Source organism: Hibiscus syriacus, unplaced genomic scaffold (genome assembly GCF_006381635.1).
Source record: "Hibiscus syriacus cultivar Baekdansim isolate YM2019G1 unplaced genomic scaffold, ASM638163v2 tig00110050_pilon, whole genome shotgun sequence".
Lineage (NCBI taxonomy): Eukaryota > Viridiplantae > Streptophyta > Magnoliopsida > Malvales > Malvaceae > Hibiscus > Hibiscus syriacus.
Window position 1 is genome coordinate 851,833 of NW_024062576.1, and position 72,089 is coordinate 923,921.

Below are 72,089 nucleotides of genomic sequence, written 5' to 3' on the forward strand. Positions count from 1 at the left end.
CTCTTTGTAAAAGAAATCAAATCTTCAAAAGGCCCACTCTAAAGTGAGAAACAAGCATATTCATCCAAGACATTTTCATAATCATCATGATTTGGAAATAACATACGAAAGCTCTTTATTCTCTCTCGAGATATTTCACTATCTCTATGAGGAACAACTCCACTAGGATCCTCGGTTAGTTAACTATCACTATAAAACCTTCAACTTATTAAAAAGAAAATTACACATATATCAAATAACTAAGAGTTGAGAATATAAAATTCAAAACTAACAAAGCTACGTACCCTGGATTTAGTGAATGATCTAGACAATAAAGAGGAGTATAACTCTTCATCCAACGAGTAATAAGAATCTTATAAACAACATGATAAAAATGACTGAAATCTGAAAGAGAAAGTTTTTCCTTCTTGTAAATTTCACACTTCACTTTATCAATCATGGAATACCACATATTATATACCAAATAAAAACATGGCTTATCAGTGTCACATACTCTAAGCATGTCATAGATGAGCTTTGTGAAATCAATGATGTAAGCTACTTTATCCCACCAATCATCACTCACAAGTTTTTCCTTCACAAAGTTTGTTTTCACTATATCATTCTCTCTATAAGAATTTCATTCATCACTTATGACCATTGCTTGAAGCCATGCTTGATGAGATTAAAATCTTAAGTGTCATAATGATCAAAGCAAAACGAGTATCGACAACTGAAAGTAACTTAAGAGGACTAAATCTTTGGAAGATTATCAATCTCATGTTGTAGTTCATGATGAAATTCTTGATTTGTGTGGCATCCCCATGAATTTCAATAATCCAATGGAACAAGTCATATGTTTCCTTATTTCCCTCGATATTTTTTACCGAACAAATGTTCTTCAAGGTAAGATTAAGTGTATGGACAACATACGGTTTCCAATAAACATGAGGTTACATGCTCTCAATAATCTATCATTTCCCTTGCAATTAGGTGCATTGTCAATAATAATCTGCAACACATTTTAATGACTCACCTCATCAATCACTTATTTCATCAAATTGGCAAAGAAAACTTATATTTGACTTCACCAAAACAATTCACAGCTTTAAGAAACATAGGCCCATTTCCAGAAGTAATCATGAAATTAATAAGAGGCTTTCTTGTTGGACCACTCCAACCATCACACACAATCGTCAACCCCTTTTCTTGCCATATTGCTTTAATCAGTTGCAAGAGCTTCTCAACATTATTTTTTTTTCTTGTTAGAGCAATGTAGTTAGAAATTTATTATAACTAGGGGAACATAACCAGGTATATTGTGAGTTGCAGCAAAAGTGAAAGCCCTATGATAATGAGTATTTCTAGAAAGATTAAAGGTCAAACCATCGACATAGAACATTCTTGAAATTTCTTCATCTAATTGGACCCTAGTATTCATATCAAATGATCTAGCAAGAGGTGACAAGCTAGATTTTCTATTCTTAGAAGAAAAATCAATCTCAACTCCAGTTTGAGATTAAGAGGGCAAAAAAACTTCTCTAGTTGCTCATTGTTTCTTTTTCTTCTCCTACTCCTTTACCAATCTTATATTTCAAGTGTTTAATTTGTAGTTACTTTTTTACAAATTACAATACCTTCACCTGAAATTTGAAGCAAATGTGTATTTATCCTAGTATAGCTTACATTACGAGTTTCACCATAAATGTTGCATCGAAAAATCCAAGTCCCTCATTTTTCTATCTTTGTCACATAATTCTACAATGGAGATAAACTCTCATTTTGAGACGATGAAATTGACGCTGACACACTCCCACTATTACTTTCACTCCCACTACCGCTTTGAGATGTCATAATGAAACTAAATTGATCTGTTTAGATTAAATAAAAAAACAAATTAATTCAAAATCATGCATAGGACATAGGCGCGAAAACAAGAAACTAAAATATCAACATCAATTATTTTTATAGAAAATTGTTGAACTATATTTTATAATATTTTGATATAAAAAATTAAGGCAAAATGTTTTTGGACTTGAATTGAATCTGTTCAAAGTTTTCAAAAATAATTCAAAGTCCATTAAAATAGAATTTGAGCATAATAATGCTTTTCTGGGTACGTAGTACCGATGATGTTTTTACAGTATCGATATTGTTCACATGATATCGATATCCAAAGGTAAGAGAAGTATCGATACTCTCTAGGTAGTATCAATACTACCATGTGTTTTTCAAATAGCTCGAATTACAGAATGCAAAATATGTACCGATACTCAAAGGAGTATCGATATTACTTTACAAATTAGTATTGATACCATGAGGATAGTATCGATACTGGTTAAGCCCAATGGCTAGTAATGGATAGTTGATTTAAAAATTATAAAGAAAGTACCGATACACATTAAAATAGTACATATATTCCCTGTCCTGGGCAGTTTTATTTTTGCAGAAAAATTATCTCCAATGGCTCCAAATCATCCCTAATGGCTAGAAATGGCCACAAACACATTCCAACCTATAAAAATAAGTTGAGGACACTTGAAGAAGGGTTAGAACACCTATACAAGAAATCAAACACAAGAGAATAGTTTTTCATTCCTATTTTCCTTTATCTTATAAATATTAGTGTTTTAGTGAGCTTAATTTTGTAAACACCTACCTTGTAAGGTTTTCTTGTTTACACATTTTATTCCTTTTTGTAAAAGGGGACTGGTTCTATCTTAGCCATTGAAAAGATAGAGAGTGTAAAGGTTATCTCTTCATCTTGTGAAAATATGATTTTTTATCTGATTGATTTATGAATATTTTAAATGTCTGATATTCTGATTTACTGATTTGTTGGTTTACCGTTTATGAATTATAGTTGTCTTATATATGTTCTCTGGTTACATGTTTTTACTAAAAAAATATAATTATGCCTGATTTATGAATCATGGAATTACTATTTACTATATGAACTATTTTATTACAATACTTTTGGGTAGAATTTTGGAGTATGGAGGTTCAGCTCTGATCAAGTTGGTAATTCCTTACAGACATAAGGTGACCCTTGGTTAGGCTCTTAGGCCCTAAGGTACTCCCTTGGGTAGGCTCTAAGGCCCTAAGGTACTCCCCTTAGGTTTTCTCCCATACCAAATAGGCCTAGGGTAAGTCTTTATGGATGCAATTATGGGGAACAACAGATGGTGTTTGATTGGAGGGTAACTAAATGTTTTTACTGAAAACTTTACCATCGTTGTCATAATATGAAACTAAATTGTTTTATCTTAAAACTTATTTGCATGTTTTTATATTGCACTGTTGAGACACAATGAGCTGCCTAACTCACCCCTTGAACTTTTCCTTTTTAAATACTTTTGGATAGGCACTTGGATCAGACACTTGGAGGATTGACATATTTCGTACCGTACTTTTTGTTGTAATGTTTCCATCTTTTGAGTTGCCTTTATTTTGGTGACATGTGTCTATATGTTTTGATATACTGGTTTTATGACGTCTTTTTGTTGACTTCTGATGTATGAATTGTATTCGATATTTGATACTATTATATTTGATGTTTTCTGTTATTCCGCTTTACTCATTTACTTTATGTTTTATATTATTGGATTTGATTTCCTTAATATTATTTTGAGTTAAAACTATTTTGGAAATTTAATGTTATGCTTTGAAAATAGTTTGAGAAATTAAGGTAATTCACTTGACCTAGTCGTGTCGCATAGGTTGGGTTTACGGGTTACATTTGGTTGGTATAAGAGCTTTTGGTTTTTAAAACCTCATATTGTGGATTAGTCCAAATTTAAATTTTAGTTTTGAAATATTTTACAAAATCAATTAGAAAGGCCATGTAACCAAGTTTTATATGTTTAATTATGAACAGTTTTCTAATGCCAATTTTAATCTTAAGTTCTTACCCTTATGTAGTGAGGTGAGATCTGTCGATATGAGTGCTAGATGAGGTCGTCTACATTCCCGTATATGAGGTAGACATGCTAGTTTCACTGATCTGATTGAGGACCCATCACTACCAGTAGATCCTCCCGCCCCTGTTGGTCCGTCAATTTTAAAAGATCCACCGTTAGCTCCCGTGATTGATATGATGACACCTATTTGAGAAGCACTAATTGTTGGGACTAATAATGTCGGAGTTATATTGGATGAGACGTTGGACAAGCAATTTCTTTAGTTGATTCAGAGTGTTGTTAAAGCAGCGAGTGCCACACCCAAAGTTCTAATTATGCAGACTCTGATCGCTAATGGAGTTAGGACGTTTAGAGTCTCAAATAGAGGAACTCTTACTAAGGCTGAGGATTGGCTCTACAGTACTGAGAGGCGTATGGATCAACTAGGTTTAGATTAATCGAGGAGGGACTTGGGGTTCGTTTCGCTGCTGGATGAGAATGCCCACACCTGGTGAGAGTCTGTAATGAGCAGTGCTCCTGTTGACTGCTTGACATGGGATTTCTTCAAGGAGCACTTTAAGAACCTTTTCCTTGGAAAGAGTTATTTGGCTGAGAGACATCAACAATTTCAAGATTTAGTCTAAGGAGATATAACAGTCTCTGAGTACAGGATGGACTTCTTGAAGCTATTGAAGTATGGTACTAGCCCAGTTCATACTGAGAGGGATAAAGTCCGTAAGTTTTCCCAATGACTCAGATATGAGCTGCTTAGGTAGGTGGTGACCCATCAGGATTAGGTGTTTGATGTTCTGGTGGGTAGAGCGAAAGATATTGAAGAGGTTGAGGTCGCGATAGAGTCTTATGTGTGTCTAAAGAAGAGAACTCGTATTATTGCTCTCTAGAGGAGTAATACCAATTCTAGGCCTACAACACCTCCACACCCAGCTTTTACTCGAGGTGACTCTTCAGATTTCTCCTAAGTGCTTGTTTGTGAGTTTTATGGAAATCAACATGGAGGAGAGTGTCGAAAAAAATCAGGTACTTGCTTCCATTGTGGATCCAGTGGTCATTTTCAGAAGAATTGCTTGTAGCTAGCTTCTTTAGAGTGACCATCTACTCAGACTCCCACACATTCACATGTTTGTCTTCATACCGCAACTAGAGGTCGTAGCTAGGGGAGCTTCTGGATTTTCTACTAAAATTGATGCTAGAGCCCATTCGCAGTAGAGTAGAGGACCCGTTGCATATGAGGGTAGGCAATCAGTTCTTGTGCATGTTGCCAGACATAGGGATGACAGAGATGAGACAAATGTTATCACAAGTACGTTCACTATTTATTTTTTTCATACTTTGCATTGCTAAACAATGGTTCCACCTACTCCTATATTTCGAGTTTTGTATCCCAAAACCTTCATAGTTTTATCGAGGACACTGAGAGTGTAGTTACAGTTATGAGCCTAGTGGGACAATCAGTGGTTGTGAATAAAATATTTTGACGTTGTTCTCTTAAGGTTCAAGGGAAAAATCTTTCTAGTTGATCTTATGGAACTTCCTTTGGAGGAATTCGATTTGATTCTGGGTATGGAATGGTTGAATAAGCATCGAGTCAATATGGATTGTGAGTAGAATAAGAGGGCTACTCTGAAGACTTCTGATGGTCGGACTGTGATATTAAATGGTGAGCGTCGAGATTACCTTTCCAATATAGTTTTAGCTTTTGATTGCCGATCATATGATCTGAAAGGGTTATGAGACCTTCATTGCTTATATTCTGAATACTAGAGGCTCTTTATCAAAGATCGAGGAAATCTATATCGTCTCTAAATTCCCTGATGTATTCCCTAAGGATTTTTTACCGTTACCTTTGGATAGAAACACAGAGTTTGAGATTGAGACTCATCCTAGTTCTACCCCTATTTTTATAGTACCATACTGTATGACCACAAAGGATATTAAGGAGATAAATATTCAATTCCAAGAGTTGCTTGATCAAGGTTTATCAGGCACAACACTTCACCGTGGGGATCATCGATTCTATTTGTGAAGAAGAATAACGGATCGCTTAGACTGTGTATAGAATATCGAAAGTTGAACAAGATGACAGTTAAGAACAAATATTCTTTTGTAACACCCTAATCCAGTATGACCCGAAGACCGATGGATTAGCATGTCACACGGGACCACTGAAGTGGCTAACCCAAAATTTTTCTTTAAAACTGATTTAAAAACCATCTGATAAAACCCATCCATAGTAAAATAAATTTGAGCATAGTAATAAAATTTACAAAACAAGTAGTCATTCCATTTTCAAATGGGAAATACCAAGATGAAGTCCTTTGTGGTGTTTTGCAATGAATGCTGGACATTTTTTGTTGGGAAAACCTTGGCAATATGACAAGCGAACAATACATATTGGTTTCATCAACTGTTTTTCTTTTCAACATGACGTAAGTAAGATTACATTGGTTCCTTTGAGTCTAAATGAAGTTAATGAGTGCCAAGTCGTTCTCAAATCAATATTGGAGACATGAAAGAAATCTAAAGAAGAATAAGCAATGAAAGAGTAAGCCAAAGAAGATGCAAGGGGGAAATAATTTTTGGAGGAAATTTTGAATGAAGGAAAACATTTTGGAGTTGAAAAAATTGTTCGAGTTAAAAATGAAAATAAGGAAATATATGTGAAGAATGTTAGAATTGAAAATGAGAAAGTTGAAAAGAACATAAATGAAGAAGTAGAAGTTGAAAATGAATATGGAGAATAAAAGAAGAATGAATAACAAATTTTATCTAACCCTGCTCTTTCTTCTATTCTTTATTTTGTTTTGCAGGATAAGCCAAGAGGCATATCATTTCGAATTGATGAATCAAGCAACATGTCTTTTGAATAACCAAGGGGCATAACTCTTGTAATCCCACAAGACATGTCACTTGAAGTTGAAAATGTTATGACTCTTGAAGTTTAAAAGGATGCATCACTTAAAGTGCCAAATTTGTGTTCGTCGACCTTCCGAATTCATTACCAATCCTAAAGGAAATACAACAACCAATGCCAATCAAACATCCACCCTAGTTTGCTATTTCCATTCACTTTGTTTATAGTTTCTCATTTTTTAACTTTGGTTTATTTTGCAGCAATTTGATTCATGTATATGGTGTTATCCTATCAACCTATAATGACAAGTTTCTTTGTCATTTCAAGATTGATTCATGCATCAAATTCAAACATTTCAAGAGTATGAAGCGAGTATTGTTTACGTATTTGAAGGCCGTCATTTGGAAAAACATAAAACTTAAAGAAGTTGATGTTACCTGCCTACTTGAAGAAATTCAAAATATTTACATTAGCAATCATTTCGAATCAAGTGAAGAGATACGTGCCTTATCCAACCAACACAATAATCCTAAAGGAGTAATTCAAAGGACAAGTCTTATTTCCAAAAAAAACATGGTGTTTCCAAAGAGAGGCCTCAATGGACTTGTGTCTTTTCCATCAAATGTGTTATTTCAATAAATGAGGGTGTTCAAAAGGTTGAAAAAAGAGAGTCAAACATACTGCATGAAGGAAGAAGTATGGATTCATCTATTCCTACACTAAAGAAGCAAAAAATGGTGAGGAGATTCAATTTGAGGACAAATCGCCAAAAAGAAAGGGGAATAATGTGATCCTGTCGAGCATCGTATTTAACTGAAAAAATTCACAACTTTGAAGTTAGTCAAAGTGGTTGAAAGGGGATTTAATCACAATCTTATTTATTTCCTCAAGTCATTATTAGTATTCTTGATCATACTTACAACCCATGTTGTGTTTTCCATCTTTTATGATCATGTTCCATAATGCATATTTCACTATAGGTTATAATAGTATGTTTCCAATAATTATAAATTCTATTATAATCTTTGATAACATCTTTATTTTAGAATTTAAGTTATTTTATGTATGCATGTTTACTTATGTTTCATTTCATCTTAAGTCGTGCATATTTACTTATGTTTCATTTCAAACCATGCATATTTACTTATGTTTCATATTCATCCTAAACTTGCATTTTTACTTATATGTTTGTTTATGTTTTTTAAGAGCATTTCTTCCTAATATTTGCATACTTATGATGTTCTTTTTGTTTTAAAGGTACATTTAAGGTGCATAATGTGAACATATTAGGATAATACACATCAGTCAGATTACGAGCCATTTTTGAGCAATTTTCGAGCATCTTTGGGCTATGATGTCCTCTTGACTTTAAGTATCCTATATCTTATCTTTCCAACGTACTTTGAATCGTGTTAATCCGACATCGAAAGCTCAAGATATGGCCATATTACTAAAGATAGTGCATACATGAATTTTATACAGGGATTTTCAACCATTCCAATCCTCCACCTATTTATATTCTTCCAAGAAGAATATGAAGAGACATGGTGCATTTCCACCCTTAATGAACTCATAAATGGAGTGAAAATTCATCAAAGGGATCCAAACCATCACCCATTTATGCATGACTTTCCAAGTCAGTAAAGGGAGCTGAATCATCACCCAAAGAAGATGGATATGTATGAGCATTGAACCTACCAAGGGGGAGTATTCTGCCATAATTATACAAAGCATAAATGCATGAACAACTCTTCAACTTCATGGTTTAGTGGACTTCATAAATTAGTGCAAGAAGATGAAGCATCATATCATTAAATGGCTTGATTTTTATCCCTAAACATGTAGCCTATAAATTGCAAAGCATTTGTCATTTGTAGGCAATCAATTATCTTATGAATCCAAAACTTTGTGAGTTTATATCTCTTTCAATTTATTTAAGAACTATATCAATTGAGCAAGCTTTCAAACTTGTGAAATCATTCTATCTACCTTGATACTTCTGGTTCATTTCTCTTTATAGATAGCATATCAAAGTCCTTGTTACCATCCCTCAAACAAGTTTGTAGAGAATGAGTTCATGCTTCTATAGAATAGTTTCTTCTTTAGGGAGTTTGAGATATTATCTTCATCAATTTCATCTTTTATCCTCAACAATTATCCATCTACCATTTCCACCATTAAATACTTATCAACATCATCATCACCAAGTCCAACTATCATCATCCTTCGTAGTAATACTTTGATCACTTATCTTTCATTTCCATTACCTTTAAACTATCTTATATCAACTTTCTAATCCATCTTATTTGTCTTGTTGCAACTATACTTCAATTCTGGGACAATACTTGTTGTCTTTCCTAGATCAGACAAACAATAACGTTGTCTATCTTTCTTCAACATTGGAGGAGTTTAGGTAGTCTTACATCAGTATTGATACCCTATTGGGAGTATCAATACTTTACCCTTTGTATCGATACCCAACATGAGTATCGATACAAAAATACACATTGGAATATTAGTCTCAATACCGATCACGTGAGTCTCGAAATCGAGACCCTAGTATCGATACTCCGTGAATGAGTATTGATGCTACTCACTCAAAACTATCTTATTTTTGCCCTTGGTAAGAACAATATCGGTACTGTTCTTCTAATACCAATACTCATGCCTAGAAATACCTTGTTTTGAGAATGAAAATACTAGCTTTCCACCCCAAATGAGGTTCTCATTTGTTATTAAAGACTTATGAGGGTTAAGAGGGGTCATAATAAGTCTTTTAACATGCTGAAAAATATCAAAAGAGCCATCTACCATGGACATGCTTCTTAAAGTCATACAATATACCAAAACTTATCTAATGATCTACATGTGGTAGAGTTGAGCTAGCAGTGAGTTACTTTTGATTTGGCTGCTGAAAATAACATCTAAAGTCACCCAAACAAAATTTTTCCTTGTTCTTGTTCTTAGAGCTTTCTCTAACTTCTCTCACTAGACAAGGATAAAAGAAGGTATTATTCACTTGCTAAAGGGGTTAGGATGAGTTTAAGAACGATTTCTAAGGATTGAACCATTGAAAATGGGTCAAAACACCTAAGTTTCTTAAACCCCCATAAAATCCATATTTGAAAACTATGGCCAAAACTTGATCTTGAGATCTTAAATTGAAGCTTGGGGTGAAAATTTTTTGGTTCTTACCTTGATGATTCTTGCTTATGCTTGAAGGGTTACAAAGTTGATACATTTAGCTTGGAACAAGGAAAAATGGAGGCCACGATGGAAGAAAAAGAAAACAAAGAGAATGGTAAAAAAGAGAAATGAGAGTGTACAAACGTGAGATCACCCTTCCTTAATGGGTATTCAGCTTTTGCTTTGAAAATTGGTATAATTACACTCTTGGCCACTTCAAAAAAATGTAATTCTTAATCATTATTGGGTTAAATCCAAGCCCAATTTCAATCCCATTTTGGTCAAGGTTTCTTACAAGCTATAGGGTTTATGCAAAGCCCATCTCGGGTTGACCCAAAACTCTTAACATGGGATCCGAAATGTAAATATACATATGTTAATTAAGGATGGGCACTGGGCAGAGTGGGATAATTTTTTAGTAGCCTGACCCCGATCCCGCCCTGACAATTGTTAGCTGTCAACACACCTTTTCGTCCTACTAGGATTCAAACTCCTAAAAATAGGATATAATTTTGCTAGGACTCAAACTCCTAAAAATAGGATAGAGTTCTACTATTATTTAAACTCTTAAAGATAGGATCCACAAGTATTATAAATAGTCATTGTAACTCACTATTGTAACACATTTAGAAGAGGATATACGAAATACCAAGCAAAAAATTACAAGCAACTCGTAGCCATTTTTCGAAGCATTTATATTTTGAAAGGTAAAGTTCATACCTTCGCATGTTATTTTTCCTTACCCTTGCTGTGTTTTGATTCGAAAGAAAACTGAGAGAAGTGTTTTTGGCCGATGAACGGGGGCGTTTTCGAGATCTATTTTTGTAGATCTAGTCCCCGAGGCTTGTGTTTTTGAAAAACTATTCGGATTTTTATAAACGGGTCGTGTGGATCCGCGTGTTTTGTCTTTTTTTCTTCAATAGGCTTTTAATTTTGACCCTTAATTCATTTTTTATTTTAATTTAACCCTTATTATTTATATGTATATATATATATATATAATTATATTTTATTTATTTATTTATTATAATTTTTTATTTTTCTTTGCGTTATATTATATTATTTTTCTATTATTATATATATATTATATTATTATTTTTTATCTATGTTTACTTATTTACTATGTTTTTTACTATATTTTCCTAACGTTATATATATATTCTTACTCCATTTTATTTTATATTTCTATGATTACTATTTTTTTAGTTAATATTATATGTATATTTATTTTTCATTTATTTATTATTATTGTTACTATTTAGTATTTTATTTTATTATACATACATTTTTATATTTTTATATCTTTTTTATTTTATTATTTTATTTATACTATTTATTTATTTTCATTATGTTTTTAGTTTCTTTGCTCTTATTATTATTTTTCTTTTTTTTAAAAACACTTTACCTTTTTTATTCTTTTTTTTATATATATTTTTTCTTCATTTATTTTATTTTATTCAATTTCATTTTTTTTAAATATTTGTTTCATCCAATTATTTTATGTTTATTATTGTTGGTTTCATTTATTTCCTTGGTTTACTATTTAGTTTTGTTACTTTCTTTTATTATTATTATTTTCTTTTAACTTCTTATTTTAATTTTTTAAGGGTATTTCCGTAAACTCATTAAGGGTAAGTAATTCGGATCAAATTTTACCTTTTAATTTAACTTGCAATTTTCTTAATCAAAGACAACTGGAAATTACGTAGTACCGAAAGGGCGGTTCAATGGTGCTAATCCTTCTTTGACCGTAACAGACTCCCGAACCTGACACATCTTTGGAAAGACGCAGATCAGGTAAGAAATAGGGTATCCGATCAACCCATTTGTTTTAAATAAATGATCGGTGGCGACTCCCAATCCATATTTTTCAAGTCGAAACCCAATTTCGGGGCCCAACCGAAAGACGGTTACGACAACTTGGCGACTCCGCTGGGGACACAGGTAAGTGAGTCAGGCTAAGGTAATTTTCAGTTGTCTTTTTAATAAAAATGGTAAGTTTAATTTTTAAGGTAACATTTCGATCCTTATTACTTACTTTTGATTATATTTTCGAGTAAATAGTTGTACTGACCATTTTTTAATGATTTCAGCCCTTAAATATTTTTCATCCAAAGGCTCTATACTCGAGCTCCGAACCCATTTTAAGTGGGGGTGAAAACGACGCCTTCGTGTGAATTTATTCATCGTATGGGCCTAGCAAGTAACCTTCGGGATTCATATACCTTATGCCTTCGTGTGAATTTATTCTCCGTATGGGCATAAGGGAATGTTTCCTCTCGAGTTTAACTTAGTCCACACAAGCCTGTGATGGGCTTAAGACTAAGGGTCTGGTAAGCCCAAGGGGGCACCGGCAAGGAAAACTCGAGTACCTTTTTTTAGAACCTAAACCCGGAGACTACAAGGAGTTAGGGCCTACCCCAAAACCTCATTTTAAACCCTAGGATACCGAAATTATTTTCTGCTTTACTTTCTGTTCAAAACATGTGAACTAGAAATTTATGCGGTTAGGACTTGTTCAAAATCAACTTGCGGGATAGAGATCATGTCCGGGTAGGAATAATAAGCATGTGGGGTAGGACTTTTATTTTCATGATTACTTTGATTATTATCTTTACCTTACTAACTCTTTTCATTTTTTTCCTCTCTTTTATTTTATTTCCATCATATGTATCATTCAAAAGAGGTGTTGATCCACAAAAAACGTGTTCGTTAACCATAAATAATCTGCATTAATGGATAAAGGTGTTGTAAAACAGGAGATTAAAAACCCCGAGGTACGACTATGGTCCGAGAAGACTCAGAAAGAAAAGGGAGACAGTCTTCAAGGAAGTTATGTGTCAGAGCTTGTTAGCTATGCCTCTATCAGCCTAAAACAGAACAATGTGCAAGAACTTCGAGATATCTAGGACAGTTGGAAGAATGATCGAAAACAGAAGTTTAGTCAGCAGTATGGTGACATTGCACTTTTACTTCATGTTAAGACCGGTGAGCCCTTAATCAGAGCCTTGGTTCAATTCTGGAGCCAGGGATACAGTTGCTTCACTTTTAACCAAGAGGACATGTTACCTACCATCGAGGAGTATACTACACTATTGCAATATGAAAGCATTAAACTGGAGCAAGCCTACATCAAACACATCAAGAGTCAGCCTTTCAAGAACAGACTGGCTAAGATTACAGGAGTTGATGAAAAGTGGGTGACTGACCAACTCCGAAACAAAGGTAACGGGCAAGAAATTCAGTGGATCCACATAAGGAAACTAATGAATGACCACCCTGATGAATGGAAGACTATAGACCTTTTTTACACTAGGTCTGTATGGCTTGATCATCTTTCCGAAGATTTTGGGATGCATTGACGCAACCATGGTGGAACTGTTTGAGCAACTTCCGAAACGAGTCAACCCAGCACCAACCATCTTAGCCGAGACTTTTCGGTCTCTCAACCATTGCCGAATAGCTGGCGGAGGTAGATTTATTGGATGTGTTCAGCTCCTTTAAGTCTGGATTCATAGCCACTTCTAGAAGACTAATTGGGTTGCCTACCACCGATTTAGCACTACGTATTTACCTTTAAGAGAGTTCATCGCCATGAAATGGCATGAAGGAACTTCAAAAGAGAAGTGAATGAAAGTCTTCACTCATCTATCAAGGCCGAGATATTACTTGGAGAGCCCCCTGGTTGTTCCTCAGTGACGTTCTTTTCCAATGTGGGGACTCTGACACTATGACCTTACCTGAACTTTGGGATGTAATTGGGTATGCTCCATTGTTAGCACTTAGACATTATGGGGCACGTCAGTTTGTCCCAGCAATATGCGGACTAGCTAAATCAGAGTTTGAGTATCAAGGTAACAACTATAAGAAGATGATCAAGGAAGCAGTCGATTCATGGAAGAAAGTATTCCGGATGGATGTAGTAACTACCAGAAACATGCTTGCTCCGGACTATGTGGAGTGGCGAATATTGAGGAAAAATGACAATATTCCGGTGCCAGACTGTGAGGACACACGGACCATGGAGGAACATCTCAGGCCTGTCCCTTCTGGACTTGAGATAGCCAAAACAGAGTTTGAAGATGTAAACAATGAGCTGGGGAAGAGGATAAATAAACTTGAGGCTGAGCGCTATCAGTGGAATTTAGATGCCGACTCTCAGAAAGATCGAGAAGACAAACTAGAAAGAGAACAAAAAAGAGTTCGTTTAGAGCTCGAAGACTTGAGAAAGGGGTATCAAGACAAAGTCAAGAATAATTCCAAGTTGAAAGTGGCTTCTAAATACTGGAATGAGAGAGCTTGGAAGGAACAGATGAAGACTGCCCAGAGGTACTTAGCAGGCAGTCAGCATCAAAACCAATGCTTGAGAATCCGGATGGCTGATCTGGAGAAACAACATGAGAGAGATGGCAAAACAATAGCTGAGTTAGAAGCTATTGTAGATGGGTTCAAGAAGCAAGCAAGTAAGCTTCAGATAGTGCCCTTCTACGGATGTTTACAGTGGCATTTTCGTTGGGAGCAAGCACAACAAAGGGTGAAGGCCAGAGACGCAGTCATCCGAGACTTCCTGGATCAAGTACAGAAGGCAGCTCGCCACCTACACGGCCTGGCAAGGGAATTTGGAGTGGTCCAACAAGGCATACAACCAGTGACAGATGAAAACAGAAGACTTGTCAACCTGCTGGAAGCTATTTGGGGTCTAGATGATTTAGTCCGAATGTACCTTTGATTGTTTTTATGTTTCTTACAAGATAAAACATTTTTGTCGAAATAAGGATTATTTATAATAATGGACACTTTTCTGGATCAATGCCTCGAACATGAAATTTCTTCATGGAGGATTCGATGAAGTGGTTTTAACCACATGACACCACATTGAAGCAAGATTGTAACATCAAAAGAAAAAAATTGAAAACAATACAGTGGGAGCCTGATCAGCTGATTGTAGGACAAAGCCTGCCAGGATGATCTAAGAAAAGAACCCCCATATCCTAAGGGCTACGATGTTGAAGCTGTTAGCTCTTACCACATAAGAAGCCCCAAAGATTCCTCTGAAAACTGTAAGGCGCTTGCCGAAGAAGGGGGCATGGCATATACCATTTGCACTTAGAGGATTATTTTGTTTGAACACGTCTTTGATCTTTCATGTTTGATTAATCTTTTAAATGATTGAATTTATGTTGCTTTCTAAGGTGGAGCAATTGAACAAATTTTAATCTTTAGTTCTTCGAATATTAAATAAATTAATGATTCTTTTAATTCTTCAAGAATTATAGATTTTTGACATATGGAAAGATTAGACCTTTCTTACCCTGTCTCAAACCCCAGAATAAAATACCTAGATTCTTTTCCCAAAACAACTATTGGTCATTACCAAAAGACGAAATTTTGACATTACCTCCTTTTAAAATTCTTGAACATTGCCTTTATCTTTTTGATACACTCATACCTTTCTTTGAGTCAATAAGATCACACCACTGTCTTTTTTAGACTAAAAAATAACCTTTCTTACCATTAAAACCCAAGGCATTGAGTTGTTCATTTTAACATGAGCATTCTTCTAAAGAACCAACTTGGGGCATCTCGCGGGGAGCCTGAACATTGAGACATCTGGGAAAAAAGAAGAAGAATTCATTCGAAATAATTCTATCATACATTAATTACATTGTTTTCATGTGAATATAATTAATCTTGAAAATCTATCCCCCTAGGGATACCTCTTCTGTGAAGATTTACATGTATGAAATGATGAACGACTTTCTTTCTTTATCCCTTCACAACAGGAGAAAAAATATATCCATTGTATCCCCTTTTGAGCCTGTAGTATTTTTCTTCTGATTCAACCCTAACCAAGGATCACCCTCCACACTGGGGGGCAAGGTGGAAGAAATATTCTCACATGAGCGAAGACATTGATTCAGATGAGATACCAAAAGGTGAACCAAATGCCAAGTGTGAAGATTCAATCAGAACAAAAAGGGCAAAAAAAAAAGAAAAGAAGCAAAAAAGAAGAAAAAAAAAGAAAGAACAAAAATCAAAAAGAAAAATGGACAAAAAAGTACATGCAAAGATTCCCTAAAGACAAATGGTACATCAAGCTTCAAACTATGAGATTGATCAAGCACAATCATTCCTGAATCATTTCACTCGAAGATCATAGAGCATCAAGAGAGAGAAACATTTTGAGCAAGATTGAAGGCATCAGAATGAATTGATCCTTGGTTCAACACCCTGAAACACTTGTTTGGGCCTATTTATCCTTTTCTTTCATAACCATGAACCCTGGCCTACATTACGTGCCTTAAAAGTCCCTTCTAATCATACATGGATTTCTAAACAAAAGAGAATATCTTCAGATTTCATCCCGCACATCAAGATTAATCTTTGTTTGCAAAAAATAATGTAATTAATGCATGGTAGAGAAAAATAACAAAGGGGGTTCAAGACGTAAATCCTGAATAACGTCTTGAAACCAAAGGAGGATTCGAGTTGAAAACCTGAAAAGGTGGCTCGAATATAAAAATTATGCAACTGAGGCGATTACACAAATTCCTTGATAAGGCATCGCACAATCCAAATGTGACTATGAAAGCTGGGAGTTGGAGAACACTTCCAGTAGAGGAGCATGCAAGCTACCCCATCAAACCTTTGAGCATCAAATGCCAAACCTTTGAGCATCAAATGCCAAACCTTTGACCAAACACAATAACCTGAGACCTTTTTATCCTTTCCTTACTTAACCATTTCCCAAAGATATCTTTGATCTTGGCACGTGTCAAATAGCTATAATTTATTGAAGGATTAACATTATAATTAAACATTTGATATCCAATGAACTCTAGTTTTATGATTCGTCTCAATTGTAAAACCGTGAAAGAGACAATATTTTCAAAACTTTTGATTAAACATTTTTCGAAACTCTTTATTGATATTTTTAGAACTTTGAAAATAAAAGAGAAAGAAAAACATTTTTTTCAAACAAGACAGTCTCTCTAGAGTGGATCTTGGTAAATGACGTGTGACTCTTAGACACAAAACTCATGCTCAGAATCAATGTTGAAGCAAGAAATGAGGAACATTTGGGGCATCTTTGGAGATTCAACATCAAATATTGGGGTATTTTTGGATATTGGGGCATTATTTGGGGATTCAACATCATAACGCAAATTATCAGACCTTTTTCAGGAGATAAAATATAACCAATTCATGTTACATGCATCTTATGCATACATTTTAGAGCATCATATTTATCATTTTCAGTAGAGGATTCAACATCCTAATGCAAATTATCAGACCTTTTTCAGGAGATAAAATATAACCAATTCATGTTACATGCATCTTATGCATACATTTTAGAGCATCGCACAATCCAAATGTGACTATGAAAGCTGGGAGTTGGAGAACACTTCCAGTAGAGGAGCATGCAAGCTATCCCATCAAACCTTTGAGCATCAAATGTCAAACCTTTGAGCATCAAATGCCAAACCTTTGACCAAACACAATAACCTGAGACCTTTTTATCCTTTCCTTACTTAACCATTTTCCAAAGATATCTTTGATCTTGGCACGTGTCAAATAGCTATAATTTATTCAAGGATTAACATTATAATTAAACATTTGATATCCAATGAACTCTAGTTTTATGATTAGTCTCAATTGTAAAACCGTGAAAGAGACAATAATTTCAAACTTTTGATTAAACATTTTTCGAAACTCTTTATTGATATTTTCAGAACTTTGAAAATAAAAGAGAAAGAAAAACAATTTTTTTCAAACAAGACAGTCTCTCTAGAGTGGATCTTGGTAAATGACGTGTGACTCTTAGACACAAAACTCATGCTCAGAATCAATGCTGAAGCAAGAAATGAGGAATATTTGGGGCATCTTTGGAGATTCAACATCAAATATTGGGGTATTTTTGGATATTGGGGCATTATTTGGGGATTCAACATCCTAATGCAAATTATCAGACCTTTTTCAGGAGATAAAATATAACCAATTCATGTTACATGCATCTTATGCATACATTTTAGAGCATCATATTTATCATTTTCAGTAGAGGATTCAACATCCTAATGCAAATTATCAGACCTTTTTCAGGAGATAAAATATAACCAATTCATGTTACATGCATCTTATGCATACATTTTAGAGCATCGCACAATCCAAATGTGACTATGAAAGCTGGGAGTTGGAGAACACTTCCAGTAGAGGAGCATGCAAGCTACCCCATCAAACCTTTGAGCATCAAATGCCAAACCTTTGACCAAACACAATAACCTGAGACCTTTTTATCCTTTCCTTACTTAACCATTTCCCAAAGATATCTTTGATCTTGGCACGTGTCAAATAGCTATAATTTATTGAAGGATTAACATTATAATTAAATATTTGATATCCAATGAACTCTAGTTTTATGATTCGTCTCAATTGTAAAACCGTGAAAGAGACAATATTTTCAAAACTTTTGATTAAACATTTTTCGAAACTCTTTATTGATATTTTCAGAACTTTGAAAATAAAAGAGAAAGAAAAACATTTTTTTTCAAACAAGACAGTCTCTCTAGAGTGGATCTTGGTAAATGACGTGTGACTCTTAGACACAAAACTCATGCTCAGAATCAATGCTGAAGCAAGAAATGAGGAATATTTGGGGCATCTTTGGAGATTCAACATCAAATATTGGGGTATTTTTGGATATTGGGGCATTATTTGGGGATTCAACATCCTAATGCAAATTATCAGACCTTTTTCAGGAGATAAAATATAACCAATTCATGTTACATGCATCTTATGCATACATTTTAGAGCATCATATTTATCATTTTCCACATACATAATTTTTTGCAGCTTTTAGAGTCAAGTTTCAACTTCAAGACGAAGGATAGTTAATTCAAAAGCGCCTTTAAAGATTCATGTTGGTTGCTTAACTCAGCAGCAAGAAGCTACACTTCGACCAACTCGACAGATTGAATGTTTCTCTCGAAACAACACAATTTGCTCGAGAGTGGATTTTAACTTCACGACGAAGGATATCTAGCTCGAAGCCAAACTTCACAATAAAGAGGTCTCCATGGATTCAACTTCACGGCGAAGGGAATTGTGTCCACCCGCAACATACAATACTTGGATTTCAACTTCACGACGAAGGATATTCAAGTCAAGGCTCAACTTTACAACGGAGTGGCTATCCGCGATTTCAACTCCACGACGAAGGATATCGTGCCACTCGAGACAACACAAGTTCAACTTCACAATGAAGGGACGGCTGGTTGTCAACAAACAACTTCCCAAATTCAGAGCCAATTTCAACTTCACAGCGAAGGATATTGAACTCCAGACAACACAAGTTCAACTTCACAACGAAGGGACCGTTGGTTGTCAACAAACAACTTCTCAATTTCAGAGACAATTTCAATTTCACAACGAAGGATATTAGACTCTAGACAACGCAAGTTCAACTTCACGACGAAGGGACCGCTGGTTGTCAACAAACAACTTCCCAAATTCAGAGCCAATTTCAACTTCACAGCGAAGGATATTGAACTCCAGACAACACAAGTTCAACTTCACAACGAAGGGACCGTTGGTTGTCAACAAACAACTTCTCAATTTCAGAGACAATTTCAATTTCACAATGAAGGATATTAGACTCTAGACAACGCAAGTTCAACTTCACGACGAAGGGACCGCTGGTTGTCAATAAATAATTTCCCAATTTCATAGCCAATTTCAACTTCACAGCGAAGGATATTGGACTCAAGACAATGCCAGTTCAACTTCATGACGAAGGGATCGCTGGTTGTCAATAAACAACTTCCCAATTTCAGAGCCAATTTCAACTTCACAGCGAAGGATATTGGACTCCAGACAACGCAAGTTCAACTTCACGACGAAGGGACCTCTGGTTGTCAACAAACAACTTCTCAATTTCAGAGCCAATTTCAACTTCACAACGAAGGATATTGGATTCCAGACAACACAAGTTCAACTTCATGACGAAGGGACCGCTGGTTGTCAACAAACAACTTCCCAATTTCAGAGCCAATTTAAACTTCACAGCGAAGGATATTAGACTCGAGACAACGCAAGTTCAACTTCACGACGAAGGGACCGCTGGTTGTCAACAAACAACTCGAGACAACGCAAGTTCAACTTCACGACGAAGGGACCGCTGGTTGTCAACAAATAACTTCTCAATTTCAGAGCCAATTTCAACTTCACAACGAAGGATATTGGACTCCAGACAACGCAAGTTCAACTTCACGATGAAGGGACCGCTGGTTGTCAACAAACAATTTCCCAATTTCGGAGCCAATTTCAACTTCACAGCGAAGGATATTGGACTCCAGACAACGCAAGTTCAACTTCACAACGAAGGGACCGCTGATTGTCAACAAACAAATTCTCAATTTCAAAGCCAATTTCAACTTCACAACGAAGGATATTGGACTCCAGACAACGCAAGTTCAACTTCACGACGAAGGGACCGCTGGTTGTCAACAAACAACTTCCCAATTTCAGAGCCAATTTCAACTTCACAGCGAAGGATATTAGACTCGAGACAACGCAAGTTCAAATTCACGACGAAGGGACTGCTGGTTGTCAACAAACAATTTCCCAATTTCGGAGCCAATTTCAACTTCACAACAAAGGATATTGGACTCGAGACAACACAAGTTCAACTTCACAACGAAGGGACGACTGGTTGTCAACAAATAATTTCCCGATTCCAGAGCCAATTTCAACTTCACGACGGAGGATATTGGACTCGGAACAATGCTACTTACTTGAATTTCAACTTCACGACGAAGGATATCAAATTTCAGGCTCAGCTTCACGACGAAGGGGCCACCCGCGGTTTCAACTTCACGACGAAGGGAATCGTGCACACAAGCATCATCCATCTTTAGATTACATTTCAACTTCACAACGAGAGATATCCAACTCAAAGAAGAATTATCTGTCAACAAAGACCTTCGAGTTTGACTACGCTCAGCTCCAAGGCACATCATTTACAGCATAACTCAAGGCTAGAAGGGTTATCTGCCATCAAAATTGTCGAGTTCGATTCCATTCAGCTCGATGATACATCAATCGCACTATTTTCTGGTTGCAGTCGAGGTTTTCAAGTCGAGAAGAGGACCTGGGTTAGCCGTGCCTGAGTGACAAGCAACCATTTTCAAGCAGCATAGCTTAAGTCAAGAAAAAACTATCTGTCAATGAAGATTTTTGAGTTCGATTCTGATCCAAGGTCTTTAAACCAAGAAGAAGACTGAAGGGCAACGGGAAGCCACATGCTGATTCAAATTTCGAACTACGGCTTCAATTTCATATCATTTCAAGATGAACTCGACTTCACGATGGAGGAGTCATCCGTAACTCAATTCGACAGGGAGTTATTGAAACATCAGAGTTAATTTTCAACTCCACTGAACGAAAACAACAACAACAACAACAAAACCCAATTCCCATATGCAATGGGGTAAGGGGGAGGTACGGTAGTAGGCTGCCCCCAACGCCAGGTTGAGAGTAGCTTCCGTGGAAGACCTCCGGCAGTCAGAAAATTAAAAATATAGATAAAATACAATGCATGTATAAATAAATACATAAATACATAGTTGAACAGTATTCATATGCAGACATTAATATCATTAATATCATATGCGCGTTTGTACTTGGGCAGTAATCCCTGCAAATAAATCCATACAAAAAAATCTATGCATATAAACAGAAACGTAAGACCCGACTAAATTTAAAAGTGAAGAGAATGTTACACAGAAGTCAATGAAAGCAAGCCCAGTTCTAAGCCTTCATAAATACCAATAACAGAAACGTATAAAAAGTAGAAGTTACCCACACTACTCGACTACCCTAGTTTTGAGTCTCCATACTTTCCTATCAGAGGTCATGTCCTCGGTAAGGGCTAAATCCATCAAATCAGATCTCAAGCAGTCTTCCCACTTCTGCCTTGGTCGTCCTCGCCTTCTGGCACCGTCGACTGTAATTGACTCTATCCTCCTGACCGCATCCGACGGTAGTCGCCTAAGGACATGCCCAAACCACCGTAGTCTTCCCTCCCTCAATTTTTCGGAAACATGCACCACCCCCAAGGACATCCTAATAGCAGAGTTTGTTGTCATATCCCACAGAGTCCTACCGCATGTCCATCGTAGCATTCTCATTTCTGCGGCCTCTATCCTCCTTACATGATCCTTCTTGGTTGTCCAACATTCTGATCCATACAGCAGTATTGGTCTTATTGCCATTCTATAAAATTTTCCCTTAAGTTTTAGAGGCATCTTCTTGTCACACAAAAATCCAGTAGCGGCCCTCCACTTTAGCTATCCCGCCTTTATACGGTGTGTAACGTCATCTTCTACACCCCCATCTTTATGTATCATAGACCCTAGGTACTTGATATAATCCTTTGAGGGGAGAACGTGTCCTTCTATGCATACTTCTACATTTTCATCATTTTGGTCCCCACTAAAGTTTGAACATAAATACTCTTGTCTTTTCAATATTGATCCTAAGACCTTTTTCTTCCAAAGCAGTCTTCCAGGTAGCCAGTCTACTATTCAACTCAGATTTTATTTCAGCAACTAGGACAATGTCGTCAGCGAAAAGCATACACCATGGTACACCGTCAGGTGTCGCATAATAGATGTCATCCATAATCAAGGCGAAGATGTAAGGGCTAAGAGCTGACCCCTGGTGGAGTCCGATTTCTACTGGGAATGCCTCGGTGTCACCAACTGTAGTCCTGACGTGTGTAGTAGATCTACAATACATATCACGAATCGCCCGGATATAAGCAGTTGGGATCCGTCTCGTTTCCAAAGTCTTCCAGATCGTATCTCGGGGAACGCTATCATAAGCCTTCTCAAGGTCAATGAATGCCATGTGAAGATCTCTGGACTTTTCCCTATATTTCTCCATAAGTCGTCGAAGTAGATGAATCGCCTCCGTGGTAGACCTGCCTGGCATAAAGCCAAATTAGTTTTCCGAAACCCTAGTAACTTGTCTCAACCTAACCTCTATCACCCTTTCCCATAGCTTCATGGTATGACTGAGTAGTTTAATACCTCTGTAGTTACCACAACATTGGGGATCTCCTTTATTCTTATAGATTGGTATCACCGTGGACTCTCTCCACTCCTCTGGCATCAACCACACAGTGATAGGAATATGATAAAGACTGACAGCTTTGTCCCTTCCCATCTTTATAAGATCCATTTTGACTTCCTCAAACCCAATCCTACTTGTAGGGCAGTCATTGGCCGTAGTATGATGGTCGACTGACCCATCAACGGTACTATCTCTACAGGGGGAGGCACCGTCATTAAATAAACCAAAGAAGTAACTACCCCAAACCATCTTAATATCATAATCTTTCGCTAAAAGAACACAATTGTTGTCCTTAATAAACCTAATGCTACCTAGATCATTTTTCTTATTCTCCCTAGATTTTGCAAGCCTAAATATGCCGTTTTGTCCATCCTTGGTGTCTAATCTCTTGTACATTTCCTCGTATGCCTTATCCTTTGCTTTAGCCACCGTTTTCTTGGCTTCCCGCTTTGCCTCCTTGTATCTTTGTTTAGCTCTCGACCTTTCTTCGTCGTCATTGCATTGTAGAAACTCCTTGAAGCAAGTTTGCTTTGTCTTCACCTTAGTTTGGACTTCGTCGTTCCACCACCACGATTCTTTATGTTCCTTGGCCTTCCCTGTCGATAACCCCAGGGTGTTTTTGCCCATCTCTCTGGTGGAATTTGCCATATTTTTCCATAACAAATCTGCATTATTTGAGTTTGTAGTTCCAAAACCTGTATTAGACAAAACCTTACTCCTAAAGTCATCAGCTGTCGCTCCATGTAACTTCTTCCAAAGGATCCTAGGTTTACCCAGTTTAGCCCTCCTATGAGTGCTCCGCCCGTGCGGTACGCGAAACACCAAAACCAATAATTTGTGTTGCGATGCGCATGCCTCTTCAGGGGACACCTTACAGTCAATGCAAGCCCATCGATCCCGATTTCGAACCAGGATGTAGTCGATTTGGGTACAATATCCCCCGCTATGAAACGTAATCAAGTTCGCATCTCTCTTATTAAATAAGGAGTTAGTGACCACCAAATCGTGTGCAGTAGCAAATTCAAGCAACGTACGTCCCTCATCGTTCTTGCTACCATAATCGAAACCCCCATGAACACCGTCAAACCCGTCGGTTGCACTACCTATATGGCCATTGAAGTCTCCCCCTATGAAAACTCTTTGGTCCTCCGGAATGCTCCGAAGTACATCATCTAACTGATCCCAGAAGCAACGTTTCTCCCCCTCCCCTAGGCCAACGTGTGGGGCGTACACTGAAAGGACATTCACCACTTCCTCTTCTATAATAACCTTAATCATCATGATCATATCCCGGTATCTACAAACTTCAACTACATTTTCCTTGAGCCTAGAGGATACCAAGATACCCACCCTATTTCTAGCTTTATCTACGCCTGAATACCACAACTTGTACCCATTACACTCTCTGGCGCGAGCCCCTTTCCACCTAGTCTCCTGAAAACATGCAAAATCTATTTTCCTATTATAAAGTACGTCGGTCAGCTCTAGCAACCTAGCATTTAATGTGCCTACATTCAACGAGCAAACTCTAAGTCTAGTCTCCTTGTCACCACTATATCGAGCCCTCCCCCTATACGCCCCTTGGGCTCTAAAAGACGGACATGACCTCAAGTAATCATCTATAGTCGAAGCTATGAGAAACTATGAAAAATGAAACCAAAGAAGACAGAAGATGCACCAGAAAATGCTAGAGAATTAAGGGGTACTAAAAAGCCTAGTTGGTTACTAAGTACGATTTTAATTTATTGCTAGTAAGTTTATTAACAATTATAAGATAAATTGTGTAATTAGGATGATAATAATAATAAGTAAGTTTATTAACAATTATAAGGTTCAAACAAAGATCGACTGGAATAAAATATACGGGGGAAACAATATTAAAAGTACCTGATTCATGGGTGATTTGAGCTTAAAAGAGAGAGAAAGCGAGAGAGAGAGAGAGAGGGGTCTAAGAGTTTACTTTTCAAGTCTGGGTAATATCTTAAAAATCCAGAGACAGTTCTCAAGAGTAATGAACGAATCAAAAACAAGCAATTGAAGTAGAGATTGCCATCCCTTCCGCTTCCGCACAAAAGTTTTAGCTCGGAGATGATGCCTGATGGGTTACTTCCTCCACTGAACGAAAAGTGTGTCTTTTAATCTTTGCCCTATCCCCGTTACACGACTATGGGCAAAGAGGGGCAGCTGTCAACACACCCTTTTCGTCCTACTAGGATTCAAACTCCTAAAAATATGATAGAGTTCTACTAGGATTCAAACTCCTAAAAATAGGATAGAGTTCTACTATTATTTAAACTCCTAAAGATAGGATCCACAAGTATTATAAATAGTCATTGTAACTCACTATTGTAACACATTCAGAAGAGGATATACGAAATACCAAGCAAAAAATTACAAGCAACTCGTAGCCATTTTTCGAAGCATTTATATTTTGAAAGGTAAAGTTCATACCTTCGCATGTTATTTTTCCTTACCCTTGCTGTGTTTTGATTCGAAAGAAAACTGAGAGAAGTGTTTTTGGCCGATGAACGGGGGTGTTTTTGCTGTGTTTTGATTCGAAAGGTAAAGTTCATATTATTATTTTTTATCTATGTTTACTTATTTACTATGTTTTTTTACTATATTTTCCTAACGTTATACATATATTCTTACTTCATTTTATTTTATATTTCTATGATTACTATTTTTTTAGTTAATATTATATGTATATTTATTTTTCATTTATTTATTATTATTGTTACTATTTAGTATTTTATTTTATTATACATACATTTTTATATTTTTATATATTTTTTATTTTATTATTTTATTTATACTATTTATTTATTTTCATTATGTTTTTAGTTTCTTTGCTCTTATTATTATTTTTCTTTTTTTTAAAAACACTTTACATTTTTTATTCTTTTTTGTATATATATATTTTTTTCTTCATTTATTTTATTTTATTCAATTTCATTTTTTTAAAATATTTGTTTCATCCAATTATTTTATGTTTATTATTATTGGTTTCATTTATTTCCTTGGTTTACTATTTAGTTTTGTTACTTTCTTTTATTATTATTATTTTCTTTTAACATCTTATTTTAATTTTTTAAGGGTATTTCCGTAAACTCATTAAGGGTAAGTAATTCGGATCAAATTTTACCTTTTAATTTAACTTGCAATTTTCTTAATCAAAGACAACTGGAAATTACGTAGTACCGAAAGGGCGGTTTAAGGGTGCTAATCCTTCCTTGACCGTAACCGACTCCCGAACCCGACACATCTTTGGAAAGACGCAGATCAGGTAAGAAATAAGGTATCTGATCAACCCATTTGTTTTAAATAAATGATCGGTGGCGACTCTCAATCCATATTTTTCAAGTCGAAACCCAATTCTAGGGCTCAACCGAAAGACGGTTACGACATTAGCTTTTCTCTCGCCTCGAGTTTTAAACTAAAATCCCGACCCTGACTCGACCCAACTAGAATATATAAAAAATTTAAAATAATTAAAATAATATATTTTATAATAATATATTTATAATCATTTATTATATTTTAAATTATTAAATTAATATATTTTATAATATTTTTAATAATTAAATAATATATTTTAACATTATAAAAATTTAAAATTTAAAATCTTATATATATATATATAATCGAGTCGGGTCGGTAATTTTTCACCTTAAATCTATCCCCCGCCCCTCCCCGAACCTACCTTTTATATAACCCACCCCTTTCAAACCCCAAAATTAAAAAAACCACACCTATAGAGTCCGAACCCATCGAGTTCGGGTATTTTGACAATCGATGTTAATATAAGGGTCATGTTGAACAAAATATAAAATACATTGTCAAGATTAAAAAATAATAAAGTAAAGAGTCAGACATTACATCAAACTATAATAAATGCCACGTGACAAACATACTTAAAATAAAAAAAATATTGTTATAAAAATATATATAAAATAATTTTTATATGAAAATGTACACAAATAATATACATGGCAGCGCAATCCTATCAATATTATTACATGTAGGGAACTATATAATATATAAAATATGTTTAGTAATTATGTACTTAAATAATACTATATATATATATGTTATAATACGTCATATTTAATATAGTAAGAAAAAATATATACAGTTAATAACTACATACTTAAATGCTCCAACACTATATAATAGACATATTATACACATACACATGAGTATATAATATGGTGACCAGAATGAATGCCATGCAAACATATGACCAAAGTAAAATATTAACATAAATGCAAGCATCAATAAACAAGGACAACAATATAATAATAATAATAATAATAATAATAATAATAATAATAATAATAATAATAAATAAGAGGTTCAAGAGAAAATAACTTCATTCGATGGTTAAAATGATAACTTTACAAGTTACAAGGACCTATTGCATGAATAACCCCTAGTGAACAACATCATGGGTAATATTTTGAAAACCGGACCCGTCCGGCTGGTTCATCCGGGAACCGTTGTCTAGTGCGGTTCAATCTACACCGGTTGAACCGCTACTAGTGAACCGGCCGAAACCGCTGAACCGTTCGAATCAGACCGGCTAAAAATAGAAAAAAATCGCCAATTTTGTTTTTTTTTTAAATTAAATCAAACGACGTCGTTTGTTAAACGAGCCAAGTCGAACTCGAGTATTGATGAGCTCGACTCGAACTTGAAAACTTTAAAAGTAAGCTCAACTCGACTCAAACTCACGAGCTAAAATTTATCAAGTTCAACTCAAACTCGAAATATAATATTAAAACTTGAACTCGTAAATGTTTGAACTAAAAAAATTTAGAAGCTTGATTAAAGCCTAAAATTCGAGTTTGATTAAAGTAAAAAAATAATTCACTCAATGCTCACCTTAATGTTCCATAATTTTGAATGTCAAATTAGCTTTATTATTTATAAAAGTTAGTTGGGATGATCTTCTATGTTTCTTAGCCATATGAGATTGCTTTGTTGTCATATTTTTACTCTTTAGACTTTTGGGATGTTCTTCTATGTTTCTTAGTCATGTGAGATTGTTTAAAAAAAATTAAATCAAACAATATCATTTTGTTATGATTTTTTTAGCCCCAAATTTATTTTTTAATTATAGTTATATAATTATATTTATTATTTAATATGTTTTACCTTAAATATTATGTTGTAGTTAATTTAAATAATTTTGTTTCACTTGATTTTATAGTTTTTAACTTATATATGTTATGCCTTGCTTTGAATATGACTTGTGATATAAAAAATTATTTTTTATTAAATATTTTTAGTATTTTTATTTAATTTTTTAAATAATTATGACGTCGTTTGATTCTTCCGATCGATAAGACAGATTCGATTGATTGAACCAATAAATTAATAGCATGACCGATTCGTTAACCGATCCGATTCTAAAAACCATGATCATGGGTTTAAAAAACATATTTGCTCTTTTTGTCTAAACCATTCTCCTCTCTGCCGCGTCATTTTTAAGCTCTCTCTTTTTCACTTTTCATTCTATTTGGAAAGATTGTTAAAAAAAAGGCCATGGTTGTCGAATTGACGCTGGTAGAGAGGGTTAAGTGACCCCTAAACGACTCTCTTTAAAACATAAAACTCCAAACTAACTCTGAAAACCCCCCCAACAAAAATCGGTCTTATGCTTAGATTTAAAAGAAAAAGGATACTTTTGATTGATGAAGATGCGTTCTTCATTCTGATGAATAAACGACAGGGGTCTTTCACCGTGAAAGGTAAGATTTTTCGTATGTTTACTTCTCTCCTTTCTTTAACTCGGATTTCTGGTTTTCAAAGACTCTTCCTTCCAACTTTTGTTATTTCGGAATGCTCTCTTTTTTTCTTTGTTTTAGCTCTCTGGTTCCTTACTCTTTTGTTGATTCGTTGTTTCCTTTTAAATCCAAAAACCCCTCTCCGTTTTCTTATTTTTTTTCAATCAATAAGTTGTTGTTGACGATGTCCTATGTTGACAACTCCCGACGAAGTAGGTGATCGCCTATGATGGGGGTGGTTCGCGTTTTTGATGCCCCGGATTTTCTGGGGTTGTTTTGGGATTATTGATTGAATTTTTTGCTTTGATTTGTTTATTGGTTGTTGGACCAGTGGTGGTTCAGAACCGGCACAGACAACGACGACGATAGCTCTTCGGCGATATAACCTTAATTTTTGTGATATAACCTTGGTTAATCCGGATCGTTGGATCTATTCAGATCCAACGGTTGTCATGTGACGGCTGATAGGGTAGCTGAAAACTCTAGTCTTGTTGGGTTTTGCACGTGTGGGCTTGCACACCATTGGACTTGCTGGTTGGGTGTTTGTAATTGGTCTTGGTTTTGGGTCTCTTGGACTTATCGATCTTTGGATTTAATTTGTAGTCTTAAATCATAAATGTAAACAATATTAATTATATTTAATATTTGATTACATATTATACAATTATAATTAAAAGTTAACTATTTTCTTTCATGAAAAAGGAATCATTATAAAACGCATGCGCAATATTCTTTAACATTTTTTTGTGTATATATATTTTAAAATCTAGTTGTTTTCTTCTTCTTTTCCTTCTTTATAATTTATGACAAATTTTATTGATTAATCTAATTTTTTTCTTTATTAATTTTGCTTAATTATTAACAGTATCTATTTTAATGTTTATTACGATTATATTTTTTCCTTTGTTTTTTAATATTTTAATAAGAATAATTATGTTTATATTTTATGACTTTATGAAATGTTTATATATATTTTTGTAGTAGGTTTTACTTTGTGTTTTGATAACTTGTAATTTTTTATTAGTGTTTATCATTTTTTTTGTTATTGGTTCTCTTTTTTTTTATATGTATGGGGTAAGGGGATGTAAGATAGTAGGCTATCATGGTGTTGAGGACAATTTTCGTAAGAGACCTTCGAATTATGAAATGACTCGATCCCACGACCTCAAGGTTAAGAACCTTGTGCTCTGCCAACTAAACTGGATGGTCATTTTTTATTTATCATTTTTTAAGGTTGAGTTTAATATTACCACAACTGAAGATGATGTTTATTTATTATCATAGTGATTTTTCTTATTTTTAAATTTATAAAACATATGTACTTTCTTTATCTATCAAAGATTTTAATTTTATAAAATGGATTTTCTATAAACCCCCAATTACCAATCTTGGCATGAATTGCTAATGATCCAATAAATCCAACATTGATCCCATGATTGTTTAGATTATGGATAACGCAATGGTGCGCTGAGGAGTAGGATCCCTTGTTGGTGCGGTGAGGGTTCCGCTCCTTTGTTACCCATTCGCCCAGCCGTCTCGATCGATCTTCGCTTGACTTGAAGGTTCGATGGAAGCAAAATCCCTACATGAAAAATGTCATAATCTCATATTTTAAGTTTACAATTATTCTTGTAAATCTTCATTATAATTTTAGATATTTTTTATTTGTAATAAAATTAACGATTTTCTATAATAAAAAAATGAATTTAATAATGTTCGAACTAGGAGCCGAACAGAAACGAGTATTTACGATAATCAACTCTAATTTTCAGTTAGGAATGTCAATAGGTTGAATTGGGTTAGATTCTTTATTGATGTCATTAAACCTTAAAATATATACTCTCCTTCCGGATCTGATTCAAATATATATATATATATATATATATATATATATATATATATATATATCTTTAACCGAACCTAAAGAATATATTTCCTCCAATCAAACATAATTCAGCCAAAAATTTTAGAATATAAATGGTACTCACACCGACCCATTTTAATATAATATAAAGACTTAATTAAATTATAGTGAAAAAGGTATTACAACAGTTACTCATAAATATATATATAAAAAAAAAGTATACTATTACCTTTGGGTCAGAATTTTTTTTTACCTTTCATTAAAATTCAATTTGATCTCAAACCTAAAACCCGATATGTCCTGAACCCAACATGAGTTTTTTAAATGAAAATTTAATCACTTCAACTATATTTGAATGAAATGAGATCTATTGTTATCCTTTAAGGTCTTCAATTCGTGACCTGCATATGCAAGGATATAATTGTTCTTAAATAATTAAAAATTATCTTTAAATAAAAACTAATAAATAATTTAAAATTATCTTTAAATAAAAACTAATAAATAATTAAAAAATATATTTAAATAGAGACGAATAAATAATTAAAATTATCTTTAAATATATAGTAATAAATAATATTTTATATTTACTCCAAATTTATAAAAAAAAATCATAATCTATTTATAAAATTGAATAATCATAATCTATTTATGAAATGATTCAAATCATTATGAAATGATTCAATGATTTGAATGAAAAACTTTAAACAGAAAATACTAATTAATCTAAAATTATCAAAAAAATTAATACCTAAATAATATAAACTACCTGTATTAAAATCTAAACCTAAAATAATTTAAATCTAAGCATAAAATAAACTTAAAAATCAACACAATGAAAGAAAAAAAAAAGATCAGAACCAGTTTAAAATCCAAAATGAGTGACGATGAAGACACTAAGCTTATCACAATTATACATGATAACGTGAAAATTTTGGTATCAGATGACATTAAAATTAGTATAATTTGCAGAGATGTTGCTAAAAGTCCCTAACACCGACCTCTAATTTGCTTAATTATACTTATTAATCACACTTCAAGTATCTTTTTCTGTTTATATAATCACAAAATTCAAAGTGCTCTTACATATTGAAATATTTTCCATCTAAAAGCATATCCAAACAAACTAATATTCTTGAGCATATAACCATGAAAACCACACGTGGTTAAAAAGAGCAGCGGCAAACCAGCAATCAACTCTAGGATATATGGACCAAATATGTAATTCATTCAGAAGTCTAAATGCATACAGAATAGAGAGGCACTGGCAAAGTGGAAATCTCCTACCGCTAGAACCGAAAGAAAAACACCACCAAAACATTATACAAAAGCACCAAGAGACAATCAGCATCAGGCACTTATGGGGCATTAGTCCTAGTTCTGTATTTGGACTCGTCGATGCCGATTCCTTCCTCGGTGGCCCGCTCAGCCCCGGACTAGTCGATGGTACTGAGACCGCCTTTTCGGCCCATTTCCTGGTAGCCTTCACTTCCTATCTGCTCCTTCCTTGTTTGGCCTCCTTTGCTACCCAGCTCCTGATACCCTTCTCTCCCCAGTTGCTCCTTCCTTGTTTGTCCTCCACGGCTCCTCCCTACAACACTAGCTCAACATCAAACTAATGCAATCAGTCATTGAGCAACTAATGCTCAAAAATATATAGATGATCACCTACCTTCTGCAAGGTTCTCACCGGGAACAACCGTTTCTCCCTGCCTTGCCCTGGCGTCGAGTATCTCTCTTTCTTGTTGAGATGTCATCCGCTTCTTTTTCTTTATAACAAGTTCGGAAATGACGAGAATGACACAAAGGTTACAAGAGGGTGAATTCACGTTACGATGCATGCAAGACGTAGGGTTTATAAAATAGTAAATGGCAAGGTATGAAAATGAGGGACGAGGGGTGCCGATAAACAAGGATGGAAAAATTCTTAGCCTATAAATAGAACATTTCCCTTTGGTTAAATGTATGTCAATCACCAAAATACAAGTGGTGTACTAGAAAGCTATTAGCTATACTAGTAGAGAATTTAAAGGAAAATTCTCTTGGGGTGTACTTTAGCTTTTGGGCATGTGTGAGAGTTAAATATTTTGTAGTGTGGTTGTAATAATTTTCCACATAGTAAATATTTTTTCTCTTGATTGTCTTTTGACAACGCTTGTGGTTTTTCTCCATTTGGGAGTTTTCCACGTTAAATTATTGTGTTTTCCCTCTTTTATTTTTCAAGTATTTTTGTTAATGTTGCGATCTAAAGGGATTGTTGGATTACAAGGGGTTTATTTTCCCAACAATTGGTATCGGAGCCAATGGTTTGGTAAAAGATAAATTTCAAGACGGGGTAAGAATTTCTTTAAAATTCTTAGTATGCTCTGTGGTTGCGGCTTTGTCCGATCTTCTACATCAGAAAAGATTTTTTAGAAATTGTTGTGGTCCAACTGGAGGTCCTTTAAATACGTTATTGTGTTTATTGAGTGTGGTATTGTGTAAGTAAGTGCAGCCAAGAAAGTTTTGTCACAAAGGCTATAATCGCCTAAGGAGGTTGGGACTTAAGCGGTACCATTTGTGTCCCCCCAATCTTTCCTGGAAACTTTCTTAGTGCATTTTGTAGACACAATTGTTCACTCATTATTCACGTGTGAGATCACTGGAGCATTGTTGAGCAAAAATGAGTTTCAGATTTGATATTGAGAAATTTGATGGGAGAATTAATTTTGGGTTGTGGCAAGTACAAGTCAAGGATATACTAATCCAGTCTGGATTGTATAAGGCCTTAAAGGGAAAGCCAGCTTCTTTGTCCGAAGGAAAGGAACCAGATAAACCTAGTGACAGCAGTGGAGACAAGGGAAAATCCAAGATGAGTGAAGAAGAATGGGAGGAGTTAGACATGAGAGCAGCAAGTCAGATTCGTCTCTGTCTAGCAAAAAATGTTCTTGCTAATGTTGCTAGATGGTCATCAACAAAGGAGCTTTGGGAAAAGCTTGAGGAAATGTACCAAGCTAAAAGTCTTTCAAATAGGTTATATTTGAAGGAGAAATTTCACAAATTGCAAATGGAAGAAGGTACAAAAATTTCTGACCACCTTAGTGCACTCAATGGGATTGTTTCTGAACTGGAATCTATTGGAGTGGAGATTGATGATGAAGATAAAGCATTGAGACTTATTTGGTCTCTTCCATCTTCCTATGAGCACATGCAAACCGTTTTAATGTACGGGAAAGAGAATGTGAATTTTTCAGAAGTGACAAGTAAGCTGATTTCGGAAGAAAGAAGGCTGAAAAATGGAGAGAACAAATCTTCTGAAAGTGGAGCATTGTCGGTTTGTGGAAATAGGAAGAAGTATAAAGGCTCCAAAAAGAAAATTATCTGCTGGGGATGTGGGCAACCTGGACATCTAAAGAAGGATTGCAAAAACGGTGGAGCTAATTCGGCTAATGGCTCCAAAAGTGATGCTACTAATGTAGTCGTCTTTGAAAATGAAGACGATGAATTTGTTTTTTAAAGTAAGATATATATATCCTCATGGCATGATAGCTACCAATTGAGTTGCCATGGAAAAGGATGTATGAAAAGGTAGCATGTCCACATTTACACATGGGCATTGGTTGACAGTTGATGCAAGGTGTGTGGTGGAATTGATGTCGATGGCTAATGAACTTCCTAGAAAGTCAATATTGGAAGTTGCACCATAACTTATTAGCAGTTTTTCGACATGAACTGGTCGAGGTAAAAATTCTTGGAGTTAGTGAATTCCAAGTGTGTATACTCTTATGGTGGAGTATGACAATTCTTGTGTTTTAGAATTGTGACTATCATAGCTGATGGTGTTATTGAGGTAGCTGTTGTTTTTATGGTGAAGAATTGTACGGAATTTTTGCCAAGGTGGAGATTTGTTAGTTTTTGGCAAAAATTGGCCAAATCCCACATTGGAAATGAACAAAGGATGGAAAAATCTTAGCCTATAAATAGAACATTTCCCTTTGGTTAAATGTATATCAATCACCAAAATACAAGTGGTGTACTAGAAAGCTATTAGCTATACTAGTAGAGAATTTAAAGGAAAATTCTCTTGGGGTGTACTTTAGCTTTTGGGCATGTGTGAGAGTTAAATATTTTGTAGTGTGGTTGTAATAATTTTCCACATAGTAAATATTTTTTCTCTTGGTTGTCTTTTGACAACGCTTGTGGTTTTTCTCCATTTGGGAGTTTTCCACGTTAAATTATTGTGTTTTCTCTCTTTTATTTTTCAAGTATTTTTGTTAATGTTGCGATCTAAAGGGATTGTTGGATTACAAGGGGTTTATTTTCCCAACAGTTCGGAAATGACGAGAATGACACAGGTTACAAGAGGGTGAATTCACGTTACGATGCATGCAAGACGTAGGGTTTATATAATAGTAAATGGCAAGGTATGAAAATGAGGGACGAGGGGTGCCGATCAAGCAAGGCAGGACACGTAGTAGAATAAACTTGGTGAAGTAGGAGCAATGAAAGCCATATGGTAATGACACGTAGGTGCTTAGTCACTTTCATTCAATGCCAATTGCCACGAGTCCAGTTCCTGCAGAGTTAAGTTACTCAAGTACGTAGTAGTTTGGAGTATTTGGTTTCTTAAATTCCTCAGCCTTTGGTTCGACTCCCCAAGGCGTTAAACCTCCTCAAATTGTATTCTATTCGATTAGGAAGGTGACATATTTCACCTATTAATTAGATTAATAATTCATTAAATTATTTTTCTAAAAAATTCTAATTAGATGGCGAGGTGTATTACAATTCGTTTTAATTAAAGATTAAATTTATTGAATTAAATTAAAATTAAGATCAAATCAAGAGAATAAATAAGATGTGAGGACTAAATATAAAATTATACTAATTTTATTAATTATTATATCGCTACTCTATTGTATGTTAATGACATATAGTTTGATTGAACTCATTTAAACAGTTATATAGTCACATACAAAACTAAAAATATGGTGGTCATCAATCCTATAATTAAACTGTAATTTGAGTAGTTTACCTTATTTTATACGTAGATTTCATTTCCTTTATTTTTTTTATCGTAAATTAATTTGTGTAATAACATACTTAGTTCTTAGTATATACTATTAATTTAATTTTATAATAAAAAATCAAATAATTTTTTAACATATTAATAATTTTGAGGATGAAATTGAAGTTTTTAATTTGGTGACCATAATAAAAAATAATAGTTTAATGATTAATATAATATTTTATTTTTTATTAGTTTGAGATGATTAAATGATAGTATTTTTTTTATATAATTTTTAGCATATTGTCAACATACACCAACGTAGGTTGACATCTAACTTAGGGTGAACTAGTACCCATCAAATCTAATTTTTTTCGATTACTTATTTATTTTTATTAATTGTACCCACCTGAAATTTTATATGTACCTATTCTATTAAAAAAACTTATGTTGCTAATGTATGTGTGATCATCAATAAAAATAATTCTAGATTATTAATTTCAAATATTCTTTTTTACTAATTAAACCACTTAATGTGAATTGATATGCAAATTGAAATATGAAAATGGAGGGGGTGAAATTGATGAAAATACATAACCAGGAGGAGTGTTTAGATATTTGCCACTAATTTTTTTACCACAAAAACATACAAAGCCCTGCAAGGCCAGTGGCCCAGCGGTGATTGTAAAAAACTTGTAATAATAAAAAACAGAAAAAAAATCCTATATAAGGAAACGCTGCCGTTGGGGGGCAGCAGCGCAACACCATCCTTCCCAGCTTCCATTTTTTGCCTACATTTTTTTTTACTAATTTAATGTACTCTCAATAATCTCCTCTCCAAAACCCTAGCTCCTTCACTCGCTGCCGCCGATTCCACTCAGTGAGTTACTTTCTCTCTCAATCTCTCTTGCTCGGCTCTCGATTATATTTATTGATTTTCGGATATTGATTTTCTTTTCCCACTTCCAGAATTCAACATATAAGCTTCGAAAAAGATGTCGGACGAGGAACGAGAGGAGAAGGAGTTGGATCTCACCTCCCCTGAAGTTGTTACTAAATACAAGAGCGCTGCTGAGATCGTTAACAGTTAATCTCCTTTTGAATTTGATATTATATTTTTTTGTAGGTTTTTTTTCTATTTTGTGTTTATGTTTGATACTGTTTGGAAATTTGTAGAGGCTATGCAGTTAGTTGTAAGAGAATGCAAGCCGAAAGCTAAGATTGTTGACGTTTGTGAGAAAGGTGATGCATTTATTAGAGAGTAAGTGTTTAGTTACTGATGGATTCAGTCTTTATTTTTTTTGTATGTTTCACTATTGATGATGAAATTAGTGATTTTTGGATTGTTTGTTTGTTTATTTAATGTGAAGGCAAACAGGCAATATGTATAAGAATGCTAAGAAGAAGATTGAGAGGGGTGTTGCCTTCCCCACTTGTATTTCTGTCAACAACACTGTTTGTCATTTCTCTCCACTTGCTAGTGACACCTCCGAGTTGCAAGAAGGTGATATGGTGAAGATGTAAGCTTCATATACTATTTTTTTTGCTTAATTTGGCGTTTTTAACATTTTGTTGGGATTTAATGCTTTTTTTACCCTTGATGTAGCGATATGGGTTGCCACATTGACGGGTTTATTGCTGTAGTTGCGCACACCCATGTTGTTCAGGAATGGCCAGTCTCTGGCAGGAAGGCTGATGTTGTTGCTGCTGCAAACACTGCTGCTGAAGTTGCCGTGAGGCTTGTCAGGCCTGGGAAAAATGTAATTGTTCTGCATATCTTGCTTCAATATTCTTTGTTATCCTTGTGTTTTCTTTAGCTATTGTGCATTTTTATCTTATAATTCTGGAACCAATTTTTTTTACTTTTCTGAATTTTGGTTCCCTAAACGATGAATGTCTTGTATTGGCCATGGATCTACATTCAAATGAAGCTTTTTGTCATAGTTACTCTGATAGGGAAATTGATCTCTCAACACACAATGCCTTTTTGATTTGACTCGTAGAAGTGATTGAGAGATGTATAACATAAATTTGAAGGATAGGCAACTTTGCCGAGGTGATCAATCTTTTATTTATCCCCTTTTTTCCCTGTTGCCAATATTATGTTTTGTCATGTTAGGCTGCCTTAGGCTAGTACATCTTTTATTGGTTTATGCCAGTTGCCCTACTTGACCAACATTTTCTTTATAACTAATACAAAGTGAGTACAACCTCATGGCTGTTTTTATTTAACTGTTGAGAAATACTGTCAAGTAAATGCTATATTTTTCATTGTTTCAAAGTTTTACCCTATCCAGAAATATTGGTTTATTTAACTCTTTTTCGTGTGTATATATATATATATATATATATATATATATATATATATAATATATATATATATATATATATATATATATATACACATCTTTTGTTTGCTCACATGATTCCTATGTGATGAAGAAAATCTTGAGCTATGGATTTAGTTCCAACGTAGCCTCTTTTAGTCATAGTTACGCTGATAGAGAATCATGTGTCATCTCCCTTTGTGCCTCGCTTTCTACCATCTGTTTTGACCATCCAACCCTCCTGTTGCAGTGGGAAGACAACTCAATGGAGATAAATTATTTTCTTTTCCACACTTAAATTATCAAACATAGTCTGGACTTTTAAATTTTCCTCTATTCTATTTTCCCTAGGCGATTAATAATTTTCAAAAGCTATGGACCAACATCCAAGTGAGGCTTTTGTCCTAGTTACTGTGATAGGGAAATGTTTTTAATGTTCCTCCTTTTCTGATGAATGCATTACTAGTTACTAGTTTCCTTTGTAATTTATATTGTTTACAACATGCATCCTTACTTCAATTGATATTATCTGTTGTACTTAATGTCTTTTGTTATGGTTTTAATGGCAGAATAAAGATGTAACGGATGCAATTCAGAAGGTAGCTGCAGCTTATGACTGCAAAATTGTTGAAGGCGTTCTTAGCCATCAACTGAAGCAGTTTGTGATAGATGGAAACAAAGTCATATTAAGCATCTCCAATCCAGATACCAGAGTTGATGATGCCGAGTTCGAGGAGAATGAAATCTATGCAGTAGATATAGTTGTTTCGACTGGTGAAGGCAAGGTAATTGTCTCTTGTTATATTTAACCTTGTTTCTGTGCCTATGCTTATGTCTATTGATCTTGTGCTTGAAATTTCCATGAACTAAAATTGCAGCCCAAGCTCATGGATGAGAAGCAGACAACTATTTATAAAAGAGCAGTTGACAAGAATTATCATTTAAAGATGAAGACCTCCAGATTTATTTTCAGTGAAATAAATCAGAAATTTCCTATTCTCCCATTCACTGCTAGGTCTGTAATCGTTAAACGTATTTGGTCTGAATATGCGTTGTTTGTTATTACTGCTGTGAAGCGCTTCATGTGGATTTCCTATGTACAGGGCTTTGGAAGAGAAAAGAGCTCGTCTGGGTTTAGTCGAATGTGTGAATCATGATCTCTTGCAGCCATATCCTGTTCTTCATGAGAAGCCTGGTAAGAAATGACTGCTGAAATCTAGTTTAATAGTGATAGGAGATGAAGTGGTATCATGTCAACACTATGAGCTGATGCAATCTGGACTGTAATCCTGCAGGGGATTATGTTGCTCATATAAAATTCACGGTGCTGCTAATGCCTAACGGTTCAGATCGGATAACATCCCATCCACTTCAGGAGCTGCAGCCAACCAAGACAATAGACGATCCTGAAATTAAGGCATGGTTAGCTTTGGGAACAAAGACAAAGAAAAAAGGTGGTGGGAAGAAGAAGAAAGGTATGGTGTAATATAATATAATAACGAATAATCAAAGACGTTCTTATATCAGATAAACTATACTTGATATAGTAGAAGCAAAATTTTGAGGATTATGTAGTAAACCCACGTGTATCGCAGGTAAGAAGGGTGAGGGTGATAAAGCTGATGCAGAGCCCATGGATGCATCAACAACTGAAGGTGCTGCTGCATCTTAAGAAAAAGGCAAAACGAACTCTGTGTGCTTAACTTTTCAATTTTGGTATTTTGTATGTGATTGGGTTGAGTTAGTATATCAAACATTGATCCTGTTCTTTAATGAATTGGTTTTTTTCCCTTTTCTCGAAAAATATGATACATATGGGTTTTGAAGGACAGATGAACCAAGTGTCATAATCTTATTATAAGATGAAATATTTTAGAAAACATCTTCCAATTAGCAATGCTGTTGGAATTGGATTTAATGGGTTGATTGAATTGAGAATTCGTTCGTCCATCATTGGACTAATGGTACAAAATCGTAAATTCGTATAGCTGTTTTGGGAAAATTGAATAAAACAATTTTAATTACTCGGTTTTTATTATGTGTTAGGATTTCTATTTACAATTTTTAATTGGAGTGGGCAAATTGAAGCAAACGAAGCCAATAAGAGAAGTAAAAGAGTTTATAGTTGAGATGTTTATGCAAAACATTGATGGGCGAATTTAGACCGGTAGTGTTTTGGGGGAAAAATTGGTTTTTTAGGTCCAACAGGGTACACGCTTAAATTATTTGGCTCATTAGGACACCTCACAAATTAATTAGGACACCTCACAAATTAATTTGAGATTTACTATATTTTCTACAGTTTAGGACGAACTCATCGTCTCGAGTTGGTAAGTTTTTTAAAAAATTATTATTTTTATATTATTATACGAATTTATTGTTGGAAATAAAAAATACACTGGAACTTATCGCGTCGATGTAACAAGTTTAGTTAGATTTTTTTGGACTCTCCAAAATGATGTAGATTATGTTGAAAAGAACAATAAATTACGAACATTAATTAGAAATTCATAAATGCACATTAGGAGAACCAATGGGAAAAATATTCATAAAATTATCATTGATATTTGTAAAATCAGTACAACATGGGAATATTATTACAAAGGATTTATAAACAATGCTTCATATTGTGTCCTTCACCTTTACAGTGGCCACATAGCTTCGGTAGACCTTCATCTCTTTGAGGGTTATCCATATTAGTATGAATTTTAGTAGATTCAGGATGACCCGTCAACTTCTTTCGTAATTACGGATTGGGCAACCATTCTTCAGAGACAATAGGTGGCAAATATTCATCGTTCGGGAGATACTTAAACTCGTAACTGTATATGTTGCGTATAATATGCAAGCTATAACAATCATCAACGTAAATGTACGAGTCTACATTCACATGCATACATGCAGCAACCACATGAGCACATGAGTATCTGAAGGCTTAAAATCGACCACATTCACACCATTTTTTTATTCAAATTACCAGTATAGGTGGCAGAAGTCCAATCATCATATGGTCGAACAAGTGCTTGGACAATATAATCAGATTCCAATGTGCTGAACTTACGAACATACATTGATGTTGCATGAGTTTGATTTTTGGTCATTGCTTTCTCTAGATATGGAGCCCAATTTCTACATTCGTTGAGGATTGCCTCTACTTGGACACTTTTGTCTGCCCAAACTTTACCCAATCTGAAGTATGTCTCCCGAACAATACTTGCACCGGAAGATGTCTAGTCTCTTTTAGCACTGAATTGATACACTCAACAAGATTGGTTGTCCTATGACTGTAACGTCGAACTTGATCGTCATATTCTCGTGCCCATCTTTCCCGGGGTATGTCAACTGCAAAGTTATACACTTCTTCTCCATCCTTTCTAAAATTTTCCAATCTTGCACGGAAGCTCGGTTGTAGTAATGCGTAGCCTAAAAAAATAGTTACTTGTAAATATAATAATTTTAAACGAAGACCAAGACAAAAAACAAAGGGTAATAATGAATAAGTTACCCATGTTGATAATCTATTTCTTTATGTTCTTATCCTTGAACCTCGTTATAGCACTTAAAGCAATATGATGTATACAATACATAGGAAACGTATGCGGAGGCAACAATCTACTAGTTAATACATTTGACAAAATATGTCTCCTGATTAGACTCCACAACAGTGAATTACATATGATCTTTGATACAAAACTCCTTCACAGCTAGTTATGCAGCATTCTTACTCTCAAACTGTGACCCAACTACAAACTCCGTCAATTCTTCATTTGAGGTCCCCTAGTGGGTCGCGCATATCGGGCATATCATGAATCTCAGAATTCCTCATTGTATCATAGTTTATATCATGCATTGCAACTACATGACGATATTAAGGCATCTGGGGGTGCGAACTTTCTACTTGCATGGCTGTTGGTGGATGTACCTAAACTTGCGGTGCATTTTGCATTGCTTGGCCATGAGAAATAACTGCCTTCCGGACATTACCCTTTATATCAAAGGCTTGTCCATCTGAAGAAACCTCAGTGATATCAGATTCATCGATTATTGGTGTGTTATCGTCCATCATAAGTGGAACAAAAGTTTCATCGTCCTCGCTAAAATCACCAAAGATTTCATCGAATCGCCTGACGATGTTATATATATCTTCTGATGGTCCTGCTTCTACGGTCACCGGTGCAGTAGTTGATGAAGTAGGAAAATTTACAGTTTCGGCAATAATCTCAACCATTTGATTATTGGAAGATTAATGAAGGCCAATCATAATAGCTACATCGTCGTCGTCATCATCGATCAGGATTGCTCCATATTTGAGCAGAGTCTCTGAAATAATGTGTCGATATCTCAAACTTGAAATATAACCTCTAAATTTTTTTCGATTTTCATCTTCAATTGCAAATGAGATATATTTACCGGGAACATCATGTTCATGGGCCTCTGTGACATGAACTAAACAACATCTTTAGTTTCAACAACTTGGCCATTTGGGTGGACAATTGTGAAAAACTTGTTCTTCATAGCTTCAGAGAGAGATTGGTTTTTTCTTGTTCAATACAATTGTAAAAATAACAAGTCTTATGAAGATTCATCTGAAGTGAGCCAATTTAAAACAAATACGACCAATCATTAATTACTACTCAACAACTCTCCAGTGAAATGTCATCTCAGTAGGTCAAACAACGGTGGTGCATTACCATTTTCTGCTACTTTTCAGAGGTCATTTAATGCATAATTTAAGCAACTTTTCAGAAAACTGTTGAAATAGTAGTGCATTATCATCTTCTGCAACTTTTTTTATTGATGTATCAACTCAAATCAGAAATTTTTTGTGTGGTGCATTTATCACTTCATATAAGAAAAAGGGTGTGTTTCTCATAGGCCAAATAATGACCCATTTCACAAACTTTTCAATGCTCATTTAATCATCTTCAACAACTATTAATATGTGTGAGCTGAAAGCTATTTTACTCTGCTATTGAAACAAAAAAAAAACCAAAACACCTTTAATCTTTCACTTCCAAAGCTTGAGTTTTTTTTTTCAAACATGTCAACTATTAGTGCAACTATTTTTTACGATTGAAAATCTATAACCATGTGTTTCCTAAAAAACATTCAATTACACGAGTTGACGTTCAATATAGAAACAAGAGTTCTAATCAGAAGCATTAGAAGAATATCTTCCTTATATTATAGATTTTCACTATCACACACGAGGTTTCATCTATTGAGACATATTACTATCACTATTTCTCTAATGTCAATTTTTTTGTAGAGTTCGATGATTTCGATCTTGCTCGTATCATTGAGGATGTTGTTTCCAGCTCAAATATCCCACCAACTCAGACAAATGACCAAGAAAAAAAACATAAATGATGGATACCCATAAGCATGGTTCCAATTTGTATGTGAATGACAACAACAAAAAGAATGGGAAATTAAAGAACTTAATCTAACCTCTGACAAGTCTACTGATTACAAAGATTAAAACTTCTTAATCAATATTGTTATGTTAATGATTTTATTTAATGTTTATGGTGTTCGTAAGGTTAGTCCTATCTATGTCCTTTTGTTAATGTATTAAGTTTGTAGTTTTTTCTTCCTAATGTACATTTCTTAATGTCTAATCTAATGTGAAGAGCCAAAAAAAAGTATCTAACTAAACTTGACACCTCAATGTGACGAGTTCCAGTGTATTTTTTCTTTCTAACAATAAATTTACATAATAATCTGAAAAAATAATATTTAATGGAAGGTGAAGAGTTCCACAGGAAATATTAAAATATTAGGCTCAAAATATAAAAAGTATATCCCATAAAACTTGTCATGTCGAGGTGACGAGTTCGCCCTAGACTGTAGAAAATGCCGCGGATCCCAAATTAATTTTTGTGGTGGCCTATTGGGAAAAAAACTGAAAGCATTATCATTTAAAGTGTCTAGGGAAATTATTTTTATTTTCCAAATAGTGTTATTGTTTTTTTAGAAAATCGTTAGTTTTATTAAAAATAGAAAACATTCAGAACTATAACCAAGATTTACAAGAATAATCGAAAACTAAATTATAATTATGATATTTTCCTTTAACCATTAACATAAAAACTAGCCACCTAGATCACACAAGGACCAAAGAAGGAAAATGTTAAAAAACCTAACCAAAATGCTCGAACAAAATAAAGATACGAACAAATCTGACTGAATCAGCAAACAAACCACAAAAAGAGATGAATCTACGGAAAGATCACCAACAAATCACAAATCAGAGTCAAGCGATGTGAGAAAATTTTTCACAAGTGCAAAACGTGTACCTAAATCAATTCAAAGGTCCAAAGCAGGAAAAATAAGCATGATAACAAATAAACGCCATCTTGATCAATCGTGGCGATGTCAAATCTAACCATGAGAAAAAAAGATAAACGAAAATAACGATCAAACGACCGAAAACTACCAAAAGACAAAAAAATATGTCACAAAGGCATAGATAAACATGTCACAAAGGCATAGATAAACATGCCACAAAGGCAAAGAAAAACGTATCACAAAGGTAAATTATTCTTATTAAAACACTAAAAAAAAGAATATTTACGGTCGACAACCAACATCAAAACTGATGTCATTGTCAGAAAAACAGAATTAAAGAAGAAAAAATAGATTTAATCTATAAAAAAATAACACAAATTATAAAAAAAAAGAGGGAAAAAGAGAGGGGCAAGGGTTTTTTTTCAAATAATGTTATTGTTATAATATAAGTTAGAAGATGTTCGAATAACACATTGTCTTTCTCTTGGTTATATATGTGTTAAAAATTTTCATATATGATCGTTTCTTTTACGTCGTTTGAATTATGCAGAAAACATCATATAATTTATGTATCTTAATAAAGAAGCCATTTATTCTATGCATTTTCTCCATATTACTGTTCAAAATGTCCTAATTCAGAGAACAATAATGGTGTAATAGGATACAATTTTTTTCTCACCTCATTATCTCGCAATTTTACCAATAAAAAAAATCAGTTCTTGCAAGATTATTACTTCCGGTTGAATTTTATGATTTATTTACGTAGCTATAATTTATAAATTTTGAGTGAATTAAAATATATGTTTATTTTATGGCTTAAATATAATTTTGAGTGAATTAAAAAAATTATAAATTTTGAGTGAATTAAAATATATGTGTCGAACCTATGCCTATTTTTCCAGTTTAGTGTCTAATGTTTATTTCGTTTTATTTTGGTGTCTAACGTTTCATTCTATGACTCAAAATGGGTTCAACCATGAAGAACTGCTAAGTTTGGCCGTTAACCCATTAAAAATGTCATAGACATTTTTTAATATTAAAAAATAATTTCTAAAAATAAGAAATTATTTAGTTCCAGTTTGATATCTAACGTTTATTTCGCTCTAATTTTGTGCTTAATGTTTCTTTTCCTCTCTTCCCCTTCTCCACCCAAGAACCTTAAATTGAACTCAATAACCCACTGTTCTTCCTCTTCTTCCTTTGTTCCACTCCTTTGATCTTAACTCAACACAATGACGACCCAACACTAAAAACCATGCACGATTTCTCCTGAACTTCTATTTCTTTTCCATCTGAGTTTTTGCCAACAAAGTTATTCTTCAACTTTTTAATATTATTGCAGAGAAATAAGGAAATGAAACCAAAGAAAAAATGAGTTGATAATCTTTCAAAATTGCCATTTACAACTATTTCAAACTCATTCCAGTTCTCACATAACTAATTCATTCCACTTATTATCAACCTTTAGAATCCCACCAATGAAATTAACAAACAAATGAAAAATAAATGGAAAGAAGGGATAATACCCAGAAACGAAAACATTAGTTCCAAACCGGAAGAACAAGGCAAGAGTCACCCCAGTAATTTCCAAAGTCTTGCAGGTCTAACAACAACCGTTTTGGCTTTGGCGCCTTGAAGTTCAGAGGAGGAGCAAACGTTTTTGCTACCGATGAAGAAGAAAACATTAAAAAATATGCCAAGTGTCATTTTTAATGGGCTAACAACCAAATTTAATGGTCCGTCACGACTGGACTTATTTTGAGTCACAGAATAAAACATTAGGCATCATACTAGAATGAAATAAACGTTAGACACTAAACTGGAAAAACGTGTATAGATTAGACACCTTTTTGTATATTTAAGCCTTATTTTATATACAATTTTCAATTATTAAATATATTAATAAAAATATTATTTTATATTACCATGATAGAATTATTAATTAATTTGAAAGTGGGTGAGCTACACAACCTAATATTTGAGTAAATTTTTATTTTTTTCTATTGAAGTTTTAAAAGTAATAAATTGGTTATTAACATTATCGATCATAACAAATTCATCACTCGACGCTAACAATCATTACAACAATAACAGAATGTTGATGTGACATATTAAACCATTGAACTATTATCGTTTGACCATACATGACACCTTTAACAGGCTGTTTGACTCTCCTCACTCTTTTTGTTTTTTCTTTTATCATTTTTTTATTTTCTTCGTCTTTAAAACAACCACCAATCTCTTTTCCGACGAAATCCTTCACCTCTGTTTCTTTTGCTTCAAGGTGATTCCTCTGCTATGTTAACATCGAGTAACGGGAATATAGCCTATGTGAATGCCAATAATCAGGTCCATCAATATTCATCAATGATTGAGTGTTTAATCTTATTTGGTATGATATGCGTGCATGAAGTTGAAGTCGAAGTGTTAGATCTCATCCCAAACAGAAGAATGTCACAGATGAGGAGAAAAGGAAAACACACATTCATGAAATCACTTTCTCGTAGGTTTTAATAGAATATGATTCAATATTGGAAAAATATAATAGTTGTGAAAAAACAAAAATGAAAGTTACCTTACATTTCCCTTGGTTGTGCAAAAATATAATAGGGTCAAAGTCAATGGTCAACGGTCAGGTCTACGGTCTAGATCGGTTCAGGTTGACTTGGTTCGATCAGAGTTGACTCAATCCAATTCGAGTTGACTCTTACCAATTCTAGAAGATTTGACCGGGAAGATAAAACCCACGCATGACGACAACGCGTGACGTTAGCGATGGGTTCGATTTCAGACGGTTGATTACTCCTGGTCTATTTCTCACCAAAATCAATTCAAAACATCACTAAAACTCATCAAAACACGAATAAATTTGAACAAAAATAGAAATTAGAGTTTACCTACGGTCGACGGAGCAAACTCGATGGTGAGGCGACAATGGTGGTTAGGTTTTTGTCAAAATTGGGTGGGGAACTCAACGACGAGGGCGGTGTGGCACGACAGTGGCAGAAACTACCGAAAATTACAAAACACCACGATTACTTGCTTTCTCCCCGATGAAGCTTCGAACATTGATTTATGGAAAATTATGGGCCTACTCAAATGGTTTTTCTTATCAATCCATAATTAGCAATTCATGTGACAAAATTTTGCATTCATATTCCAATAAATCGAAGTCCATAAACCTAATGATCTCTTACTTACTAGACCTCCAATATACGATCACGTAACATTTTTGTTCTTAAATATATTGTATGAATTGATTTAACTGTTATCCAACAATTCATACCTAAATTGCTTAAATATCTACTTAATATCCTAAAATCACATGTTGTGACTGAATGCGTATAAACCTGAGTATACATTAAATTATTTATTTATTTTGAAGCACAAGGAATTTTTTGCATTTCCTTATTTTCAATCATCTTTAGGACATTGATCAAGACTAAACTTATTTCCTTTAGTAATAAAGGGTATTATTTGGCTTACTCTCATTGAACTTATAGTATATACAATTATCAACCAAATTTATCTCAAAACCAAACAAGATAATCACTTGGTAAAATTTGTTATACAATTAACATGAGTCATACTTAAACTCATAAATGGATTTCCTTAATTTACATATAATTAATTTTGTATCATCAAACACGATTTTCTAATTGCACCGCATAAAACATCTCATCAATGTTACCATTTTGAAATCCAACTTATGTAATTCAAGATTAAATATTAGCAATAAGTATCATGATTATCCTAAAAGAGTTTTTCAATGAAACCAAAGAGAAAGTCTCTACAAAATTAATGTATTCTTTATGATTATATACTTTAGATGCAAGACATGCCTTATACCTGTCAACATCATCATTTGCATCCTTTTTGGTTTTAAATATCCATTTGCAACAAATTAGTACACCTTCAGGTAATGAGACAAGTTCTTAAAATTTATTATCTTGTATATAACTTATACTCTTCTTTCGTAACATTAATCCACTTATGAGAGCCAAAACTTTTATGACTTGACGAAAGTTGATTAGATCATCCTCCATCATTCCACTGCCATCCTTATTTCTTGGAGAAACACAACATAATAATATAAATATTATTTCTCTCATCTCGTGGATCTTCTTAATGACACTTGTTCTTTGAGGTTGTTGAGTTTGTTCTTCATAAATAATTTCTCATTTTAAATGGAGAGTTGTTCAAAAAAATCTTATTGAGATTTTAGATTCACTTATTGATTAACGGCACGTACAAATACATGGATATCATCAAAAGTGATAATATGAATTGAGTTATAATTCAATTCTTCCTTAAAATCAATTCTTCAAACCTTATTTCTCCCTCCAAACTTAACATCCTCAAAAATAATGTTATAGATCTCATCTTAAAAATATTTCTAAGTATGAGATCATAAAACTTATAACCCCTACATCACATAGAATAACCAAAGTAGTTGCTTATTATTTTAGAATTTAATTTCACATCATATGTCCTAACTTATTACAAAAGAGAACAACTTTTTATAACATATTATTTTCTCTTTTGAGTAAGACCCTTAACAATTACATTCTGGTTTTATTTTTTTGCTCTTATCTTTGTATGCATTTTTCAAGTGAGTACTTTCGAACTTATTATGCTTCAACCTTTCTTCCACTTGCACACAATGAAAAATGAGCTAATTTAGAGTTTGTTTCTTCCTTAGAGTTGATTAAACTCTATAGGAAGTGATACTGAAATCACAAGAACAAATAATTTTTCAGAAAAACTCGATCTTAAGTGTCTTAAGCCTTGAAGAAATATGAACATATTCATAATGTACTCTTTCACATTTCCTTGACCCTTATACTTTATAGACATCAAAAAAGTCAAAAGTGATGTCATTTAAATCTTAATGTTTTTGGGAGAACATTTCTCAATTTCCTCAAGAAAACCATTAGCCTTAGTAATCTTTTTAGATTATGTGCCTGTAAAGGCTTCTAAAATGATGTGTTTCATGACCACTAGACTCATGCAATTTGAACACATTTCAACTCTCAAAATCTCTTATACCAATTAAGGACGTTGTTCCCCTTGAGAAGTGGAAATTGTTTTGTCCTTAGTGCAAAGTCCATGTTCATACAACCAAAACCTTATGTAAGTGCATTTTTTCATTACTTGAAATTTATCTCATAAAGCATGAGAATAAAATTGATATTAGCAGAAACTGTGACAACAAAAGAACTAGATGAACAAAATAAACAACAAGCTCACATAACAAACACTAAATTCAAAATAATGGTTAATTCTCCTCACAAGATACCAAACACTACATCAATATCAAATTTTTGGACAATAATATTAACAGTAAACGGTACTCTTGTTGTAGTAATCAAACATTGATATTAAGCTATGTTGAACAAAAGACTAATCATTGGACTAATGTAATGCTCACATAAAATAGCTTATAATTGTCACATATTATTACTACAAGTGTCGCTTGAAATCCGACCAACGGCTACCTTTCCTTTGGGTCCATTAACAAATGCATGAATCACAAGAAACACATAATCATCTTGATATGTCAAATAAATCAATCTACATAAAAGAGGTCACTTTGGCAGCAATATGTTTCAACTAATCTATCAAAATATCAGTCATAGCCATAATATAAATTAATTTGTTTCAAATATATATATTCTATTAACCAGCAATCAAAAATAAAAAGTTGAATTAAATATATACATATATTGAATTAACAATATAAATAAAACCATATAAATATTGTCAACCAATCAATTTCTCTTTGTTTTATCTTTCAATTAAAAGATAACTAAAATAATAATAAATTTGAATACACTTAAATCTTATCTCAAGATATCAGATGCTTTATTAATATTTCATCTTTAGACAAAATATTCATCTTAAGTGATATTTAGTGCGGTAATCAAACACTGATAATAAGAATATGTCAAGTAAAAATCTTCATTTGGGTCGATTTTTTACTCAAACATCAAACTGAATAATTATCACATGTTTATTATCAAAGTTCCATATGCAATTATGTTAACTATTAATTTTCCTTTGAGTCGATTAATACAAACATATCCTAAGTTATATGTATATAACATGTATTAAATATTTTCTATAACTGAGGCAACTTTAACGACTTATTGCTTTAATTAAGTCATCTCAAAATAAATATTAGTATTCAAATTTAATATTTCCATAACAACCAAAGGTCAAAACTGAAATTTTCTATTGCACTACAATATATATCTGAAATAACCCAAAATAAGGTTACATAAATGATGCTATAAAAAATAAAAACTCAAGTCTTTGATTATTTCTGAAGAACTTCTTGAACATGCATTTAGTTCATAACTACATAAATCATGAAAAATTAAACAGAATTCAAATTAATCAATATTTAACCAAAAGTCAAAAATTAAAGTACATATCAATGAATTAAATCTTTATTTATACAAAATAAATATTAAAACTACAAAATCTTAAGAATTAATCAATCTAGAAAATAAATCAATAAGTTCTCAATGAATCAACATGATGAGACAATGATACTAATTGTTAGAATCAAATCATAATAAATATGAAAAACAACCAAGAATTAATCATGTCGAACCATCAAGAATAAAATACTAGATGCAAAAGCGTACATGAATTAATTTGTTAAAAACATTTTTGATATTTCGATATAACAAATTAAGTTAAATGAATTTTAAGATTTTTACAAATGATTCTACAATTTATATTCAATTCAATTTATCGAATATCAAATTATTACTCCAAGTCTTTGAAGATCAATTTTAATCCTTACTAAATGTGTAAAATTGTGATTTGTACTTAAACTATTTTTGAAACAATTTTCACAAAGTATTTTGAACCAAAATCAAGCCTTAAATCAATTTTTCAAAGGCATGCACCGATGCATCGATGCATCAATGAATAAGTTCAAACATCGAATGCATTCCATGCACCGATGCACTCTCCATGCATCGATGCACTCTGATTTAATTAAAACATCGAATGTATTTGATGCATCGATGCACAATCCATGCATCGATGCACCAGGCTATTTTTCAAACATCGAATGCACTTCATGCATCGATGCACTCTTAGTGCACCGATGCACTAGGAGTCCAACGGTCAAAATATTTGAAATTTTACACTGATGCACCGATGTATAATGGTCATGCATCGATGCATGAGACGCTCCCACCCATAAAATTAATTATTTTCACACAATAACGGCTCTATTGACTCCACTAATTATCACCAACGTTCAGAATTGATTCAAGGAGTATTTAAGAAAGCGTAGAAGCCATTGATCAATAACAAGAAACATCAAGCAATTAGAATTAAGAGAGAATCAAAGAGAAAGCATCAAACCTCAAGTTTGAGCATTTCAAGCCTATTTTTTCATTCAATATTCATTTTGCTTTCAAGAACACTTATTGTGATCAATTGTATTTATTCTTGAGTGTTCTTTCTTTGTTCTAGAATTGTGCAAACATATTTGCCTTGTGAGGTTTTTCTTGTAAGTTTGCAAATTTGTATTTCTCTTTGAGAAAAGAGTGTTCTCAAGAATTGGGGTATATTCTTGAGGGAGTTGTAAGGTTATCTCTTTGGCCTCAAAAGAAAGAACAAATTAGTGAATTTGTTGGAAAATCCTTAGTGTGGATAGCTAAGGTAGTGGACGTAGACTTTGGTTGATAAAGTCGAACCACTCTAAATCGCTGTGCAATTTCTTTCAATTTTCTGCAAAAACTTCCACCAAAATTTTTATTGCCAATTCACCCCCCTCTTGGCTGATTCAGTCAATCGATTAACTCAACAATTAGTATCAGAGCCTAACTCATTTGAAGGTTTAATCGCCTCTTGAGTCGATTCGGGAAGAGTTATATCGATAATCAAAGTCATCAATGGCCTCCGCTTCAAACTTCGACTCCAGTCTCGACTCGATGCCCGTCAATAAGCCTCCTTTCTTCAATGGAGCTAACTATGCCTATTGGAAGAATAGAATGATGTACTTCATTCAATCAAGTGACATGGGAGCATGGAATGCTGTAGAAGAAGGATACATCAAACCTCTCACTCATCCAAGGTTGTGGAGTGAACGAGAGACAAGAATGTTCCAACTCAACTCCAAAGCCATCCATATCATTTTTTGTGCTCTTGGACCAGATGAATACGGAAGAGTTTCATCGTGTACAACCGCCAAAGAAATATGGGACAAACTTCAAGTCACTCATGAAGGTACCGATGAGGTAAAGAAATCTAAAATTAGTATTCTAACGCATAGCTATGAAAATTTCAGGATGAAACCAAATGAAGATATCAAAGCTATGACGGATAGATTTTCAACGATTGTCAATGGTCTCAAATCATATAGAGAGATCATTTCAAATGAAAAGCTTGTGAGGAAGTTAGTCTAACCCCTCCCAAAATCGTGGCAATCAAAGAATACGGCAATCATCGAGTCTAAGGACTTAACGTCCTTAACTCTTGAAGAGCTAATTGGGTCACTCCTCACTTATGAAATGATGCTCGAAGATGAGGTGGACCTCGACAAGATTGACGAGACACCAAAGGAGAATGAGAAGAAGAAAAACATTGGAGTTGCTCTCAAATCCACAAAAGATGAGAGTGATTCGAATGACAATGACGAGGAAATGGAATTGTTTGCCAAACGGTTCAGAAAAAAGATGAGACCTTATCGAGGAAGAAAATTCAAACGAAATGAAGGCCTCAAAAATAAACCGAAAGAGAATGACCCAATCATTTGCTACGAATGCAAAAAGCCAGGGCATGTCAAATATGATTGCCCATAATTGAAGAAAAAGGGTCAATCAAAGAATAAGCACAAGGCTCATGTGGCTACATGGAGCGATGAAGAAAGTTCCGATGAAGAGGAACAAGAAGTATCTAACTTGTGCTTGATGGTATTTGGGGAAGATTCTAAGGTAACCTCTAACTCATCCGATTTTGATGATTTATCCTATGATGAGTTATTAGAGGAATATAATGGGTTGGCTTCGGATTATGAGAAATTATTTTTAAAATATAAAAATGATGTTTCAAAATTGAAAAATAAAAACAAACTCATATCCAAAACCAACAACGATCTTGAAAGTAAAATCAAAGATTTGCAAATCAAACTAGAAGAGTTTGAAAAGAAAAATTTAGATTTGCAAAATTTACTTTCAAAGATCAATGATGATCATCAAAAGAAAATTGATGATCTTAAAACTTCTTTTGATAAAGTTGGAACAAAACATTTTGAAAAAGGTGGAAATTCAAAATCCAACTTTGTTAGAAAAAGTTTTAGAAACTACAATCATAGAGGTCCCCAAAGAACCTCTAATGGAAAAATCGTTAGAAGTATGTGGGTTCCTAAAGAACTCATTACTACTAAAGATAAAAATATCCTACACAAATGGATACCTAAGGGGACTAGGATTTTGGAAACTAATGAATATGGACCCAAAAGAATTTGGGTACCAAAAATCAAAAATTAATCTATGTTTGTAGGGAAAAGAGCATTGCTACAAGGCACGGGAAACAAATTCAAATTCATGGTACCTTGATAGTGGATGCTCAAGACACATGACCAGAGACAAAAGCCGGTTCATTGAACTTAACGCCAAAAATGGAGGAGAAGTAACTTTTGGAGACAATTCAAAAGGTCACATTGAAGGTATTGGTACAATAGGTAATACCTCTTCCATACAAATTAAAAATGTTTTATATGTGAATGGATTAAAGAATAATCTATTAAGTATTAGTCAATTATACGATAAAGGATTCAATGTCTTATTTGAAATTAATGGTTGTAAAGTCATTGACATTGCATCTAATCGGATTATGCTTGTTGGTCATATAATAGGAAACATATACATGGTGCATTTAGATTCTTTTGATATGACTAATTTATGCCTAGTTGCTAAGGATGAACATGATAGTTGGTTATGGCATAGGAGACTAGGACATGCTAGTATGAGTATTTTGCAACGGTTAATTCGAAGAGACCTAGTAAGAGGGTAAGCTTAAATTTAATAATGATAAAATCTGTGATGCTTGTGCTAAAGGAAAACAAAAGCGAGTTTCTTTTAAATCCATTAATGATGTATCAACTAGTAGAGTTTTACAATTGATCCATTTAGATCTTTTTGGGCCAACTAGAACTACTAGCTTGGGTGGAAAACAATATGCATTTGTCTTGGTAGATGACTATTCTAGATATACTTGGGTTCTATTTTTAAATACTAAAGATGAAGCATTAGAACAATTCATCATGTTTTCAAAAGTAATCCAAAATAAAAAAGGTTACTCTATAACTAGTGTTAGGAGTGATCATGGAACTGAATTTGAAAATCTTGGATTTACTGAATTTTGTAACTCTAACGGTATTAGCCATAATTTTTCAGCACCTAGAACCCCTCAACAAAATGGAGTTGTTGAGAGGAAAAATCAAACTTTAGAAGAAATGGCTAGAACCATGCTTTGTGAAAATAATTTGCCAAAATATTTTTGGGCGGAAGCCACAAATACCGCTTGTTATGTTTTAAATCGAGTAATGATTAGGCCAATTTTAAAGAAAACTCCATATGAAATTTTCAAAAATAAAAAGCCTAACATTAGTTATTTTCATCCTTTTGGATGTAAATGTTTTGTTTTAAACAACGGTAAAGAAAACCTTGGCAAATTTGATGCTAAAAGTGATGAAGGAATTTTTCTGGGTTATTCCTTAAATTCTAAAGCCTATCGTGTATTTAATAAAAGAACTTTAGTTGTAGAGGAGTCTATACATGTTGTTTTCGATGATAATCCCCTTCCGAGGAAGGATTCTTGTGTGAATGATGATGTAGGTGTTATAAATACAAATGACGTTAGACATGACGTTGGAGAACCATCATCAAAGGAAGAAACGAAAAATGAGGAAACTCATGATCCTCTTGAGAATCCAACCATTGAAGAAAGGGAAGTATCTTATCCAAGAGAGTACAACTATGTCAAGGATGGTGAAATTATAGGTGATCCATCAAAAGGGGTAACAACTTGATCTTCTCTTAGAAATATTTGTAATTATGTTGCATTTATCTCATACATAGAGCCTAAGAATATTAAAGAAGCATTAAATGATGAACATTGGATTATGGCTATGCAAGAAGAGTTAAATCAATTTGAGAGAAGTAAAGTATGGACATTAGTTGAAAGGCCTAGTAATAAATCTATTGTAGGTACTAGATGGGTATTTAGGAATAAGCTTGATGAGAGTGGTAATATAGTGAGAAACAAGGCTAGACTTGTTGCTCAAGGGTATACTCAAGAAGAGGGCATAGACTATGATGAAACATACGCTCCCGTAGCTAGGATGGAAGCAATTAGAATGTTATTAGCATTTGCATGTTTCAATGAATTTAAATTATATCAAATGGATGTTAAAAGTGCATTTTTAAATGGTTTTATAAAAGAAGAAGTGTATGTGGAACAACCTCCAGGTTTTGAAGATTCAAATTTTTCGGATCATGTTTTAAAATTGACAAAAGCTCTTCATGGTTTAAAGCAAGCTCCTAGAGCTTGGTATGAAAGATTGTCAAATTTTTTAATTGAAAAAGGTTTTTCAAAAGGGAAGGTTGACACTACATTGTTTTTGAAGCATAAAGGTAAAGATTTATTAGTAGTTCAAATTTATGTTGATGATATAATATTTGGTTCTACTAATGATGTTCTTTGCCAAGAATTTTCTAAGCTAATGCAAAGTGAGTTTGAGATGAGCATGATGGGGGAGCTCTAATTTTTCTTGGGACTCCAAATCAAGCAAAGAAAAGATGGCATCTTCATCAATGAAGCTAAGTACATCAAAGATATGCTCAAGAAATTTGGACTGGAAAATGGGAAACCTCATGACACTCCAATGAGCTCTTCAGTAAGCTTGACTTAGATGAAAGAGGTAAATGTGTAGATGTTAAATTATATAGGTCAATGATTGGATCTCTACTTTATCTAACTGCAAGTAGACCAGGCATTATGTTTAGTGTTTGCTTATGTGCTAGATTTCAATCATGCCCTAAGGAATCACATTTACTAGCTGTTAAGAGAATCTTTAGATACCTTAAAGACACTCATAGTTTAGGACTTTGGTATCCTAGAGACTTTAGCTTTAGCTTGCATGCTTTTTCTGATGCGGATTATGGAGGATGCAAATTAGATAGGAAAAGCACCTCCGGTACTTGCCAATTCCTTGGAAATATGCTGATTTCTTGGTTTTCAAAGAAACAAAATTGTGTTGCATTATCTACTACTGAAGCCGAATACATTTCAGCTGGTAGTTGTTGTGCACAAGTTTTATGGATGAAACATCAACTTTTTGATTATGGAATTGAACTTGGTACCATTCCTATCAAGTGTGACAATACTAGTGCTATTTGTCTCACTAAAAATCCCATCCAACACTCTAGAACTAAGCACATTGAAATAATATATCACTTCATTAGAGACCATGTCACTGAGGAAGATGTAGTTCTAGAATTTGTTTATACTTTGCACCAATTAGTGGATATCTTTACAAAACCTTTAGACAAAGAAAGATTTTGGACACTTAGGAGAGAATTAGGTTTAGCCAACCTATCTTCACTTAGTGTTTAAAATAATTTTTAGCACTTTTAAGAATAAATGAAAAATGCTTATAATAGTAATTTTTGATTGCATTCATTGCCATTAGTTAGTGGGAGTTTATGTTATTTGGTGAAAATTAATTTTATGTTTAAATATTTTTTAAGAGATTAACTTGAATGATTGAACAAGGTTAATTTTCAATATATGAGTTGCCAAAACCACTAGAGCTAAATAATTTAGCATTTTAAGTGTTTAAAATGGATTTTTGGACATTTTTGTGCTTAATGCACCGATGGACTTAACAATGCATCGATGCATCCCTTTGAATATGCATCGATGCATCCGCATGATGCACCGATGCATGCCTTGAATGTGCATCGATGCACAAGATCATGCATCGATGCATCGGTCGGGTTTTGGGTTAAAATGCCTCATTTTCTTCATTTTCTCAAAACCTAAAAACCCCTCTCTCAAAGCCGTTCGTCTCTCTCTCTCTAAAATCTCCATTCTTGCTCAAAATCAACAATTTTTCGACGGAATTTTCAAGCTTTTCAACTCCCAAACCTGCTTCAATCATTAAATCGTGCAAAACAACTCCTCATCTCTCTCAATCCGAATTTTCAAGGTATTTTTCTAAAAACCTATATTTTACAAATTTATGATTTTAGAACTAGTTTTAATTAGTTCTAGGATGTACATTATATCGGGCATTGATTGTTTGTTGGTTCTAAACAAGATTTTACTGCCAATTTCTTCCAAAACAAACAATTTTTCAAAAAAAATTATTGGATTTCAAAAATTAAAAAATAATAGTAAGATTTTTGATTTAATTGTTTTTTTTTTCATGAAAACTATATTATTATGATTATCAATTTTTTAATAGTTTTCAAAACATGCCCATTAGGATTGATTTAGAGAACCTTGAAATATTGAGGACTCAATTGAGTTTTGGGATTGATTGTGCATACATATGTTTTCAAATTGCTGGTAATATTCCTTATTCTGTTTCCTTTAATCATGTCTAATCCAAAAAGTCCTAGAACTTCGTCTAGTCGTTCTCGTTCAAACCAACCGCCAAATCCCGTTCCTCCACCACCCACTAGTCTATTAGGTTCTTGTTTTAACATGCCTGAGCGTCGTAGAGACGAACTGTACTCTAGGTACAGAAATTCTTTCCAAACTTATAGAATTCGTGAAGAGCGTATTCCTTCGCTTCAAGCTATGGTTGACATCAATTTCGAATACCTCCCAATTCTTAAATAATGGAAGTTTGATAAACTTTTTTTGCTTCAACCTATCGTTTTCCACCAATTAGTCCGCATTTTCTATTCCAATGCGGTCTGTATTCAAAATCAAACCCAATGTGGAACCATCGGAATTAGATCCTATCTTCTAGGACAGTACATTGTTGTTAATTCCGCAACTATTGCTTCTCATTTCAGGTTAGATGATGATGGTGTGTTTGACGAAAAAGAATCTGTGGCTTATCCCTATACTTCTAATGCTAGTGTCAGTACCCTTCGAACCCATCACGACCGTTTCCTTCATTTTATTATTTCTTGGTGGTTTCGTCCTTCTGCTGGTAGGTACTCCACTCTACGTGCTAGGGATTTATGGTGGATATATTGTATTAAAAATAAAATCAAAATAAATCTTCCACAGATCATTTTTAGTCAACTAGTAGACATCGTAAACATTGTTCCTTCTAAACATGTTGAAACATTAGCCTACAGATGTCTACTTAGTAACATGTTTATCAAATTTGGTCTTGACGTTTCTCTCGACACTGCCATTCCTCTCCAAAATCAAATCAATCTCACTTTTTTAAAGAAAGCGGATTGGGTTCAAGATGAACGCACCGGTTTTTGGGTCTTCCGACCAAATAAACAAACTCCGGGAGCTAGTTCTTCTCGTGCTCCTCCTCCTCCTCCGACTACGAATGTTGATCCCGAGCTTCAAGGGATATTTCAAGATATTGACGATCCATCTAATGCACCAGAACCCGCTCGGCAAGAAGATCAAACACCACCTTATTTCTGATCTTTTTTAGAGGCATTTGATCTACGATTTGCTTTCATGGAGTCTCAGATTACTGAGTTTCAGAGGGAGATGCATGGTCGTATGGATGATCTGACTCTTGAAGTTCGAGCTCATTATCATTCTCCTCCCGATCCTCCGATGGAGTAGATTTGTATTTCTTGTCATGCTTTCTTAAAATTAAAACTTGGATTGATTTTGATATTTCTGGTTTCTTTGTTTTTGATACTTTGACTGGACTTATTTTATATTTATGGATGCTTGAACTTAATATATATTTGGTTTGGTTAAATTTTCTTATTTTTGCATCATTAGACATATATGACCAATTATCCATTGCATGTTATATGAATATTGATTTATGAAACTAATGGCTAACCTCTCTTTTGATTGTGATCTTAGCAGCTTATAATTAATAAATCAATTGGCTTAAGTTTTTCAAAACATTCTTGTTTAAAACGTTTTATAGAGTCTTTTTGATTTAACAAAAAGGGGGAGAATATGTGTGTCATAGTAAGGGGGAGTAATTTTTCAAAAGCTGATTTCAAAAATAATTTTCTAAATCTTAAAATTTCCCAAATGTTTTGTTATATCAAAAAGGGGGAGATTGTTAAAAACATTTTTGATATTTCGATATAAAAAATTAAGTTAAATGAATTTTAAGATTTTTACAAATGATTCTACAATTTATATTCAATTCAATTTATCGAATATCAAATTATTACTCCAAGTCTTTGAAGATCAATTTTAATCCTTACTAAATGTGTAAAATTGTGATTTGTACTTAAACTATTTTTGAAACAATTTTCACAAAGTATTTTGAACCAAAATCAAGCCTTAAATCAAATTTTCAAAGGCATGCACCGATGCATCAATACCATGCATCGATGCATCAATGAATAAGTTCAAACATCGAATGCATTCCATGCACCGATGCACTCTCCATGCATCGATGCACTCTGATTTAATTAAAACATCGAATGCATTTGATGCATCGATGCACAATCCATGCATCGATGCACCAGGCTATTTTTCAAACATCGAATGCACTTCATGCATCGATGCACTCTTAGTGCACCGATGCACTAGGAGTCCAACGGTCAAAATATTTGAAATTTTACACTGATGCACCGATGCATAATGGTCATGCATCGATGCATGAGACGCTCCCACCCAGAAAATTAATTGTTTTCACACAATAATGGCTCTATTGACTCCACTAATTATCACCAACGTTCAGAATTGATTCAAGGAGTATTTAAGCAAGCTTAGAAGCCATTGATCAATAACAAGAAACATCAAGCAATTAGAATCAAGAGAGAATCAAAGAGAAAGCATCAAACCTCAAGTTTGAGCATTTCAAGCCTATTTTTCATTCAATATTCATTTTGCTTTCAAGAACACTTATTGTGCTTAATTGTATTTATTCTTGAGTGTTCTTTCTTTGTTCTAGAATTGTGCAAACATATTTGCCTTGTGAGGTTTTTCTTGTAAGTTTGCAAATTTGTATTTCTCTTTGAGAAAAGAGTGTTCTCAAGAATTGGGGTATATTCTTGAGGGAGTTGTAAGGTTATCTCTTTGGCCTCAAAAGAAAGAACAAATTAGTGAATTTGTTGGAAAATCCTTAGTATGGATAGCTAAGGTAGTGGACGTAGACTTTGGTTGATAAAGTCGAACCACTCTAAATCGCTGTGCAATTTCTTTCAATTTTCTGCAAAAGCTTACACCAAAATTTTTATTGCCAATTCACCCCCCTCTTGGCCGATTCAGTCAATCGATTAACTCAACATAATTGATATGTTAAAATCCTTGGCAATGCTTTTAATTCTTTGCTATTATATATCATCTTTTTTATTAAGCGTAAGGGTCACTTTTACCTCTGTAGTAGACTCAATTTATCATTTTCGTCTTTATCATATTTTCGCATTAATTTAATCCTCAAAGTTGTTTAATTACATCATTATATACTATTTCCCTAACTTCAAACCCTAAATCATAAATCTTAAGTTAATGTTTAGTGTTTAAGGTTTAGAGTTTATGGTTTAAAGATGATAAGGCTATGGTGTATGATTTAGGGTTTATAATTTAGGGTTTTAAGTTAGGGGTAGGGTATAGAATGATGCAATTGAGCAACTTCCAGGGTTAAATTGATGCGAAAATACGATATGAGTGAAAATGATAAATTTAATCTATTACATGGGTAAAGTTACCCTTTTACGTATTTATTATTATTAGATTGCTTTTATCGCATTTACATTCAATTTGTGTTCATAAAAAAAAGGAGATGACATTCCTATGTAGAGAAGAAATAGAAGGGATAGACTTCCTACATGTGGATGTGCAAATTCCATGGTTTCTTCTCAAAATAGGGAATATCCCTTAAAAAATAATCCAAAATAAACTAATCAACAATAAAAAGGATAGTACTTTAAATTTTTGACTCGAATTTGCAAGTTTCACTATCACGACAACGTATAAGCGATTAGGTATTAGTTTTGGGCGTTTTGAGGGTACTTACCATTCCCTACACGTAATCGACTTTCTAACCTAAAATGAATCTTTAATAAAATGCATACCAACTTTTGTATTTAAAGTTTTTTTCTTAAAATTGTTTAAAAAGACGTTTTTTTAAGTATTCGACCTACCTAACCAAAAGGTGATTGTTACTTCTAATCAAATTTATTCTAAAATCTAATTTTTTTCTCAAAATAAGTGTAACTTGATTTTTCATTTTAAAACGTTACGACAATTACAATATTTAACTTATGACTTAAATTCTAAATTTTAATATATTAAAAATAATAAATTATTTATAATGTTTAAAAAAATAAACCTTTTAGAAAAAAAGGTATACATATAACATAAAATTTTGATTTTGTTTCTTTAATATAGAATTTTAAAAAAAAATAATATGAATCTTTATCTTTATAGTAGAAATAAATTTAAAATTAATATAGAAATTTTCTTTTTAATATTAATAATATTATTATAAAATTTAAACTTAATATTATAATCTTATTAATTTATAATTTAATAATAAAATAAATAAATATCACATGTCTTGAAAAAAATGAGAAATCCGAAACATCTTTGCTTATTTTGTTACGAGTTCAAATTTGGAGTCCCTTCCAAGCTTCAAGTTCCCAGCACCAACAGAAGAAAAATTATCCAATTTCACAAAACCATTGTTCCCAATGGCCGCCTTCAATAAGCTCTCTCCCCTTTTCACCTCCTCTTCTTCGCTTCGCAGATTCTCTTCTCCTCCTACCCAAAATACCCCTATACTTTCCTTATATTCACCCTTCACCCCTGCCCTCTCTTTCTCTTTCCCTTCCCTTTCTCTAAGACCTCACCTCTCCACTAAAACTCCCTCTTGGGTAATCGCTTCCGCTATCAAGAACCTCTCTGAGATCCAATCTGTTCCTGTCCCCGCCACTCCCGAGGAATTCGCCTCTAAGTTCCCTTCCGATGCCGGAGTTTACGCCGTTTTTGATCGGAACGACGAGCTTCAATTCATCGGCATCTCGCGTAACATTGCTGCCAGCCTTTTTACTCATCAAAAATCAGTGCCGGACCTTTGTTGCTCCGTTAAGGTGCATTTTATAAATATTCTTCCTCTTTAGTACTACTACTTTTTGAGAATTTGTCACTACGGTACAATACATAATGTCCATAACAGCTTTCAATTTGCCGGTGCTGGTTGTTATTTTTATCCTTTGGGTTCTGATTGTTGTGTTTGGGAATTAATGAGTAAATCAGTGCAAGGTATTTAATTAAAGAACTGAATGACATTAATTTGAGCTTTTTAAGTTCTGGTTCGATGGATAGGATGGGATGTTTGAACCAATGTCATGCAGTGTAGTCTAAGTAAATGTGCAGCTTGTTTAATTTTGATTTTTGGATGGATTTGCTCATATATTTAGTTCATTAATGTTTACAAATTTCTGATTGTTTTCCTTCACAGTTTAGTTGCCAAAAGTTCATTGCTATTTGTAAGTTGGTGGATCTAGTTGTTTCAAAACTGTTCCAATGGTTTAGTGTTTATCAATGTGCTGGAATTTGATTGTTCAATGACAAGGTATCAAGGTGAATGATCTTTTTCAGAATTGTATTCCTCTTGCAAAATGATTTCAAAATCGAATGTTATGCCACCAGATTGGGTGGTTTGTATGTAAAATTTGTAGGTTGAGAACTTCCATCATGAACCATCCTTGAGGCTTGAATAGATTAAGCAGCAAATGCTTCCAATTCTGACTGAGCTAGTTGAGTTGAAATCCCACCGGACTTTGTTATTCTTAGTGTATTCTTTTTTGGTCAAATTGTATAAAGGTCATACAGATACAATTTGACCTTTTCTCTTAATCCTCTTTGTTGAGAGGTCATGTTATGGTAAAACTGCTCGTGTTTATTCTTAATGTATTCGTTTCAAGCATTGTGTAGGTCGGTGTAGTCAATGAACCTGATAGAACAGCTTTAACTCAAGCTTGGAAGTCATGGATGGAAGAGCATATACAAGCCACAGGAAAGGTCCCACCAGGCAATGAAACAGGAAACACCACATGGGTCAGGCAGCCCCCGAAAAAGAAGGCAGATCTCCGTCTTACACCCGGTCGTCACGTACAATTGACGGTTCCACTCGAAGAACTCATCGATAAGTTGGTGAAGCAGAACAAGGTAGTGGCCTTCATTAAGGGGTCAAGAAGTGCACCGATGTGTGGATTCTCGCAGAGAGTAATCGCCATTCTCGAAAGCCAAGGAGTGGATTACGAGAGTGTCGATGTGCTGGATGAAGAGCATAATGGTGGATTGAGGGAGATACTGAAGCAGTATAGTAATTGGCCCACATTCCCTCAAATTTTTGTGAATGGAGAACTGGTTGGAGGGTGTGATATATTGACCTCCATGTACGAGAAGGGTGAGCTTGCTGGTTTGTTCAAACAGTAACGGGTTTCAATTTTCCTCTCGGCACTGTCAACTATGATAGCGCGTGTCTATTAGTAAACTGTCTGTAATCTTTATCTCTATTATTATAAAATGCTGATTATGATATAGGTTGATCCAGGACTTAACTTTGAAATAATTGAAGTATTTTTTTTTAAACAATTGAAATTAATATAATTGAAACTGTTTTAGCCTGTTTTACAATTTTATATAATACTTAAATGAAATAATTATAAATGGCTATATGAGGATGAATACAAAACTAATAAATCTATACAATATCTTTTTCATTTAAATTAACTTTTAAAGATGTTTTAAAATCTGACTTATTACATAACTATGGGTAAATTACAAATTTACTACTTCAACTATCATTTTCTGTACCAGTACAAAAGATAAATCGAAGATGGAAAAAATATTATTAAAAACATTAAAATGTACTCGTATTAAAAGAACAATATGAATGCAACGTGAATATATGATTGATTTAATTCGTCAAATTAATATTAAACATTATTATGTTTTGTATAAAAGTTTATATAAATTTGTTCACTTTGAACACAAATTATAATATTTATTAGATATATTTAATGTTATCAAAATTGAATCATTGTGTTCAATTATGTAAAGAGGCGACATGAGACTCGATATGAAAATGTTAGTACCAAAATAAAAACACAGCAATAGATGGATGACTATCTAATAGCTTATCCAATAAAAATACCAATACTGTATCAATTATGTTTTTCAATTAATTTATTCAACTTGTTCAGTAACAAAGTTGATCAACTTTGTCCAACATCAATTCCTTTTTCTTTTTCCAATTATTTTATAATCACTCATACAGAGGGTAAAGGAAGAAAATTCACACCAAGCTTTCACAGGCGGCTTCGCTGGGTCGATAAGGCTGGCTTAAAACTGGCAAAGCCAGTGATTTCCCTGCCAGTTACCAAGCTGTTGATGTCATACGTGCCTTCGTACGTATAAATGGGTTCCAAATCACAGAAAGCCTGCATCATCACCAAACCAAGAAAACTCGAAAGATGTTTCCACAAAAATTCTCTTTTGCTTCGAAATTGTTATATTTTAGCAGAAATGAAATCGAAAGTGATTTTGTGGTGAGAGTAGAGAACCTTGGCAACAAGAAAATCAGCCAAAATTCCGTTGCCACCGAGTAACTCCCGTCCTAGAGCAACTGTCTTTCTTGCCGTCGAGGTAATCCAAGACTGAAGATCATATAACAGTTTGTCATGGCTGAGAATCCAAAACAAAACCTTAACATGAAATCATGATCTTCCTATAGTTTAAATTGTCCAATACCTTTCCCAAGCTGGCCTGACCTGGAGTCATTTTACCTGCTTCGTACAATTTGCAAAGACGCCAACCGACAAGGGTCATTGCTTGGATATTACCCAACATCTGAGTAAGTTTCTGCTGGTTAAGTTGGAAGGCCGCCAACGGTGCTTCGAACTGTTTCCTCTCCTTCAGATACCTACATCATAGCAAAATGCAGATCATGTCATCTTGCATTCTTGAAATGTTATTTCCCGAATTCAAGGAAAAAAACAGAATTCATGCAATACCTGACACACATATCATAAACACCCATCGATATGCCAACAGGTTGCCATGCAACAATTACTCGAGAAACAGCCAATACCTGCTTTCCATGATGGAAATTCATACATGCATTATATCGCATAAGATCCAGCAGGATAAATATAATGGTTAAGTTGAGATATGATATTTTGAGGAAGGTTATTACAACAAACCTTGCTTGTATCTTGAAACGAGTTCACACCAGGTAATCTGTCCTGATCCGGAACAAAGACTTTCTTTAAGAGAATATCTCCATTTTGAACAATTCGCAATCCAATCTTGTTTGGTATTTTTGTAGCCGTCAATCCAGGGGAATCCTTCTTAACTAAATATCTGAAACGGAAGGTAAAAGCATTTAGTGATCAAGTAAAAAAGAGCAGGCAATGAATCTACCCACCTTACAATTAGCAATCTCAATGTTTCTCTCTTAGGTTATCATTTCAGTAAACTTGGGAAACAATGGCTCATGCCCATAGTAAAATTTCAAGGTCTGCAAATAACTTCAAATGATATTTATTCGCTGCAAATTGATTTTGGATTCTCATTTTATATCTGCTAATACTAATACTTTGTAGTTTCCGGTGAACATATGATCATGTCTATCTTTGAAGCCGTTAAATGAATTAATTTGTGTGCAAGACCAAGCACTAAACACTTTCTCGTATGCTGTTTCACTTGCCCATTTATCTGGTTGGTTGTAGTATTCCTGGCAAAGATAACCAATACATCTGCAAAAGTGCTGTTTCCTATCCAGCGTTTTTGTCCCTCGAGTATCCAACCTCCTTCGACCTGAATGTTTGAGATGAAAGCAAAAATGATATAACAAAAAAGTTAGAATTTTGATCAGTGGTTGAAATTAGCTATATTAAACGAATATATGTGAAAACTATAATACAAGGTTGTGGATAGACCTTTGTTGCAGTTGTATTCAGAGAACTCGCATCACTTCCATAGTCAGGCTCAGTCAAAGCCTAAAGATAACATTAAGTTTCTTAAATTATGGCTCAAAAAGACACTAAGGATCAACCAGGAAGTTAATGCCCAAAAAAAACACCTACCCAACAAGCTATAGTTTTTAACTGTGCCAAAGAAGGTAAATACTTCTGCTTCTGTTCCTCTGTCCCGCATAATGCTATCATTGATGGTCCAGACAAGTGTAGAAGATCGTGATTAGTTGTTTAGCTTTTTCTAAAGAAAACCATAACAAACTGAATCCATAAATTAAAAAAAACTATAGAAAGTCGTTTCACAGATCTCACCAATGGTAAGCATGGCTAGAGATGAATGCACCAAGATAAAAGTTGAGCAACTTGCATCGACCCTAGCAATCTCTGCACTTGCAATAGCACTTGCAGTAAGCGAGAGACCAGGGCATCCATAACCCTGCAAAATCAGTAATAACAAAACATCATACTTAATTTCCACTTCCAAGGAACAAATAAGATAAAAAACAGAAACCCAGATATGACTAACCTTGATGGTACCACCCGCAATACTAAGAGCACCGAGCTTGGGAATAATTTGGAACGGAAACTCCGCCTTCTCCCAATACTGAGAGAAAATTGCATATCAGTTGCTAAACATCACAGCATTTAATTGTCATCTACCAAACCAAAGTCATCAATCCATGTTGTGAGAAAGGTTCATTATTAGAAAGATACCTCTGCCATTATAGGAGCTACTTCTTTTTCCATACACTCTCTTACTTTATTACGGATAGCCTTCTCCTCAGGCCTCAATAGATCATCAAATTGATAATAATCAGAGGCTGAATTGTTTCATAAGTGCAAAACATGCACATAATTAGAATTTGAGAAAACCCATGAATCATGGATGAGTCTAAAATACATCCCATTAGTATAAGACTAGAAAAAGGCAGAAATCGATTGTAGCAAGGGAAAAAAAAACTTACCAAGAGCATAACTTTTTAGAGTAAATTAGGTAACATTCTAGGTTGAAACTGAAAATATTAGGTGTAAACTGCATAACTATTCCGGTTACTACCTAAAAAGTTACCGTCAAGACATTCTTGGATATAACCGAAATTATTACCAATCAAATAACTTTTTAGAGTAGACAAGTAAAATTTTACGTTAAAACCTGCCACAATATAACATTCTCAGTTATAACCAAAATTATTACCAATTGTATAACTTTTTAGGTTGGACAAGATAACATTTTAGGTTAAATCCCATCGTAAATTAGCCTTAAGTTAAGCAGCGGCACAACAGAACTACCCATTAATCATTTAATAATCAGAAGCAATAATCTGTTCTTCTCCAAAAAAAAATGATAAAAATTGACACCATTTTCAACAAGTCCGAATGCACAAACATAAGCAACATATGTAGCAGAGGTGAAAACAAGAGAACAATGTAAAAAAAAAAAATAATACCAGCAGAAGGAAAATTTGATGCTGGAGTAGCCTGAGGGAATGCAACGGAAACATCCAAAGGTGGGGAGTAATAATAAGAAGGCTTGGAACTTTTGTCAGTTTCATCTGCGAGAAAACAAAGCCAACAAATTTATTAGACTAAGCAAATACAATAAATTATATAAAAAAAAACTAATTTTGTTTTTTTTAATTTAAAATATCCAAGATTTCATATTTACATGTACCCATAAAGAATATTCTGTAAAACTCCGATAAAAAATGCTAGGATTTGTTTAATATTCTAGAAAATTAGTAATAGATGTTCCCTGTGCCGTTTAAGAGCAAATCTAAAATCAAACGGGGCGAAAGATTGTAAAATAGACGGGGGAAAAACTTTTGCAAGATTAACTTCGTATAAAGGAAAATGAACCTTGATGCTGGGATCGAACAGTCATGGTGATCAAATGAGAGTTTTGATTTATCAGGAAGGTAGGAGAAAGACAGAGTTGGCACGCAGACTTAGGATTTCAAATATATAAAAAGGGGGATGATCATGAACACGTATGCTCAAAGATATTGATAACTACGGAGAATTGAGAAAATTACTCTGGTGGCCATATATTTTTGAAGTATTTTATTTTGGTCATTTATTTTAAAATTATCACGTATTGGTCATTTATATTACCAATTTATTCTATTTTGATCACTTATGTTATTAATCAATTATATTTTAATCTTTTATGTTATCAATTTATTATGTTTTGGTCATTAGATTGTTAACTTTGTTAGTTTCATGACATGACAAGTTAGTCAAAAAGATTAATTTCTAACTTAAAAAAATTATGCCCTAATCACTTTTGTCTTTGATTTGTTTTATTTTAATCATTGAGTCGTTAACTCTCGTTAATTTGATGATGTATCACGTTAGTAAAATTGGGTAATTTTAAATTCATCCTTAAATTTCAAGCAAAATACTAATTTGACTTCTAAATACAATAAAAGTCCCCATTATCGACTGATCCTAATCACTATTGTCGCTCAACGTTGACTGGCATCATTAGTCATGGTCGATCGTGTTGCTAATAATAGTTAGACCTAGGGGTGTAAACCAGTCGAGCTCGAGTATCGTTGAGCCGAGTCAAGCTCGAGTATCGCTGAGCTCGAATCGACTCAAAAACTCTGAAATTTAGCTCGACTCGAAAACTCGCGAGCTTAAAATTTTTAAGCTCGACTCGAACTCGAAATCCTAAATTGAAGCTCGTGAGCAGCTCGAAATGGAAAAACAAATCTTAAACTTAACTAGATTGAAGCCTCAAACTCAAACCTGAACCTTAAATACATAAAAGCCTTACTGTATTTTTTAAAAAAATCAACACATAAATGTTAATATTATTAATAATTTATTTTTTAAAAAATAAAATCTTAATATATTATATTTTCGAGTTGGTCACGAGTTTTTTGAGTCGAGTATCAAGTAGCTCATTTCAGCTCGTTAAGAATTCGAGTCGAGCTCGAGTTGAGTCCATTCGATCCGAGTATTTATCGAGCCTTGACCGAGTTGATCTCGAGTGGCTCGCGATCTGTCTCGTCTCATTTACAGCCCTAGTTAAACCTCAAAATTTTTAATTTACTCTTTTTTAATCTCTTGAACGATAATATGATATATATTTCACTGAAAATTTATCTTGAACTTTATAAATATAGTATGGAACCTTTAAATCCTTTGATAAACTATATATTTATTATATTTTTTAAAAACAAAGACATCAAAAATCTAAATTTATATCATAATCTAAATTTGTATCATAATACATTTAATTATAATGATAATAATTTTATTTATATAAACTTTGATAAACTATATATTTTAATTTTGATAAAATTATAAAATAATTATCAAAATCTACTAGTAGGATTGATATGAATTTTTTTCAGGTTTTTTAAAGGACTCTTGATCTTCTAGACGAATAAAATAAAAAAGGAACTCTATCTTCTTCTTTTTTGCTTGATTGATATCGGTAAAATGGACAGTATATATAGTATTGGTGAATATGCAAGAATATATAATATCAATATATCAGTTTATTCCAATATATATTGCTACTTAGATTCAAGGACGGAGTTAGGATTAGATATTGACATAAGTCGAAATTTTAAAGTTTTTAAGAAAAAAGTACAATGACTTTTTTTATAAGTAAAATTACGATGATTTATTAGGTATTTAAATTTAAAATTCATAAGACAATACTTAATTTGTCTAATATTTAAACTTACAATTACCTAAATTATTATTAAACCAAAAATTTGAGAACGTGAAACTATACTTCTTTAGTTCGGTCCCTACTTCATTAAATTTTTAATAAATCTTCATATTTTTAAATTTAAATGCTTAATTTTACATGGATTAAAATACTATTAAATTAAAATCTATCAAATATATAAAATTTTTACAGGTAGAGGCCCTTTTGGCCCCCCAACGGAGCTCTGCCTCTGCTTAGAATAAACTATCGTTGGCTGATAGTTGACAGAATGAAAGCATATAAACTTAATTAAAATTAATTGTTTTAGGTCAGAATGAGTTGGAATTCAATTTATTTCAAAATCGGATTTTTTTTAAAGTTTATTAATCGAGTTTTTCAAATTGTATCATCTGAAATTTGTTTTATATTTAAATTAATTAAAATTGATAAATCTAAACTCAACTTTAAATTATGATTTTTTTTTGTAAAAAAACAAAAGTTTAAATCTCAAATAATTTTTATGAAATTTTATTTTTATATTTAACGTAAGTGAATTAAATTTAATAAGGAAGGAATATAAGGGAGAAACTCAATTGGTAGAGCACAAGGTTCTTAACTTTGGGGTCGTGGGATCAAGTCCTACGGAGGGCATTTCATAATTTGAAGGTCTCCTACGGAAGCTGCTCTCAACCTGGCGTTGGGGGCAGTCTACTATCCTACCTCCCCTTACCCCATTACATATGGGAATAAGGGTCAGCTAATAGTTGGGAGATGGTGTACCCGTAGAAATTTCAAATACTTATATAGATGTTTTTTTGTATTTTCTTAATGATGTAATTTCGTACCTTCTAATTCTTTCCTTGTAAGTGTATGTCTTAAATTTCTAATATAATTTTTTTAAAAGTTTGTATTCATCACATAAAATTACGCATTTATCTTTGAATTCAATGATTGAAAATATTATTTTATTTATTAGTTAATATAAATTATAATATACAATTTAATTTATATAAATTTATATTTTTGTATATTAATTTAACAAAGACAAAAGTCATACAAAGTACCGTATACAATACATAAAACACTAACAAAACAAAGATAAAAATTTACATAAATTAAATATTATCATAACAATATAAACATATTATGATATAAATTTGTTGTCATTGTTTATTTTTAAGAAACATGCTGGTTTTTAAATTAAACTTGTGGAATTTATGGTTTTTTTTAAATAAATGAAATTAGATTCTTGTTTAAGAGGTAAAAATGAATAAATAAAAAATTTTAGGGTATGATGATCTTCGATGATTACTATTGGTGGTAACTGATAACAGTAATAACTAATGAACAACAGTTGACAACGAGAATTTTGACTGGATTTAAAAGTCAAAATGATATTTTATTTAGAGTTCAAGGATTATAGTAATATTAATCCAGGAGTCGAATTAAAATTTAATCATTTTTACTAATTCGTCACATCTTTAAACCAACGCAACCTATAACATAAGTGATTAAAATGTTATTTTTTTCACAATTAATAATCAAAATATGATAGGTTGGAAGCGAAAGGGGCCATTAGTCTAATTTACTCTATATTTATTAACTTTGAGTATTTTTATATTATATAAAAAATTAATAGATGTTTCTCTAAACATCTAAAATAAAGTTTTGAATATATATCTCTATTTTAATTTTCAAACAACTTTTTCTTGTTAGACTTAATTAATAAGGTCCTAATAAGGATGCGTCGTAACACACAATTAGTGTAACACATCGAGGTATATTATTAATAAAAATAAATATAATATAATATAATTTCATATAAATAATTAATCTTTTATTATTGTTTAGTTTAAATTTTAATATAAATACAATTATATTATATTTTTATTAAAAATAATTGTTTTAAAAGATTTTATTTATTTAGGGTTGAAACACTTAATTATTTAAATTTGTTAAAT

General features: G+C 33.5%; 3 protein-coding genes and 1 pseudogene across 5 annotated transcripts; 2 read left to right on the forward strand and 2 right to left on the reverse strand.

Moving 5' to 3' along the window:
* Positions 1 to 32,075: 32,075 nt before the first annotated feature.
* On the reverse strand, positions 32,076 to 32,474 carry LOC120214002 (annotated as a pseudogene).
* Positions 32,475 to 36,417: 3,943 nt separating this feature from the next.
* Positions 36,418 to 39,710, forward strand: LOC120214061 (ERBB-3 BINDING PROTEIN 1-like). Of its 2 annotated transcripts, none has more exons than XM_039212058.1 (10): positions 36,418 to 36,584; positions 36,674 to 36,790; positions 36,881 to 36,965; positions 37,075 to 37,224; positions 37,311 to 37,464; positions 38,601 to 38,816; positions 38,910 to 39,046; positions 39,135 to 39,226; positions 39,327 to 39,506; positions 39,627 to 39,710. In XM_039212058.1, the coding sequence occupies exons 2-10, from the start codon at positions 36,700 to 36,702 to the stop codon at positions 39,701 to 39,703; spliced, it is 1,182 nt and encodes a 393-aa protein (XP_039067989.1). In that variant the 5' UTR covers positions 36,418 to 36,584; positions 36,674 to 36,699; the 3' UTR covers positions 39,704 to 39,710. The 2 variants fall into 2 exon arrangements, with proteins under 2 accessions (XP_039067989.1, XP_039067988.1); XM_039212057.1 differs by having other exon boundaries at positions 36,418 to 36,581; positions 36,670 to 36,790.
* Positions 39,711 to 62,084: 22,374 nt separating this feature from the next.
* Positions 62,085 to 63,982, forward strand: LOC120214063 (bifunctional monothiol glutaredoxin-S16, chloroplastic-like). Its single transcript, XM_039212059.1, has 2 exons — positions 62,085 to 62,567; positions 63,415 to 63,982. Exons 1-2 carry the CDS (start codon positions 62,169 to 62,171, stop codon positions 63,916 to 63,918), a joined length of 903 nt encoding a protein of 300 aa, XP_039067990.1. The 5' UTR covers positions 62,085 to 62,168; the 3' UTR covers positions 63,919 to 63,982.
* Positions 63,983 to 64,645: 663 nt separating this feature from the next.
* LOC120214064 (acyl-coenzyme A oxidase 4, peroxisomal-like) lies at positions 64,646 to 68,412 on the reverse strand. 2 transcript variants are annotated; one of them, XM_039212060.1, is made up of 13 exons: positions 68,319 to 68,412; positions 67,910 to 68,014; positions 67,176 to 67,282; positions 66,988 to 67,065; positions 66,774 to 66,897; positions 66,573 to 66,646; positions 66,426 to 66,485; positions 66,194 to 66,303; positions 65,688 to 65,847; positions 65,499 to 65,575; positions 65,236 to 65,407; positions 65,049 to 65,141; positions 64,646 to 64,925 (listed from the first exon to the last, which is right to left on the reverse strand). In XM_039212060.1, the coding sequence occupies exons 1-13, from the start codon at positions 68,341 to 68,343 to the stop codon at positions 64,794 to 64,796; spliced, it is 1,317 nt and encodes a 438-aa protein (XP_039067991.1). In that variant the 5' UTR covers positions 68,344 to 68,412; the 3' UTR covers positions 64,646 to 64,793. The 2 variants fall into 2 exon arrangements, with proteins under 2 accessions (XP_039067991.1, XP_039067992.1); XM_039212061.1 differs by lacking the exon at positions 65,049 to 65,141 and having other exon boundaries at positions 64,806 to 64,925; positions 65,196 to 65,407.
* Between the last annotated feature and the right edge of the window lie 3,677 nt (positions 68,413 to 72,089).

What these genes read in the sequence shown, in the direction of transcription:
- LOC120214061 (XM_039212058.1), top strand. Translation starts at nt 36,700, where the DNA reads ATGTCGGACGAGGAACGAGAGGAGAAGGAGTTGGATCTCACCTCCCCT. An exon ending in TTGTCAGGCCTGGGAAAAAT is followed by an intron (nt 37,465 to 38,600) that starts GTAATTGTTCTG and finishes TTTTAATGGCAG; the next exon opens with AATAAAGATGTAACGGATGC. An exon ending in TTTCGACTGGTGAAGGCAAG is followed by an intron (nt 38,817 to 38,909) that starts GTAATTGTCTCT and finishes CTAAAATTGCAG; the next exon opens with CCCAAGCTCATGGATGAGAA.
- LOC120214063 (XM_039212059.1), top strand. Translation starts at nt 62,169, where the DNA reads ATGGCCGCCTTCAATAAGCTCTCTCCCCTTTTCACCTCCTCTTCTTCG. An exon ending in ACCTTTGTTGCTCCGTTAAG is followed by an intron (nt 62,568 to 63,414) that starts GTGCATTTTATA and finishes AGCATTGTGTAG; the next exon opens with GTCGGTGTAGTCAATGAACC.
- LOC120214064 (XM_039212060.1), bottom strand. Translation starts at nt 68,343, where the DNA reads ATGACTGTTCGATCCCAGCATCAAG. An exon ending in ATCAAATTTTCCTTCTGCTG is followed by an intron (nt 67,283 to 67,909) that starts GTATTATTTTTT and finishes GAAACAATTCAG; the next exon opens with CCTCTGATTATTATCAATTT. An exon ending in TTGCGGGTGGTACCATCAAG is followed by an intron (nt 66,898 to 66,987) that starts GTTAGTCATATC and finishes CTGATTTTGCAG; the next exon opens with GGTTATGGATGCCCTGGTCT.